Here is a 61,012-nt window from a genome sequence, read left to right on the forward strand (position 1 = left end):
GATGTGGAAACCAGTGAGGTTCTACCTTAGAGCCTTGATCTATGAGCCTTCTTCCTAACAGAGCACGTGGCCCGCCCTGAAGACAAAAATAAGAGAAAGGAACCTAATGTTTACTCCTGAGTTTGACTGCTGTGAGCGACAGAACCTAGTCCCGGCTTTCTTGTCATTTCAGAAAAGAACCCCAGCTCACCTCACCATGGAGCGCTCTCCATGGAATAAACAGAATGGCAAGGAGGGCCGGAAGGTGTCTCTGGGGGTCCCAGAGACTCTGGCGTGCCAGAGCAAGAGTGTGCCCCAACTTCCTTACTTGCATTGCTTTTCTGCTTGAATAGGTGAGAGAGGAGGCTCTGTGTTCTCACTCACATGTGCAGTCTCCATCTCTTGGGATTTCCTTGCCCCTGCTTCATCTTTCTAAGCAGATCCTAGTTTAAACTCACGTTGTTCCCCTTTCTGAGAAGGCCATCTGCTTCCTAACGAACAGGACCATAACTGACATACTGAGCTTTCTTTTTCTTCAGTTTTGCTCCCCTTTGAGCCTGGAATCAAGTCCACTCATGAAACAGACGTAGCCCCTGTGACGTGCCAGCTGCTCGGCTAAGCACAGCAGATGCAGACGTGAGAGGCGGAGGTCACAGTCCATCCATCCATCGGGTGCAAGGGCTGTGACAGAGGTGGATGCAAGGTTGGGGCACAGCCCGGGGAGGGAGTATTCAAGAGAGGCAGCAGAGAGGCAGCGGCAGCCAGGCAAAGGTTGGGGCGGGGTGGGGGCGGGTAGAATGTTCCAGGCAGAGAGGTGTGTGCAGAGATGAGAAGGAGCATAGGTGGCCCGGCATTGCTCCGACTGATGCAAGATCGGACCACAGAAGTACACACGAGTCAGCACAGCCCAGTGAGGGCAGCCCAGCGAGTGGCCAGAGTCCCACTGCAGAAAGTTTCTAGCGGAGATAGACAGTTGGAGGAGGCAAGTGTGGGAGCAGGAAGGCCGGTAGGGGTCAACCGCAGGAATTTAAGCAAGAGATAATGAAAGCTTGAACCAAAACAATATCGGGGTAGTGGAGTGTGAAAGAGAGACAAGGAAATGCTCAGGAAATAGAACTTGCCCGGCAGTGGGTGTGGCTGGGAGGGGGAGAAATGCCAGCGTGGCAGGACTCCCAGATGCCCGGCTGGAGCGTTTGGGTGGCCCACGGCTGATTCCCCGTGCTAAGGGAGGCACAGAGATCTGTGGGGCGGTATGTTCTGCTTGGCATCTGTTGAGTTTGAGGTAACCACAAGCTAGGTAACTAAAAATGCTTACGAGGAACCTGGGGACATGGGTCCGAAGTGCAGAATCATCTAGACTGAAGATATGCATTTAATAATCATTTTCAAGACATTGGAGGAGTGGCGTAAGCCCAGCATACAGAGAAACTTCTACGTCCATGCTCTTTGTTGAGAAGCAGGTCAGTGGACAGTGCTGATGAATGTTGCGCATTTCTCGGGCACTGACTGTGTGCCAGGCACTATAGCAGGCACCTGCTGGCGAATGCTTTGACCTCATTTATTACAATCCTCCCGGCACCCTATGAGGCCCTGTCCAGTGTTATCCCCATTTCACTAGAAAACTGACTCGCCCAAGGCCACACAGCTAGAAAATGTCACAACTGAGATGGTAAATTCACCACGTGGATTCAGTCCAGACACTCTGACTCCCGATTCTGGGCTTTCTTTTAATCATTTCACTGAATAAACATCTCAGTTACTCAGTCTATGCATGGGTTTTATATACTTTTTTATTCCTGTAATTTACCCCCAAGAACAGGCAGTCCTTAAAGATAAGACTGGAATTAACTGCACTTTTCTCACGGACTTCAGTCCGCCGGGTCTGTCTCTGTTGCTGAAAAAGGCCCCGGCTTCGCCCCCACCTCCCACCGAGGACGCCAACACAGACAAGGGGCCGCTTTGGCTAATGCCGAGCTAACTCCTAACTCCCCTGCAAGGGACCTGCATTTCTGGTCAAGCAAGCAGCTGTCCCAAAAATTCGGCCTGGGGTACGGCTTGCGCAGTGAGAGTGGCAAATGCAAACCCTGCTCCGTCACTCCTCGTTAAAGCTTTCCCTCCACGTCTCCTTCCCTACCCCTCTGGCATCCTCACTGGCTGTGCCCACTCCCCTACCCCAACACAGACAAGTCAGCTGTGCAGAACCGCGCACGGTCCTAAACGCACCACCGAGGGGCAGGCTGTGCCTTTTCACCCCAACATTTGAATATGAAAATTTTCAGACATAAAATTGACGAAAGTTTGCAGGGAATACTCATATCTCTGGGATCTACAATTAACATTTTGGGTGTTTATCACATATCTATCCATTTAGCCAGCACTTTGTCCATTTTTATGCATTTCAAAGTAAGTTGTAGACATCTGCACACTTAGACCACGATACTTATCATGGTATCGTGCATATCATTAACTTGAATCCCAGGTTTGTTCTCAGTGATTTTTTTTTTTTTTTGGCTTTGAGGTAAAACAATGAAATGCACAAATCTTAGGTGTAATATGTTAGTATTCTTGCTACCGTAACAAATTACCACACACTTAATGGCATGAAATGGCACAGATTTATTCTCTTCGAAGTCCACAATCAGTCTGCCTGGGCCAAAGCCAAGTTGTCAGCAGGGCACGTTCCTTTGGAGGGGACAGTCCATCTCCTTGCCTTTTTCATCTTCTGGAGCATTCCTTGGCTCATGACCTCTTCCGCACACCATGCCAACCTCTTGCGTCCATAGTTACATCTCCTACTTCTCACTCTCACCTCCCTCCGCCTTCTTCTAAGCTCTGTGATTCCACGAGGCCCTCCTGGGTAAGACCCGATAACTCTCCATCTCAAGATCCTCTCAGCTTAATCACATCTGCAGAAGAGTCCCCTTCCACCATGGGAAGGGACATATTCACAGGTTCCATGCGGCAGAGCCATTATTGGGAGCCATTCTTCAGCTTACCACGGGCACCATTTAATGACTCTGTACAAACGCATACACTTGCGCGGCTCCGACTCCCGTCGAGACAAAGAGCACTGCGGTCACCCCCAGATAGCTCCCTCATGCCCCTCCCCAGTCAGTCCCCACGCTCACCCCCACCCCCAGCGACAGCCACTGTTCAGAACTTCCTATAAATGGAGGAATGCAGGCCTTCGCTCTGGAATCTGGCTTCTCTGACTTGGCACAATGTCACGGAGAGTCGTCCTTGCTGCCTGTGTTGGTATCAGCGTGTTCCTTCTTTTTGCTTAGTAATATTCCTTCATATGAAAACACTGCAATCAGCTCTCCTGATGGTGGACTCCGGCCTTTGTGCTTTTGAACCTGCTGCTAACATCGCTCCTTCGGACTGAAATAACCTCCTCACCCCAAGCATCTGTTCCCCTCACAATCAGTTGCACTTGTCAGACTCACAAGACCCAGTACAAAGTCCGCCCCTCTGGGAAGGCTTTTGAAAACCACTGCCCCACCCTCCTTCATGGCTGGCCATGACCCTCGCTTGCGCGCAGATCTGGCTCTCCCCACTCCGGTCCACACCCCCAGGGCAAAGCTTTTCGTGCCTGCATCTCCACAGCGAGGGCGGGATGGGGGGTAGAGGGGCACAGCTTTGGAGCCAGTGCCGGGGGCGTTGAGACCCTGGTTCTGGCATCTTCATCTGTAATGTGATGACCCTCAGAGGACCGTTGTGAGGAGTGAATAAAATATGTGAATCACTTAGCACAGTGCCTGGCACAGAGTCAGCGTCTGATACTTACCCCTTAATACCTGATTGTGGAATAAAGGGATGAGGGAACTTATTAAATAATGATGCAGTTGGCCCTTGGCCAGCAAAACCTGGGTCTCTTTGCATTCCGAGTGGAGTGAGAAATCTGCTTTGTTCTGAAAACTGACCTGAGCACTGAGGGCAGACAAGTAGCGACTCTCTGCTGGCTGCTCCGTGAGAAGAGCTGTTGGCTTCTATTCATAACTAATTTTGGTTACTGTTAGAGGACGTGGAAGTCCACTTCTCCTTGGAGGAAGGGCAGAATTTAGTCCAGTGTCTAAGAAGCTTTAACAGGCTGCCAAGGAAGAGAATAATGAGCTGCTTGTTTCTCCGGGGTATAGGTACCGTGTTCCCCTCTCAGCACAAAGACTTTGCTGCGCTCTGGGCTTGGGGTCATGACTTTCACTGTCAAACTGGCTCCAAGGTAGGTCTTGAGGTTTCTAAATTTTCTCATCCTCAGCTAATCTAGAGCCTAAAGAGGTTAACAATCCAGCAACAACTATGAAGAACATCCTGATATAAGTTCTTCCTGTCTTTGCCATTTAATATTTATCTTTTTTCAGAGTCATCTATTGATCAAGAACTTGGGCTTCTTGATCACAGTGTTTTTGTTGTAGACTTTTTGTTGCTTTTTTTCTGATGATAAAAGTACATAATACATGCCCATTGTAGAAAGTTGGAAACTATGTAAAAGTATAATAAGACAAAAATTATCCATAACTTCACACCCCAGAGATAACCATTGTTAATATTTTTGTACGATTCCTTCTAGTAGTGACAGATAGACAGATACATAGACACATAAATGTGTTATGCACATTTTTCCCAGAAATGGAAAACCACCAATAATTTCTTGATCCGCTAACCAGACCCGGCCTAGTTTTCTAGAGGCTCGACATGTGATCAAGATGGACTAAGGAGGAAGACATATTGAAGAAAACTCCTGGACCTGCCAACTGAGCAGGTCCCAAGATTCCAGTCTGGGCAAGTCATGTTGACTCTTCTGTCAATCCCAACATCCCAGCTGGCTCATTCTTCACTGGCTCATCTTTGCCACATAAGTGTTTGTAAACTTAGCTCAGCCCTCAGAGGCAGTGAAGGCAGCAAACGTATGCCCCTAATTGCACAGATGGTGAATTGCAACCGGAAGCCCAGGCACTGGTCTGGCCAATGTGGTGGGGAGGGCAGAGGTTCGAGTGTCATCTACCTGCTCCCATTTCCCCTTCCTCCTGGCTTCTTGTCAGGTCCTTCCATCTGAGCCTTAATTCCATGTGACCGTGACAGCCGGCTGTTTGGTTGGTACCTGTACTAGTTTGCTAGGGTTGCCAGAACAAAGTATCACAGACTGGGAGGCCTAAACAGCAAACATTAATTTCTCGCAGTCCTGGAGGCTGGAAGCCTGAGATCAAGGCATCTGCAGGACTGGTTCCCCCTGAGGTCTCTCTCCTTGGCTTGCAGGTGGCCATCTTCTCCCTGTGTCCTCACGTGGTTGTCCCTCTCTGGGTGTCTGTGTCCTAATTGCCTCTTCTTGTAAGAACACCAGTCATACTGCGTCAGGGCCCACCTTAATGACCTCATTTTAAATTAGTTACCTCTTTAAAGACCCTCTCTCCAAATACATTCTTAGGTACTTGGAGCAGGACTTTGACATATGAATTGTGGGGGGCACAATTCAGCCAGTGACAATGCCTCACTGGGTACTCATCCTCGATTCTTACCAGGTTGCTCCATTGCCATAAGCTAACAAGTGAAAATTTCAGTTCCTTAGAATCAATTATTTTAAAGATTAGAAATTTGAACTTAATGAGAATCTGCTATTTAACTTAAAAAAGCAAAGCATAACAAAATACCAATGACATTCTTCACAGACATAGAAAAAATAATCCTAAAATTTGTATAGAACCATAAAAGACCCCAAATAGCTGAACCAATCTTCAGCAAAAGGAACAAGGCTAGAGGCATCAAACTATGTGACTTCAAAATATACTGAAAGGCCTAGGAACCAAAACAGCGTGATACTGGCATAAAAACAGACACATAGACCAATGGAACACAATAGAACGCCCAGAAATAAATCCACACATTTATAGCTAACTCATTTTCAACAAAGGTGGCAAGAACACACAAGGGAGAAAGGGCAATCTCTTCAATAAATGGTGGTGGGGAAACTGGATATCCACAGGCAGAAGAAATTAAACCCCTATATCTCACCACACACAAAAATCAACTCAAAACAGATTAAAGACTTCAATGTAAAATGCAAAACTATGAAACTGCTAGAAGAAAATATAGAGAAAAAACCTCCATGACATTAGTCTGGGTAAGAATTTTTTTAGATAAGACCTCAAAATGACAGGCAACAAAAGCAAAAGTAGACAAATGGGGATCACATCAAACTAAAAATCTTCTGCACAGCAAAGGAAAGGAGCAACAGAGCAAAAAGGCAACCTAAAAAATGAGAGAAAATATTTGCAAGCTATACATCTGACAAGGGGTTAACATCCAAAATATAAAGGAACTCAAACAACTTAATAGCAAAAAATAAAAATATAAAATAAAAAAAAACAAATAACCCAATCAAAAAATAAGCAAAAGATCTGAATATATATTTCTCAAAAGAGACATACAAATGGCCAACAGGTGTATGAAAAATTGTTCAACTTCGCTGAACACCAGGGAAATACAAATTGGAACCATATGGGATATCACCTCATTTCTATTAGAATGGCCATTATCAAAAAGACAAGATAACAAATGCTGACAAAAGTATGGAGAAAAGGGTACCCTTACACACTGTTGATGAGATGGTAAATTAGTGCATCCATTATGGAAAACAGTATGGCAGTGCCTCAAAAAATTAAAAGTAGAACTACCATTTGATCTAGTAATCCCCTTATTGGGTATATACCCAAGGGAAATGAAATCAGTATGTCAAATAAACACCTGCACTCCCATGTTCACTGTGGCACTATTCAGCTCATAATAGTCAAAATATAGAATCAACCCAAGTGTCCATGAATGGATGAATGGGTAAAGAAAATGTGGTATATATCACAATGAAATACCATTCATCCATTAAAAAAGAATGAAATCCTGTCATTTTTGACTACAAGATAAACCTGGAGGACGTTATCTTAAGTGTAATAAGCTAGGCACAGAAATACAAATGCCACATGATCTCACTCATATGGGAAGTATTTTTAAAAAGCTGACCTCATAGAGGTAGAGGGTAGAATGGTGGTCACCTGCGGCTGTGGTTGTAGGGGTGAGGGGGAATGGGAACATGTTGGCCAAAGGGTACATAATTACAGTTAGGAGGAAAAAAAACGTTAAGAGATCTATTATATAGTGAGGTGACTATGGTTAATGATGATGCATTTTATTCTTGAAAAGTGTAAAGAGAGTGGATGTTATCTTCTCTTACCATAAAAATGATAACTACGCCAGGCATGCATTTGTTAGTTAATTAGACTTAACCATTCCACAACGTATAGGTACTTCAAAACATCATGTTGTACTAATGAAAACATACAATATTATCTGTCAATTTAAAAAAGAAGAAAAAGGGGAAAAAAAAATCAAAGCAGATTTCTCCAAGTACAATCGGAGTGCCTGTGTGTGCGTTCTCTACTGTCGAAGGGACTGCTCCATGAGTGGCTCTCTCAGTCCTGGGTATACTTTGGAGTCACCTGGGGAGCTGTTAAAAACCCACAAGCCAAAGCCCCCCCACCAACTAAATCAGAATCCAGAGGTGGGAGCCCAGGGCGACAATAGTTAGGAGCACTGTGCGGGTGGTTCCAGCGTGCAGCCAGGGGAAGAACAGCCCACACTGGGTCTGGTCCAGGGTGCGGAGTTCTCGCGAGGATCTGCACAACTCTGTTCAGTCACTGTCTCCTAGGCAGTGACATCCAGAGAGGGACTTCCAGGCTGTGGCTGCCTCCCTGGGAAACCAAAGCCCTAGAGAACAGGGGTGCAAAGAAGGCCCTCAGGACAGCAAGCAATCGACAGCTTTGCATGAGACCTGGGAGCACCGGGAGCTCACACCTCTGGGACAGGAAGACACTCTGAGTGCCCCGCGCTTGTGTTGGGTACAGACGGGGAAAACCAGGAAGGGCAGGGTTGTGGCCCACTCCCTGAGCAACAGAAAAACCCAGTGACCAGCAAAACTCAGGGAGATATTGGAGGTGCAGGAACCTACGTGGGAATCGCCAACCTAGTAACCAAGTGGCCCAGCCTAGCCAAGACCTTGTGTCTTTGGAAAGCGTCAGAGCCCCACGGCAGAGAGGTCTCTTCTACCCTGAGTGCTCACACATCTCCAGGGCCGCGAGGGCCTGTGAAAAACACCGGCTCGTTTGTCATCTTCTATGATTCTAAAGGCAGCTCTAATCATGTGCAAAGCAAAGGCGGCCTGCGAGACACTTGCATGCCTGCGCTGGGCAGTAGCAGTTCTCGTGCACTGTGAAGCCAAGGTCATCCCTCAGGGTACCTGGAGAAAGTCCAGCAGACCAGCTTGAGTGGGGAACCTGCTGGGCATCCGACCCAGCCAGGCGTTCCTTCACGTGCACCATCCAACTCCGGAGGCGAGGGGCTCCCCTGCTGGAGCCGCGCATCCGGAAGGGGCTCCAGTGCAGCCCCGGCAGCTGCGCGACCCCACAGCCCTGCCCACGAGAGTAGAATCAAACAGCTGCCTTCTGGAGCCAGGCGGCAGGCCCGCCATCCTCAGATAGCTTGAGCCCTCCCTGGCCCGTATCCTCAGGGTGCTGGAAAACCACTCGGGAACCGGCGGAGCAAGGGCTTGGCCCAGACACCTGCGCTGACGGGTGTTAGAAAACGCGGTTCTCCTCCAGGGAGCCTGGGTGAGGCTGGCCCAGGACGTGGCCCTGTGCTGGGGTCTTGCACGCATGATTAGAGGTTTGAGGGACAGTTGCCTCATCTGGAAAATGCCTTTCTCAGAGGGCTGTTGGGAAGGCGACATGGGATAACATACCTGGAGCATGTGACACAGATCTGTAGCGTGATCGGTCAGTCCGTGTCAGACACGGCAGCCGGCCTCATGCCCCGTGTGAGCTCCACAGGTACGACCAGGACGTCGTCTCAGGTTTCCCTTCTCTGTGGCATTAGAGCCTGCTCCGGGCGGGCAGGCTGCCCCTTCACCGAGATAAACTTCTCCCAGGGCTTCAGGGCTCATCAAACCCACGGCCCACGGGTGCCTCGGGCAGGACGAGGGCCTGCCTGCCAGGCCCGCCTCCCTCCCACGGGGACACGGCACAACCCTCGCCTCGGCCCCCTTTACCGAGGCTCACACAGGCTGGAACTTGCGAAGCCACAGCTGGCCAGCTCCCAGTAGGCAAGATCAGCCCGAGAGCGAGGGCGCGGCCGAGGAGCACGCACCAGCTCGCCGCGGCATCTCAGCACGTGCTCCGAGGCCAGCCCCTCCGGCCCGAGACCCTGACTCTGGGGCTGGTTCTGCAGGGCAGCCGCTTGCCTGGGCCTCATGAGTCCCTCTTCTTGTGCGGGGAATGCATGACAATATGGTTTTTCTTTTTCTTGCTATTTATAAAATCCCACAGCTTTTAGCAAAAAATAAATGATAGATAAGTCCCTGAGCTAGAGAAAGAGCCCCTGGGGTACAGTCCCAGTGGCAGCAGCCCTCCAGGCTCTTCTGCATTTTCATGGCGCCCGAGGGCTGCCCGCCAGCCCAGCCTCTGGGAGCTGGAACAGGATGCAAATGTCAACCAGCCCTTCAGTCTTGTTCCTCTAGTCCTCAACCTCCCTCCAGACCCCGGTGCAGTGTCACCACAGAGCGGCATTTGCTTTTAGAGAAATTGCCCCTTGCTAGCACTCATTCCTGCGGCTGATGGGGGCTTGTGTGTGTAAGAGGAAGGGGGCTAAAGAGCACATGGCAAGGGGGAGGAATCGGAGCCCAGAGCCAGGCATCGGAGACTCTGGCCTGTTAACCGTCACCTCTTTGCTGCTGCCACCTCTGTGCCTGGGTTCTCTCTTCCTGACACCTGCCAATACCTGCCCTGGTCCCTCTGCAACTCAACCCCAGCCCCTCATCCTATCAACCCGATGAAGTGAACCTGCTCCCTGCAGGGGCTGGCCTCCCCGCCCTCCACCCTGTCCCCCTGCCTTCCCCGCCCTGTCCCCCTGTCCCCCTGCACCCCCCCTCCCTGGCCATCTCAACCCAAGCCGGGACCAGCTGCATCACCTGCCGAGCCTAGTACAAAACGAAAGTGCGGGTCTCTTGTTCGAAAGTTAAGAGCCTGCAGACAGCGACAGCAGAGCGTCACACACCAAGTGCAGGGCCCTTCTGAGTGCGGGGCCCTGGGATGCGCGCAGCCGCACGGCCAGGAGCCAGGGCGCACTCGAGCCACTCCCAGCCACCCTTGGCCTAAGAGCTTTAGGAAATGGCAGCGCAGAAGGGCGCGGGAAAGAGCAGGCTAGCTCTCCTTAATGGAACTTCTCGACAATTGCTCCTCTGTGAGCATGGCAGCGGCAGGGGAAGAAATATGTGAAGCCCTCTTCTGCTCCCGTCTCTCTGCCCACAACCCTCAGGGTTCCACAATCCAACCCTTCCGTGCTGCCACGGACAGGCCAAAGAATTCGGTGACCTGAGATCCACCGCTGACACAAAGCTACGCTGTGGTCACAACACAAGTGACGTCGACTTTCAAAGGCAAGAGACACGAAGGGAGTAAGAGACGTGGAGTTTGGTGAGGAGTGGTGAGGTGGCCACAAGGTGGCACAGGATGACAACCACAGGGGCTCCATTTCCACTGTATAAAGACTCTTCCCTCCAGTCCAGAGTTGATGGCATCCTTAGAGATCACCCCGAACCCGTCCTGTGGCTGTCTTAATGGTAACCTGGTTGAAACCGCACCACCCCGCATGTTTTTTCTTAAAATGCCACAGGAAAATGAAAAGAAAACTTTTCTGATGTGTGGGAACCTAACACCTCTTCCATCCTCCTCATCCACATCCTCTCTCCGAAAACAGAGAATGAGCACCCACCGTGCGCTTGCTGTGTTGGTCTCTGTGCATCTGCATAAATTAAGATAGAGCCCGCCCTCAAGCAAGCAGTGGAGGAGACAGGCTTGTGAACGGCGGTTACAAAGCCGCACGCACAAGTGCCCTGGAACTAGCGAGGCCGAGACAGCCCCATGGGGCATGTGGGGGGCTGAAGGAGCGGCCTTCAGTGCCCAGCCCTGACCACTGCGGTGCGGCGCCCACTGGCCACGACCCCTCGCCCACAGTGGCGCTCGCAGTCCGCGCGGTAGCGTGCGCTGCGCATTGGCGACGGGGCCGTCTTGCTCTTGTGTGACGAGGAAAGCTTGAAAGCACTGAAAGCTTGTTTTACTTTACAGGCAGCTTCACTCGTCATGTAAATCAGAATAGGTCACATGTACATATATGTTTTCATTATGTTATGTTTAAATGTTCACAGTTTTATTTCGATAAATGAAAAATTGGAAAAGTCAGATCACGGCTGTCGGCTAAGGTCTCTGTGTGCGTCCATCTGTGGCTGTCGGCTACAGTCGCCGCTGGTACTGAAGTGGTTAAAGGAAGAGCCCGTTCAGTGGACAGGGGCAGGCAAAGGCCAGGTGGCCCAGGCTCTGTCTCCCGTGGGGGTTGGGGTGTGGGGTGTACTGGGATGAAAGGAAGACTGGGGCTGGACTGCGGGAGCGTTCCGACGCCACGCCGAACAGTTTGTGTTTTGTCCAGCAGGCAACGCAAGCCCACCCGAGGGGGCAGGGGAGGGGGCAGACGTGTGTTCCAGCAAAGGCAGGGAGGGTGCATTGGAGGGGCTCAGGAGGACAGTCGGGGAGCCGGGAGTTTTGCAGTTTCCAGGTCGAATCGCGAGGGTCTCACGTAGACCGGAGGTTCCCGACGCCAGAGCAACGTGGCCGCCCAGGAAGCGTCTGGCGATGTCTGGAGACACGTTTGGTCGTCACAACGGGGCAGAGGCTTGAATGGGTCAAGGCTGGGGACGCTGCCAAATGTCCTACACCGCGCAGGGCAGCCCCGTAAAGAAGCATCATCGGGCTCAAAGTATCGATGGTGCTGAGGCTGAAAACGCTGACACAGGCAATGGCAATAAAGACCGAGCTGGGGAGACACCCAGAGCTATTTAGGAATTGGACGCCGCCGATCGATGCCGGCGAGAGGCTAGTCGCGGTGCCCTGAAGGACACTGCAGTCGTCGTCATTCTTCTGGGCTGGTCTCTCGCCAGCGGTGTCTGTGATGGAGGCTGGAGTGACGGGGGCAGGAGGCGTCACCCGGTGAGCGGGCAGGTGCGAGCCTGGGGCTGCTGCAACACCAGCTGGCTCTGGAAGCTTCCACTCCAGGAAGACCAACAACTCGCCCACAGGCGGCGGGGAAAGGCACACTGGGAAAGGAAAATCAGAGCTTTAAAAGGAGAGGGGGGAATGAGAAGCCTTTGCAGGAGCCCGTTGTGTCTTGGCTGTGGCTCAGACAGACGTGGACTAACTAGAAGGATCCACCACCTCCCAGAGCAGGGCAAGGAGAAAGGTCTGGGAGCTGGTACACGCTCGCCACATGGCAGGGCTCTCGGTGTCTGTCCTCCGTGTTTCCCGCCCTCACATCCGCCCTCCACCCCCGACTCCTAGCCGGAGTAGCTGCAGTCACCACCGTCACCACAGCTAACAGTCATTGAGTGGTTTCAGTGTGTCGAAAAAACTGGTTTGCTGCTTTATATACCTCTTATCTCATTCGATCTTCTCAACAATTTTATCTCACCCTTATCACCTCTTATCGTGCCCATTTTACAGGTGAGAAAACTGAGATTTTAAAAGCCCACTGCTTCGCCCACATCATACATCGAAAAGAGGCAGAAGGTCAAATCCAGACCTTCTGACTCTATACCCCAAGCCAGGAACCGCTCTGCTGTATTTCCTCCCCAAATCGTGTTCAGTGGAGCACACAGGCAGTTCCTGTCACGGGGCTTTATCAGATCCTACGTGCTGCCCACTGTGCACTTGGAATGTCACGGTCACCAAGATGGCATAACCCTGCACCCCGCAGGGCCGCACGCCTACCAACCCACGTTCTTTATGGCAAAGATTAGCAACAGATTTCAACTTTTGTTTCCTGATTTTCTGGTCTCTTGGTATTTTTTTTCTTTGTATTAACAACCCGTTGCACAGAGTATGAGGGAGCTACGACTAAGAGCTCCAGGGCAGGAGGAATTCCGCCCTCGTCCTTCTGTGCCTTGGGCTCCAGCATCAAAGACTGGAAGTGGGAACAGCCACGCCGGCCGTGCTCACACGCCGTGGCACCCTCACTCGGCGGCTGGCCGCCCTCTGTGCAAAGCTCTGCCGAAAAGCTCGCAGCCGCCTCAGCACCTCCCTGACGTCTCACCTCTCACGTGCCCTCGCTCAGCAAGTCCTCCCGGCTCCCTTCCAAGCGTACCCAGAATCTGGCCACTTCCCCCATTTCCGCCCCACGACCTGACGCTCTGCAGCCACTCGCCCACCTGGACTGTCACAGCACCTCTGGCTGGCTTCCGCTGTCTCGCCTTCACTCTGCCGCCCGCCGTCTGCAGCAGCCCGCCCCGGCGCCCCTGCCGAGGGTCAGGTCAGTGCCCGTCTCGGCACGAGCACGACAGAGGCTCAGGCACCCATCTGGCTCAGGGCAAAAGTCAGAGACCCCATGACATCCAGGTGACCTGGTTCCTGTCATTCTCTGAAACTATCTCCCTCCACCCGCCCCTGTTGACAGTGGTCTCACCCCACATCGGGGACTTGGCACACCCTGCTCCTTCTGCCTGAAATGCTCTCCCTGAGGTGTCCCCCATGGCTCACTCCTTCTCCCCCCTGGTCTTTACTCAAACAACGTCTTTTCCGTGAGGTCCCCACCACACTTCTAACGCCACCGCTTTCCCCTCCGGAGCACACTGTGTCAGGCGACTTGTGCTGCCACCACCTGCAGGACACCTTCATGAACACTTGGTGCCACATCACGGCACCTCTGCTGGGGGGTGCAAGACCACCCCCACATTAGGGGCTTCACTGGGACTCACTGGACCAACCGGACAGTCACAGCCGCAGTCAGGAGCCTGGGCAGTGCGTCTGCCGGGGAAGTAGGAAGTCGGAACCCGGGGTAGGTGGGGGCTGGTGGCACCTTCTACCCACCACAACTACCAAGCCCCTGGGCTCCTGAAAGAAAAGCAGGTGTTCATAACCACGCTGTTTGTACAAGCAGACATCGCAGGCTGGGCAGCGGGGACAATATCCCAAAAGTCTCTTGATGCCAGCCCAGGGCCAGCCCGGAGGCTGTCCGGGTGATAGGTCTGCTACAGTAACTCGCAGGTCTGCTTGTTTGCTACAGTTCCCTGCCTGTCTCTCCTCGACAAAATGCGAGCGCTACGGGTTGCTTTGTTTGTTTGCCGCTGTATCTAAGCCCCTGCAAGGCCTGGCGTGGAATGCGTGCTCTATAAATATTTGCTGAGTGAATTAATGTCAAGAATAAGCGCTCCAGCCCACGGTGGAAACAGGGCTGGCACTTGGAGACGTCCTCACACATCAGGGTGGGTCGCCCCAACCCACCTGGACCTTGCCGGGGCCCCTCCTGAGCAGTGGCCCTGCTTTTGGAAAATGGTAGAATTTTCTTTTTTGTGACCAAGTCTTCCCTAATCAGGGACAGGACCTATGATGTTGGCTTCATTGGTATAAAGGTCTGATCCAGTGACTTGCCTGGCCCACCTCCAGCAGGCCCTGTGCGGCGCCTTCTTCCTTGCGGTTTTGTGGAAATGACCCTGCTCTGTAGACTAACTCAGAGTATCCCTGTTGGGTTGTGACTTGCTGAAAACAAAACATCAGAATCTCTGGCCTCCCAGCCCTAAGACACTGAATCCCTCTTCACACATCAGCCGCCCCTCCCCGAGGCTTCCCGTCCTCTGCAGTCATCCACGGGGGCATCGTGTCTGTCCCTTTAAGGAATGCAGGTGGCCAGGAACCTCAAGGACTGGACCTTCACCCAAGTGTTATCTCTAACTGCCACCAAATCATTAACCCCAAGAAGGGAGGAGGACCGTGTCCAGAAATCAAGGTCACTTACGATAGGGAGCGGCAGTGCCAGACACGGAGCACCGTGAGCCGGGGAGGAGAGAGACAGCAAGGCAGCAGAGAGCATTCCGGAATCTGACATCTGAGTCTCCCCACCACGTGCACAAGCATGAGGCAAACACAGTGGACTTATCCCTTGTTCCGGCTTTTCTGCCCAAGGACTCCGCTCGGGACCCTCTTACAGGTGTCTCCGCCTGGTCTCCCCTGCGTTCCTGCAAGTCCCCTTCCACAGACGTGCCCGAGCCTCCCCACGCCAGCCCCCGCCTCCCAGGCGTCTCTGGGCTCCACGCCCTCAGCACAGGGACACAGACCCCACTGCCCAGGAGCCCCCGGAGCACCCGCCTCCCCTCAGCCCCTGCCAGGGACCCTCTTCCTCCCCGCCCTTCATGGGCCCCAGGACCCCATGCACTCCCAGAGCACAGGACCCGGAATTCTCGGGCGCAGGCCGGGCTCTCTGCAGCGAGGCGCGTGAGGAAGGCGTGCTGGGTTGTGCAGTGGCCCCCAAATTCATGTGCTCCTCAGAACCCCAGAATGCGGCCTTATTTGGATATGGTGTCACTGCAGATGAGTGAGGTCAGAGGAGGTCGCCGCCCGTGCGTGCTCGAGTAGGGTGGGCACACGAGGGGGGAGCTGGAGTGACGCATCCACAAGCCGGGAAACCAAGGCATGCCAAGGACTTTCAGCAACAGCAGAAGCTGCAGGAAGCAAGGAAGGCTCCTCCCCTCCAGGCTCCAGAGGGACTCGGCCCCGCCAACACCTTGATTTCGGACTCTGACTTGCAGAGCCGCGTGCCACACTGTCCATTCCCATTGCTTGGAGCCCCTGGTTCTCGGCAGGCTGTCGCAGCAGCCCGGGGAGGCTGTGCGGGGAAGGGGGGAGAGAGCCCCAGGACTGGGGGTGCAGTCCTGAGGGGAGTCTCCTTCCAGGGCCCTGCAGATCAGCTCCTCGGTGTCCCTCCTGCTGCACTCACTCTGCCCTGCGTGGTAGCAGTCACCTCTCTGTGCAGGTTTTATGTTCTCCTTCAAATAAAACCACGGATTCTCACCTGCTTGCTGCAGAGCTCCTCCCTGCACTCACCACCTCACCCCCCCAGGTGTGAGACCCGGTGGCTCCAGTCCCACAGCTGTGACTACCCCGGGGTGAGCACCTGCCGCCCCTCAGCCCGTGTCTCAGGCCTCCCTTCCGCTCACCTGTGGACGTCCGTGGCAGGTTTACCTCCGGGCACCCCTGCCGCCCAGGCCTCTCTCTTATCTTGTGCGTATGTCTGTGCGTTCCCACCCCCGTCCCCACCAGGTAGCCATCCTATTGTGTTCCATGCACATCCCTTTACGTGTGTCTGTTCTTGAAAACGTGCCGGGGCTTCGTGAGCACGTGTTTTCATTTGTGCAGCGACACGGCGCTCCAGCGCCCACACTGCTGCTTCCCGCCATCGTAAGGGCCACTGGCGGGAGTTGCCGTGTGGACGTCCATGCCTCTGCGCCTGTCCCGGCCCGCGGGACCTTCTGTTACTCGCGGGGGCGAGGGGGACCGTGCCTGAAAGAGATGGGCGAGAGAAAGAAACGAGACCAAGCAAATGGTTGTCAAGGTCTACTTTACTTGGATTTTTAGTAGGTTTTATATACAGAAAACAAGGAAGTAGAAACAGAAAAATAGAGTGGGGGGATGATGAGGCTTGGGTGTGGGCTAATCAGCCCCAGTCAGCATCTCAATGGCACCGAAAGTTGTTTGTGATGGATCACTCAACCCCAACCTGGCAGGGGGTCGGGAACAATTGCAGGTAGCATGTCCTGGAGCAAGCACGTCATGGAATGCATTCTTCTCGGAACTATAGCTGGGGGGCTGGGTGCTATTTTCATTTTAGGCTATTTTCCTTGCGTAGGACAAGTCAGGACAAGTCGTTGGAATGTGGAGGGTCTTAGTCTCCAACATGCGCCCACCTGCTGCACAGCACCCCACAGTGCGCGCTGGCCGCTTCCCTAGCGACAACGGCCTGGCGACCACCAGCTCCCATCTCCACGGCGACGCATGTCCGTGTCCGCCTCTGGGCCCACGGGAAGAAGCAGAATTGCTGAGTCTGTCGTCCCTAATATCTAGAATACCGTGTCACTGTTTTTCAAACGGCTTTATTGAGACATTACCCACACACCTCACGCTTCACCCATTTAAAGTGTGCAGTTCAGTGGACTTCAGTATATTCACGGATAGGTGCAACCATCACCAATTTGAGGGCGTTTTCATCACCTCAAAAAGAAACCCCGTGTCTGTCAGCTCTCACCCTCCCTCCATCCCACCCCAGCCCTGAGCAAGCACAACGCGCTTCTCATCTACGCTGTACATGTACCCATTCTGCACATTTCGTATAGATGAACCATATAAAATCTGATCCTTTGTGATTTGCTTCTTCCATTTAGCACAAGGGCTTTAAGGTTACACCCATGTTGTAGCATTTATTGGCACTTCATCCCTCTTTATGACTGAATAATATGGCATTGTATGGATAGACCACATTTTGTGTGTCTGTTTATGAGATGGTAGACATTGGAGTTGGTTCCACCTTTTGGCTGTTGTGAATAATGCTGCTATAAACATGGGTACACAAGTTCCTGTGTGAACATATGTTTTCGTTTCTCCTGGGTCTCTACCTGGGAGGGGAACAGCTGCGTTATATGGCAACTCTATGAGATGTCATTTGAGGATCTGCCAGTTTTTCAAAGCGGCCGCATCGTTTGACCGTGCGCTGTGAATGAGGGTTCCGATTTCTGCACATCCTGGCAACACTAGCTACTATCTCACTTTTGTATTCTAGCCATCCCAGCGGATGAGAAGTGATATCGCATTATGGTCTGATTTGCATTTCGCTGATGACTAATGGTGTTGGATACCTTTCTTGTGCTTATTGGCCGTTTGTATGTCTTCCAGGGAAGAATGTCTCTTCAGATTCTTTGCTCGTGTGTTAATCGGGTTGTCTTTTTATGTTTTTTGTTTGTTTGTTTTTGAGACAGAGTCTCACTCTGTTGCCCAGGCTAGAGTGCCGTGGCGTCAGCCTAGCTCACAGCAACCTCAAACTCCGGGGCTCAAGCAATCCTCCTGCCTCAGCCTCCCAAGTAGCTGGGACTACAGGCATGCACCACCATGCCTGGCTAATTTTTTCTATATATTTTTAGTTGGCCAATTAATTTATTTCTATATTTAGTCGAGACAGGATCTCGCTCTTCCTCAGGCTGGTTTCAAACTCCTGACCTTGAGCGATCCTCCCGCCTCACCCTCCCAGAGTGCTAGGATTACAGGCGTGAGGCGCCACACCCGGCCACTCGGGTTGTCATTCTATTATTGGGTTGTAAAAATTTTTACATACTCTAAATACAGTTTTCTTACCAGATATGTGATTTGCGAATATTTTTTTCCATTCTCTGGGCTGTCTTTTCACTTTCTTTTGGGTGTCCTTTGAAGCAAAGCCTTTTTTAATACTGATATCATCCAATTTATCTAATTTTTTTGTGGTTATTTGTGCTTTGGGGCCACATCTAATTGGCCTTTGCCTCTTGGTCCTTCCAAACTGCACTTTTCCTGACTCTGTTCTTTCCCCTCTAACCAGGAGCTCCTGCCCTTCCCAACTGAACTAAAGCCACTTCAGTCCTGTCCCTGCCTGCACAGGCAGCCCCGGCCCGGTTCCTTCCCCTTCTCCTCTCTGTGCGTGGCTCGGCCATCCTGACCGACTTGCTCCCCAGACAAGTCCTCCCTGACTTGCTCCCCAGACAAGTCCTCCCTCCTTTCTGAGCACCGTCAGGGTCCCAGAGATGGCTACGAAGACTTCTAGCCTCTCAGCTCTGTGGCTTCCTCTCCCGAACTGCTCTGCCTCCCGTGCCCTGTTGTGCACGGGGTTGAATTCTCTGTTCTGCGGCAGGTGTCAGTCTCTGCCAGCCCCTGCCTTTGTCCTGCATCGGCTCAGCTAAGACCACTGCCTAGGACCCCCCCCCCTCGTCCATACCTCCGGCCCCGGAAACGCACCACCTACAAAAACAGGTTATGGCATCGCACTGCGAGTAACAGAGAAAGGCAGTTCTCGTGGAAGGTGGCACGGTGACAGGGTGAATACTGGGGAGACAGACCTACGACCCATGTGCTACAGCCCCCAGCACACCATGGAATCTCCTGGGCCACAGGGCCCCACCTTGGTCAGCCCAAGCCACACCCTGTCGCTCCCTGCAGGGCGGGGTCTGATAGACTTCAAGGAGGAGTGGAGGATTCGCTCGGGGACAAAGGCTGGCAGCAGAGGGGACCACAGCAGAGCGCACAGGTGCGTCCTGACGGGGAGAGGAGACGGGCTGCATGGGCAGGGCGGGGAAGCCAGGGGAGAAGGGCATGGAGTGAGGGCAGGAGAAGCAGGACACAGGTTTTGGGGGAGCCAGGAAGCAGCGTGGGAGTCCAGAGTGGGTCACAGGAGGAGCCAGGGCGCTCTCGGTGGCAGGCGTCAGCTGGCCAAGGTCGAGAGAGGAAGGTGCAGGGAGCGGTGGGCGAGGGAGGAGAGGGCCTGGCCCTGTTCCCCGTGTGGAAGGCTCCCTCTTCATTAAGGCTTCATTGCCACCATCCACGCCCCCCGCTGCCACATGCACGTGGGAACAGGGGGTCATGCTGGGGAAAGCGAGTTTCTTTGCATTGCCCTCCGTCTTGGCAAAGCAGAAAGAAATCTGGGGATAAGAGGAGGCCCAGCCATGATAAGACATGGAAGCGCCCGAAATGGATACTGCCATGTGAGAGGAGGCAGTCTGAAAAGGCTGCGTATAAGATCACGACTGCAAGACATTCTGGAAAAGGCAAAACTGTGGAGGCAGTGAGTGGTCAGTGGCTGCCAGGGATTAGGGGCAGGAGGGATGAGAAGGTGGAGCTCAGAGGACGTCTAGGGCAGTGAAACTACTCTATGTGACAGTAAATGGTGCACACCTGCTGTCATACATTCGTCCAAACCATAGAATGGAGGACGCCAGGAGTGAACCCTAAGGAGAACTCTGGGCTTCAGGCCACAATGATGTGTGGATGAAGGTTCCTCAATTGCAGCAAATGTCCCACCCGGCATGGACGTGGATAGCTGGGGAGGCCGTGCGTGTGTGGGGCCAGAGGGTATGTGGGAACTCTCAGTACATTTTGCTAAAACTTCTCTTAAAAAATGAAGTTTATTTAAAAAGAAGCAACCCAGACAAGATTTAATAACAGAACCCAAGAGCTCATCCCCTCCTGCTGGCTGTGGGTGAACCCCGCAGCTGCTGTCACCTGCTCCCTTCAGGCTGGGCCCTGAGAGCCCCAGGTCACGTGGGTCCTGGGCCTTCCACCAGCACCAGGGGGACAAGACAAGGTGACCAGATGGAAGTCCCAGGATGGGCCATGAACACGGAGCAAAACCAGAGCAGCGGGAGGGGCCTGGGAGAGTGGAGAGGACTTCTCAGGCCAGCCTTGCCTGTGGCCTCAGCACTGGGAGAGCCAGCTATGGAGAAGTGCTAGCTAGGCCAGGGCAGTGGCTGACACCTGTAATCCCAGCACTTTAGGAGGCGGAAGCTGGAGGACCACAGGAGGCCAGGAGTTTAAGAGTAGCCTGGCCAATATAGTGAGACCCCTATCTCTACAAAAAAAATAAGAAATATTAGCCAGGCATGGTGGTACACATCTATAGTCCCTGCTACTCAGGAGGCTGAGGCAGGATGATCCCTTGAGCCCAGGAATGTGAGTTTGCAATGAGCTACAGTGATGCCACTGCACTCCGTTCCGGGTAACAGAGCAAGACCCTGTCTCAAAAGAAAGAAAGAAATGCTAACAAGCATACAAACTAAATACCAAAGTGCTAAGGGGACAGTGAGTGGAGAAGTGAACTAAGTTAGGGAGGGCCAAACGCAGAAAGCTCCTTGCAGAGCGGGGCTTCAGCCAGCTGTGGAAGGAGGTGAAGGACATGGGCTCAGCAGAGAAAGGCAGGTGAGAAAGGGACACCAAGAAGTTGAGCTTCTCCGAAGAGAAAAATCCACAAGGGGAATAGGACCTCTGGTTAACAAATGGGTTGTGTTCCCAACACTTATGAATCAGATACATGATGTGTAAATACGTTTTCCAAAAAACACAAGTGAAAGATGAAAAGCGTCCACATGGTCAGGTTCTCCTTCTAGCGGAGGAAAGCCTGTTGCTTCCATAATGCACCTGAAGTAGGAGCTCGTGTACTTCAGTTATACCTAACACCAAGTGTGCAACTGAGGTGCTAGGTGTCCCAGCAACCCCAGCCCCTTCCTGCAGGTAGAGTGGCCAGGTGCCCTGGGAGGAGGCTGGGCCAGGAAGACGCTAAGGGACAAGAATGGACTCACCCTCTCTGCCCCTGTCTGTCTGTGCAGGAGCAAGTGTTTTCTCCAGATTTACTCCCAGGGGTTCTGATGTAGGGAGCAAAAGGCATTTACCTGTGACAGCAAGGCTCTCTCTGAGTCCTTACCCCATTCCTGTGCCCGCCCTGGTGGCCTGTGCTCCAGGCAGCCTGTGGGAAGTGAGCAGCACAGTGAGAGACAGGAGGGGTCCTGAGTGGGACTCCCAGCTCAGCTGCAGCCTGTAGGAAGTGCGTGAATGGCAACAAGGGCAGTTCTTTTCCTGCAGAGAATTGACCCTGCAGGAAGACCGTAGTGAAGGTGGCCTTCCAGGCAGGGGCCCAGCAGCATCGAGGAGGACAGTTTAGGATCTGGAGAAACTAGGGCTGGGAGACAGCTATGACTAGTGGCTGCAGCAGCTGATACACTGTCCAAGAGCTGAGGTCTCCCAAAGACTCCGCACACAGCAGGGCCTGGTGGTGGCCCCAGCAGGTATAAGGGAGCAAAAAGTGGCAACCGCCAAGGTGTCCCAGCAGGAGACTCTCAGCTATGTGCACAGGATGGTATTTGCAGCTCAGGGGCTGGGGTTATGGGGTGAAGACTCTGACCATGCCCTCCTGCCAGAGGGGAAGAGATGCCCTTGCAGATGCCCTCCTAGTAGCCTTGGATAGTCAAGAGATCACAACTCGAGTGTCCCACTGGAGGGGCCAAAGAAGCCTGGGCAGGACTGGCCACCTTGTCCTCACCCTCAAAGCCACAGATCTACAGCCTAGTCACAGTTGAATCACTCCACACTGCTTAAAACTTTAAAGGTGCTGGTGTGGACAGACTGTATTTAATTTTGAAAGAAGAGTAACTAACGTTTTTTCTTTTTTTCAACATATTACTGGAGTTCAAATGTTTTGATTACATGTATCAATTTTGTTATGATTGAATCAGGGTTATAAGTGTTCCCATCACCCAGATAGTGTTCGCTGTACCCATTAGGCAGGTTTTCACCCATCTCCTCTACCCCCTGTTTGATTTCCACTGAGTTTTACTTCCCTCTGTGCACGTTTGCTCACTGGTTAGTTCCAGTTTAATAGCAAATACATGTGGTGTTTGTTTTTCCATTCCTTAGATACTTCACCTAGGATAATTGTCTCCAGTTCCATCCAAATTGTTGTAAAATGCCTTAATTCATCCTTCTTCGTGGCTGAGTAGTACTCCACAGTATATACATACCACATTTTGTTAATCCACTCATGAATTGATGGGCACGTGGGTTGATCGGGTTGATCCCACATCTTTGCAATTGTGAATTGTGCTGCAATCAACAGTCAAGTGCAGGTGACTTTTTGATAAAATGACTTCTTTTGCTTTAGGTGAATACCCAGTAGTGGGATTGCTGGATCAAATGGTAGGTCTACGTTTAGTTCTTTGAGGAATCTCCATGTTGTTTCCATAGAGGTTGTACTAGTTTTCAGTCCTACCAATAGTATGTAAGTGTTCCTTTCTCTCTGCATCCATGCCAACATTTATTGTGTTTGGACTTTTCAATAAAAGCCATTCTAACTGGAGTAAAGTGATATCTCATTATAGTTTTAATTTGCATTTCCTTGATAATTAATGATGCTGAACATTTTTTCATATGTTTATTGGCCATTTGTCTTCTTTTGAAAAGCTTCTGCTCCTGTCTTTTGCCCACATTTTAAGTGGGTTGTTTGTTTTTTCCTTGCTGATTTGCTTGAGTTCTTTATAGATTCTGGATAGTAGCCCTTTTTTGGATGTATAGCTTGTGAATAATCTCTCCCATTCTGTAGGTTGTCATTTTGTTCTGCTGATTATTTCCTTAACTGTGCAGAAACCTTTTAATTTAATCAAGTTCCATTTATTTTTCTTGTTGCTGTGATTGCCATTGGTGTCCTCTTCAAAATTCTTTGCTGGGTTGATATCTAGAAGAGTTTTCCCACCATTTTCTTCTAGAATTCTTATGGTTTCATGCCTTACATTTTATCAATCTTGAATTAATTTTTGTGAGTGGTGAGATATATGTATCCTGTTTAAAACTTCTGCATGTGGCAATCCAATATTCCCAGCACCATTTATCGAACAGGGCTTCTTTTCCACAGTGTATCTTGTTGTCTACTTTGTCAAAGATCACTTGGGTGTATGTGGATGGTTTTATATCTGGGTTCTCTGCTCTGTTCCATTGATCTATGTCTCTATTGTTGTGCTAATACCATGCTGTTTAGATTACTATAGCCTTGTAGTATAATTTGAAGTCTGGTAATGTGATGCTTCCTGATTTGTTCCTTTTGCTTAAGATTGCTTTGGTTATTCAGGCCCATTTCTGCTTCCAAACAAAGCATAGAATTATTTTTTCTAGATCTGTGAAATATAACATTGCTATTCTGACTGGGATTGCAGTCTGGAATCTGTAAATTGCTTTGGATAGTATGGACATTTTAACATTGTGGATTCTACCAATCAATGAGCATGGTAAGTTTTTCCATTTGTTTGTGTCTTCTGCAATTTCTCTCATCAGTGTTTTGTAGCTCTCTTTGTAGAGATGTTTCATTTCTTTGGTTAAGTATATTTCTAGGTATTTTATTTTCTTTGCAGCTATTTTGAGTGTTATCGAGTCTTTGATTTGACTCTCAGCTTGACTGTTAAAGGTGTATAGAAATGCTACTGATTTGTGTAGGTTAATTTTGTAACCTGAGACTTTGCTGAGTTTATTTATCAATTCTAAGAGTCTTTTGGTGGAGTCTTTGGGGTTTTCTAGATAAAAGATCATATCATCAGCAAAAAGTGATAGTTTGGTCTCCTCTTTCTTAATTTGGATACCCTTTATTTCTTTCTCTTGCCTGATTGCTCTGGCTAGGATTTCCATCACTATGTTGAATACAAGTGACGACAGTGGGCACTCTGGTCTTGTTCCGTTTTTTGGAGCATGGGGAATGCTTTCAACTCTTCCCCATTCAGTATGATGTTTGCTGTGAGTTTGTCATATATGGCTTTTATAATCTTGAGATATGTTCCTTCTATGCATGGTTCATTGAAGGTTTTTGTTAGAGGCAAGGACCCTCAAAGACCCTCAACTCCCCTATGACTCGTCCTACGCACGGGCTTCGCCCTGGAAAATTCCAGCTATAGCTCCGAGAAGAATGCATTCCATGACATGCTGACCACTGAATGCTCCAGGGAGTGCTGACTGCAATTGTTCCCGACCACCTGCCAGGTTGGGGTTGAGTAATCAGTCACAAACAGTTTCGATACTGATAAGACGCTGATTGGGGCTGATTAGCCCAAACCCAAGACTCATCAGTCACCCCACTCTATTTTTCTGTTTCTACTTCCTTGTTTCTGTATGCTTATAAAACCTACTAAGAATCCAAGTAAAGTAGACCTTGACAACCCTTTGCTTGGTCTCGTTCCTTTCTCTCGCCCATCTCTTTCAGGCACGGTCCCCCTTGACCCCCACGAGTAACAGAAGGTCCCGCGGGCCGGGACAGGTTTTGATCATGAAAGGTTGCTGAATTTTGTTGAATACTTTTTCTGCATTAGTTGAGGTGATCGTATGGTCTTTGCTTTTGCTTCTGTTTATGTGGTAAATCATATTTATTGATTTACATACATTGAAACATCCTTGCATCCTGGGATGAAGCCCTCTTGGTCATGGTGGCTTACTTTTTTTGGATGTGCTATTTACTTCAGTTTGCTAGTGTTTTATTGAGAATTTTTGCATCTATATTCATAAGGGATATTGGTCTGTAGTTTTCTTTTATTGTTGTGTCCTTTCCTGGCTTTGGCATGAAAGTGATACTGCTTCATATAATGAGTAGGGGAGGATTCTCTCCTTCTTGATGTTATGGAATAAATTCTGCAATATGGGTACCAGCTCTTATTTGTAGGTCTGGTAAAATTTGGCTGTGAATCCATCTGGTCTGGGGCCTTTGTGTGTGTGTGTGTGTGTGTGTGTGTGTGTGTGTGTTTTATTTACTTATTTTTCAATTTTCTATTACTGCTTCAATCTTGCTTCTCGTTATTGGTCTGATCAGGAGTTCTATTTCTTCCTAATTAAGTCTTGGAAGATTGTTTGTTTCCAGGAATTTGTCCATTTTGTCTACATTTTTGAGCTTATCTCCATAGAGATTTTCATAGTATTCACAGTTGATATTTTGTATTTCTGTGGTATCAGTTGTAATATCTGCTTTTTCATTTTTGATTGAGCTTTTGGGGTCCTTTCTCTTCCGGTCTGGTTAATCTAACAAGAGGTCTATCAATTTTGTTTATCTTTTCAAAGAACCAATTTTTTGTTTCACTGATCCTTTGTATTGTTTTTTTGTTTGTTTTGTTTAGTTCTGCTCTGACCTTATTTATTTCTTTTCTTCTGCTGGCTTTGGGTTTGGTTTGCTCTTCCTTTTCTGGTTCCTTGAGGTGTGTCATTAGATTGTTAATTTGTGATCTTTCTGTCTTTTTGATGTAGGCTTTTAAGGCTATGAATGTTCCCCTTACAACTGCTTTTGCTGAATCTCATAGATTTTGGTAGCTTGTGTCCCCTTTGTCATTCAGTTTGAGGAACCTTTTGATTTCCATCTTAATTTCATTATTGACCCAATAATTATTCAATAGCAAGTTGTTTAACCTTCATGACTTTGTGTAGAATTGAGTGTTTCTCTTGAAGTTGATTTTTATTAATAGTTTTATTCCACTGTGGTCTGAGAAGATACATGGTATGATTTCTTTTTCTTTTTAATTTCTTGAGACATGTTTTCTTAATCTTGGAGAATGTTTCCTGTACTAATGAGAAGAATGTATATTCAGTAGTTTGGGGGTAAAATGCCTTGTAAATGTCTGTTATGCTCATTTTGTCTAGAGTCCCATTTAAGTCCAGTGTTTCTTTATTTATTTTCTGCTTGGATGATCTGTCCAGTTCTGCCATTGGGGGGTTGAAGTTCCTGGCAATTATGATGCTGCTGTTTATCTCTTTGCTTAGATCTAGTAGGGTTTGCTTTATGAATCTGGGTGCTCCTGTGTTAGGTGCATAAATATTTAGAATTGTTATGTCTTGTTGAATTGCTCCCTGTACCATAATATAATGACCATCTTTGTCTTTCTTTACTGTTGTTGATTTAAGTTCAATTTTATCTGATATGAGAATGACTATACCTGCTTTCTTTTGGTTTCCATTTGCATGGAATATTTTTCTTCCATCCTTTCACCTTGAGTCTGTATGAGTACTTGTGGGTTAGATGTGTTTCCTGGAGACAGCAGATACTTTGGTTGTATTTTTTCATCCATCAGCCAGCCTGTGTCTCTTAAGATTGGCATTTAGACTATTCATGTTGATTGATAGAATTGATATGTGGGATGCTGTTCTGTTCACTATGTTGGGTACCACCTTATTGCTCTGTTGTACTTCTTGTGCTATTGTTTAATATGAGCTCTAACCATTAGCTTTGGGTGGTGGGTGGGTGTCTATTGTGCTGATCAATGCAGTTCTTAGTATTTCCTTAAGGGCAGGTCTGGTCTTGACAAGTTTCCTCAGTGTTTTCTTGCCTGGGAAAGTCTTTATTTGTCCTTCATATATGAAACTTGGCTTTTCAGGAAACAAAATTCTAGGCTGGCAGTTGTTCTGTTTAAGAATACTGAAGATGGAGCCCCAATCCCTTCTGGGTTGTAAGGTCTCAGTTGAGAAGTCTGTATTTAGGCTAATGGATTTTCCTTTGTAAGTTACTTGACATTTTCACCTCATAGCTCACAAGATTTCCTCCTTTGTGTTGACTTTGGCCAGTCTGGAGACTATATGTCTTGATGATTGCCTCTTTGTGATGAATCTCCCAGGTGCTCATTGAGCTTCTTGTACTTTGATGTCTACATCTCTAGCAAGACCAGGAAAGTTTTCCTAAATTATTCCCTCAAATAGGTTTTCTAGCCCTTGTGCATTTTCCTTCTTCACCTTCAGGTATGCCTATGATTCTTTTATTTGGCTGTTTTACATAACTCTATATTTCTTGTAGGCTTTGTTTATTCCTCTTAATTCTCTGTTCTTTATTTTCGACTGACTGAATTCAAAAAAGTTGTCTTCAAGCTCTGAGATTCTTTCTTCTACCTGGTCTAGTCTATTCTTAAAACTCTTTGATAAGGGAGAATGGAGGTCTTTGAGATTCTGTCTCTTTCCCCAGCCCTGTGGTCTTCCTAACAGTGTGAATTGTATTGGCATGGCCAGTTTAATCTCTGAGACAGTAGGTGTTGCTTGTGGGTAAGAATCAAGTCAGTGTATGATAGAGTCAGTGAATACTGTAAAAGGCTATGCAAATAGACCCTTAGCCTGATGATTTTCCTATAGGCTGAGCTTCCTTCCCTCACTCCACTCCAGCCAGAGGCAGCCCACAGGGGCAGCTGGTGACATGCACTGTCTGGGCCCGATTTTTATTCTGCTCTCACCTTGCTCCTCTGTAAACCTCTTAGGTTCCCATGGACTTTGTTACTCAGGTGAACTCCCTTGTTTTTGTGTGTTATCTCAGCCAAAGAGAACATTGGGCTCTTATCTCTCTGCCTTTAGATTACTCTGCCAGTGAGTCACAGCAGCCCCAGGCTGTGCCACTGTGTGTCCTGAGTGCTTGTTGTGTCCTAGAGAGGCAGACCACCTATGTTGAAAGCAAAACTACATTTCTGATACAATAAAATACCTTTTAAGGAGACAAATTTTAAACTTTAGTGTAGAAGTTCAAAAGGTAGGCACTTGAGTCAGGCTTCCTGCGTTCAAGTTCTAGTAAGTCATGCCACCAGGACTAGGTGTGTGGCCTTGGGCACATCACTCAAGTGGGTTGTCATCTTCTCAGCTGTGTCAACCCAAAGTCAGTGACTAAGGAAAAGATCTCAATCAATGGAGGTTTTTTTAAGACAACGTTGAGCACATGCCAGGGAAAAACACAAACCACAGACAAATCTGTGGATGTTTTTCCAAAGGGGAATTTGGAATTTTCAGTATTTAAGGGGAGTAGGGCGTATATAAAGGAAAAATAAAAGAGCAGGGGGCAGGGGGTAGTAAGACAAAATGGTTACATTCTTGTGAGACCCAGGAAATTCTACATTTTACATAAGATATGGCAAACAGAAACCCATTTCCTCCCACGAGACAACTAAGTTCATCTTTTCTGCTACACTCCAGAGCAATGGGGCAAGAGACACTGGCCCTCCTGGGGGCCGTGGCTGCTGTCCTGGTGCTGCAGGCAGCCGCAGTGGAGCAGCCCCCGTGGACCCTGCGTGGCAAGGCCAGCGTGTTCGCAGACCTGAGTGCTGAAGAGCTGAAGGCCGTGAAAAGCTTCCTTTGGTCCAGGAAAGACCTGAGGTTGGAGCCCTCCACGGCATCGACCATGGCCAAGAACACTGTGTTCCTCATTGAGATGCTATTGCCCAAGAAGCAGCATGTGCTGAGATTTCTGGATAAAGGTGAAAGGCATCCTGTTCGGGAAGCCCGTGTGGTCATCTTCTTTGGAGCCCAGGAGCATCCCAATGTCACTGAGTTTGCTGTGGGGCCCCTGCCGGAGCCCTACTACATTCGGGTGCGGTCCCCCAGGCATGGACACCAGCCCTCCTGGGCATCCAGGCCCATCTCCATGGCAGAGTATGGCCTCCTCTACCACACCCTGCGGGAAGCCACCAAGCCCCTACATCAATTTTTCCTTGATACCACGGGCTTCTCGTTCCAAGACTGCCACGACCGATGCCTCACCTTCACTGATGTGGCCCCCCGGGGCTTGGCTTCTGGCCAGCGCCGCAGTTGGTTCATCATACAGCGCTTTGTGGAAGGCTATTTCCTGCACCCCACGGGTCTGGAGCTCCTTGTGGATCATGAGAGCACGGATGCCCGGCACTGGGCCGTGGAGCAGGTGTGGTATAATGGGAAGTTCTATGGGAGCCCAGAAAAACTGGCTCAGAAGTATGCCAACGGAGAGGTGGACGTGGTGATCCTGGAGGACCCAGTGCCCAAGGGGAAGGGACAGGAGAGCACGGAGGAGCCGCCCCTCTTCTCCTCCCACAAGCCCCGTGGGGACTTCTCCAGCCCCGTCGGGGTGAGTGGCCCCCGCCTGGTCCAGCCCCATGGCCCTCGCTACAGGCTGGAGGGCAACGCTGTGCTCTACGGGGGCTGGAGCTTCGCCTTCCGGCTGCGCTCCTCCTCGGGGCTGCAGGTCCTGAACGTGCACTTCGGTGGAGAGCGCATCGCCTATGAGGTCAGCGTGCAGGAGGCCGTGGCGCTGTACGGGGGACACACGCCTGCGGGCATGCAGACCAAGTACATCGACGTGGGCTGGGGCCTGGGCAGTGTCACTCACGAGTTAGCCCCTGGCATCGACTGCCCAGAGACCGCCACCTTCGTGGATGCCCTCCACTACTATGACGCCGACGACCCTGTGCACTACCCCCGAGCCCTCTGCCTCTTTGAGATGCCCACGGGGGTGCCCCTCCGGCGGCACTTTAACTCCAACTTTAGCGGGGGCTTCAACTTCTACGCAGGACTGAAGGGCCAGGTGCTGGTGCTTCGGACGACTTCCACGGTCTACAATTACGACTACATTTGGGACTTCGTCTTCTACCCCAACGGGGTGATGGAGGCCAAGATGCACGCCACCGGCTATGTCCACGCCACCTTCTACACCCCCGAGGGCCTGCGCCACGGCACTCGCCTGCACACCCACCTGATCGGCAACATGCACACCCACTTGGTGCATTACCGCGTGGACCTGGACGTGGCAGGTAGGGCTCGAAACGACACCCTCCCCGTCAAACATCGGCAACGTAGACCCACGGGAGACAGCACTACAACTCCCCGGTGGTATAATGTGAGGAGTATTTGCCCAGTCTGCTTCCGTGAAACCTAAAGCTAGAACTTTGTGTGCTCATGCCAAATGGTGGAAGTGAGCAGGGCTGAGGGCTGCCCTGGACGCACGGCGTGGACCCCGTCCTGGCCCCTGTCCCAGCCCCGGGGCTAGGCTGACCCCAGGCGGTGGGTGGAGTAGAAAGGTGTGCTTGGGGTGGGGAAGGGACGACGTCCAGGAAGGTGAGAAATGTCCCTGCCTAGCACTTTGAGATGGAGTGTAGTGTCCTCTGGGAACACTCAGTGTCTCCTGGATGAGGTCACCATAAAAGAGTGGTGTGACGGTGACAAAAGGTTGGCCTGACACCAAATCATAGGACAGAACAAGGCCACCAGGGCCAAATAGGTGGCTCCCACCCCTCAGCCCGGTCGGCCCTGGATGCGGTCTCTCACGCCGGGAGACAGGTGAGCTGCCGCTTCTCTGGGATTGTAGCTTCTCTCTCTAGGATTGTAGCTTCTCTGGGATTGTAGCTTCTCTCTCTAGGATTGTAGCTTCTCTGGGATTGTAGCTTCTCTCTCTGGGATTGTAGCTTCTCTCTCTGGGATTGTAGCTTCTCTCTCTGGGATTGTAGCTTCTCTGGGATTGTAGCTTCTCTCTCTGGGATTGTAGCTTCTCTGGGATTGTAGCTGCAGCAAACGGGCAAGAGCCCGGCCTGGGAGAGAACTGCCCAGAGGGCAACACAATCACCCCAGCTGCTCTCAATGTGCCCCAACATCCCGTTCACCCCTGAAGGGCGGCTGTTGGCCTGGGATGGGGATCCCAGTGCAGAGGGAGGAGGTTTCGGCTCCGGCAGCGTGGTCTTCATTCCCCTTCTCCCTGCACACCTCCAGGCACCAAAAACAGCTTCCAGACCCTGCAGATGAAGCTGGAAAACATCACCAACCCCTGGAGCCCGAGACACCGCCTGGTCCAGCCAACCCTGCAACAGACGCGGTACCCCCGGGAACGCCAGGCGGCCTTCCGCTTCGGGCGGCCCCTGCCCAGGTACCTGCTCTTCAGCAGCCCCGAGCACAACCCCTGGGGCCACGAGCGCAGCTACCGCCTGCAGATCCACTCCATGGCTGACCAGGTGCTGCCCCTGGGCTGGCAGGAGGAGCAGGCTGTCACTTGGGCCAGGTGAGGGGACCTGGGGTGACTTGGGAGGGTCCGGGGCTCCCCTCAGTGTTTGTGTGTCTCCTTGCCTGTGTCTGTCTGTGTTCCCATCCATGAGATTGACTCTATGTCCACATGGCTGCGTATCCAGGTGTGTGCGTGTGTGAGTGTGTGTGTGAGTGTGCGTACAGTTGACCCTTGAACAACGTGGGCCTTAGAGGTGCCCACCCCACCCACAGCAGCTGAAAATTCACCTGTAACTTTTGACTCCCCAAAGCCTAACTCCTACTAGCCTACTGTTGATCGTGCACATATTTTGTATGTTCTATGCATTCTATACTATATCTCTACAATAAAGTAAGCTAGAGAAAAGAAAACGTTATTAAGAAAATCATAAGGAAGAGAATATATATTTACTCTTCATTCCGTGGAAGTGGATCATTACAAAGCTCTTCATCCTCATCACCTTCACGTTGAGCAGGCTGAGGAGGAGGAGGGGTCGGTCTTGCCATCTCAGGGCGGCAGAAGTGGGAGGAAATCTGAGTATGAGTGCACCTGCGCCGTCCAGACCCGTGTTGTTCAAGTCAACTGTTTTCCTGGGCATGTCTCTGTGCGTTTGGGGGAGGCGGTGAAGAACTTGCTCTGAGCACCTGCACCCCAGGTGACAGTGCTCAGTGTCGCTGACTTCCCGGAGACGATCTCCGATTTGGTGGAAGGCAGCGACTTCCCCCCATTATTAACCCCAAAGGGGTTCCCTGGCGGGGCTGGGAGGCCAGCACAGTGCCCATTGCCGCTGGGCTTCTCCTCTGCCCGCAGGTACCCGCTGGCCGTGACGAGGTACCGGGAGTCGGAGCTGTGCAGCAGCAGCATCTACAACCAGAATGACCCCTGGGCCCCACCTGTGGTCTTCGAGGAGTTTCTGCGCAACAATGAGAACATCGAAAACGAGGTGCTGCCCCGTCCCCAGCCCTGCCCAGCCCCGGCCCTGCCTCCTTCCAGCCCCAGCCCAGAGCAGCCCCGTCACCACCAGAGAGCCCTGACCCCTAAACACCCTCTGCCTGGGCCCGTCCGTCCCCAGAACCAGGAGCCGGGGCCTGCTGTGTGCGGGGCAAGTTCAGAGGTGGCGACAGAGCTGCCCGTCTCTTTTAAACGGGGCTGCAGAGGATTTCAGCAAGGTTCCGGGCACCTCTGAAAGTGCCCAAAGGCCAGGCGGCCTCCAGTGGCCAATACTCAGCACTTCCCTGCCCACTGAGCCCACGCCTCTCTCCCGCAGGACCTGGTGGCCTGGGTGACCGTGGGCTTCCTGCACATCCCCCACTCGGAGGACATTCCCAACACAGCCACCCCCGGAAACTCCGTCGGCTTCCTGCTCCGGCCCTACAACTTCTTCCCGGAGGACCCGTCCCTGGCGTCCAGAGACACTGTGATCGTGTGGCCTCGGGACAGTGGCGCCAACTATGTCCAGCGCTGGATCCCTGAGGACAGGGACTGCTCCGTGCCTCCCCCTTTTAGCTACAATGGGACCTACAGGCCCGTGTGAAGGGCCCTGTCCCCAACCCCCGCCTGGAAGCCCGAGAGCCTCGCAGGGACGGACAATAAACCCCTCAGAGCCCAGCCTGTGTGCTGCTTCTTGGGGGGCGCGCCGTGGGCAACGGCTCCGCCCAGGCACGTGCAGGACACACGCACATGGATGTGCAGCCTGTGGCGTGGGCTCCTCCGCCCTGGTCTTCCCGCCCCAGAACAGGCCTTCCTTGCTAACCAAAAGGGAGCCCACCGAAATACTAGATTTACCTAACAGATTGGTTTTTAAAAATCTCAGACTGACAACTCCCTCTTGAGGAGGCCGCAGGGGAATCCTCCCCTGTCGGTCATGGGGCATGCAACACGGTGCAACCATAGGAAGACGCTGCGGAAAAATCTAGCAAAATGACCAATGCCTTTACTCTCTGGCACAGCGATCCAACTTTTAGGGGTTTATCCTTAAGATCTACTTATGAACCCAAGAAAAATATATGTACAAAGAGACTCATTGCAGGGTTGTTTGTAACGGCGAGAGTCTGGAAACAACTGACTTCCCCTCTTTAGGAAAGACCCAGAATGCACTATGGCCCCACCACACAATGCTGTAGGTGACTGTAAAAGAGATATATGAACAAGGACAGTCTGCATCCTGATAGGGAAAAATCTTCAGGACATATTAAGGAAGAAAAGAAAACGGGTGTAGAAAAATCTATGTGGCGTGTTAACCTTTGTGTAAGAAAGGAGAGGAGGCTCCATCCATGTCATCTCCACGCAGATGACAGAAATGGGGTGGGAGCAGGAGTCCTCCATGTCAACCTTCTCATTTTGTCATTAGGGCTTTTGTTGTTGTTTTGTATGTTTCCTGTTTGTTCCTTGAGTGACAAGAGCCTGAGAGGACAGATGGGACAAAGGAGAGGGCCAGGCAGGTGGGGGTGGGGTCTCCCTCCTGCTGCTGAGCCGAGGGACCCCAAGCGTCCTGGCTCCTGCACGGGACCCCAGGAAGGAACTGACCTCAGGAACCCACATGCTGTTGCCTCTCACCCTGGTGCTGTTATTTTTATTTTTGGATCATGAGAATGTATTACCTACTCAAAAAATATTAAAATTTTGAAATTTAGGGAGGGAGGGGAAAAGGGAAGAAAGAAAAATGAAACCACTAATCAGTGGTACTATAGCAGCTGGCCAACATGGATGGGGCAGGTGAACGATGCCCCCCTAAAGGTGTCTAAGAAAACAGGGCTCCCTCTCCCTCCACCTCCTGGCCAAGAAACACGGTGGCTCCTTAGGAGGGGCAGGCCACCAGGATTCCTCAGTCTCCATTTCCCACAGGCTGAATTCCAGCTGAGCGCCACTGAGAGCATGGAGATTCAGTGCAATCCCTATCAAAATCTCAGGTGGAGTCTTTGCAGAAATTTACAAGCTGATCCTAAAATTCAGATGGAAATTCAAGGGGCCCAGCATGGCCAAAATGATCTTTACAAAGAAGAACAAAGCTAAAGAACTGGCACTTTCTGATTTCAAAACTTACTACAAAGACACTGTAATCAAGACAATGTGGTATTGGCATAAGGATGGACATATAAATCAATTAAATGGGCCGGGCGCGGTGGCTCACGCCTGTAATCCTAGCACTCTGGGAGGCCGAGGCGGGCAGATTGCTCAAGGTCAGGAGTTCAAAACCAGCCTGAGCGAGACCCCGTCTCTACCATAAAAATAGAAAGAAATTAATTGGCCAACTAATATATATAATATAAAAATCAGCCGGGCATGGTGGCTCGTGCCTGTAGTCCCAGCTACTCGGGAGGCTGAGGCAGGAGGATCGCTTGAGCCCAGGAGTTTGAGGTTGCTGTGAGCTAGGCTGACGCCACGGCACTCACTCTAGCCTGGGCAAGAAAGCGAGACTCTGTCTCAAAAAAAATTAATTAATTAATTAATTAAATGGAGCTGAGAAATAAACCCTCACATTTCTAGTCAATTGATTTTTCACAAAGGTGCCAAAACAATTCAATAAGGAAAAAATAGTCTTTTCAACGAATTGTTCTGGGGCAACTGAATATCCACATGCAAAATAATAAAATTGGACCCCTATCTCACACCATATACAAAATTTAACTCAAAATGAATCAAAGATCTACATATAAGATCTAAAACTATCAAATTCTTAGAAGAAAATATAGGTATAAGTATTTGTTACCTGGAATTAGGGCATGATTTCTTAGCAATGACGCCCAAAACACAAGCTACTAAAGAAAAAATAAGTAAATTTGACTTTATCCATATTAAAAACTCATGTGCTTCAAATGACATTATCAAGAAAGTGAATGGCAACCTACATAATGGCAGCAAATATTTATAAATCATACACCTGATAAGGTTCTAGTGTCCACTACACCCCCCCCACACACACACACTTAATAACAAAAAGACAAATAATCCAATTAAAATGGGCAAAGTCTTTGAATAGACATTTCTCCGAAGAAGATATGCAAATGGTCAACAAGCACGTGAAAAGATGCTCGACATCATCAGTCATTAGAGAAGGGTAAATCAAATCCACAAAGAGATACCAGTTCACATTCACTACAGTGGGTACAATCAAAGAGATAGAAGATAACAAGTGTTGGTGAGAAGGTGGAGAAACTAGAACCTTGATACGTTGCCGGTGGAAGTGTAAAATGATGCGGCCATTTTCCTACATTCTGTAGGTTAGGGACTGCCTAGGGCTTGGGAAAGTTGGGAGGGATTGGGAGTAACTGCTAATGGTACAGGGCTTCTTTTGGGAATGACAAGAGCATTCTAAAATTCAATGTGCTGATGGCTGCACAAATTTGTGAATACATTAAAAAAATTGACTTGTGTACTCTAAATGGATGAATTGTATGGCATGTGAATCTCAATAAAGCTGTTGTATTAAAAAAAGAAGATGAAGAAAAGGAGGGAGGGAGAGAGGGAAGGAGGAAGGAAGGGAGAGAGGGAAGGAGGGAGGGAGGAAGGAAAGAGGTTGGGAGTTCATCCGGGGGTGGGAAGCCCAGTAGGAGGTCCTGGACCAGCAGTTCCAGCCACTGCAGGAACAATTTAAGGCCAAGAAGTAATTGAACACATTTAGACTTGACCACAAGCCTGAGCAGATGCCCGAATTCTCACTATTAGGGCAGCTCATTAAAAAGAAGAATCAGAAAAAGGCAACAGATTATCGAATGGGATTTCTCAGTGTCTATGAGTTTTTTCTGAAGTCCAAAGCTGAACACCGAGGACATAGCGCCCCATGTATTGGAAGGCCTAAAATTTCATGTTCTGCCCTGACATCTTAGAGCATCACAGAGTCCCAAAGGCCTAGCTGTGAGTTCCCCTGCTGTCACCAAATGTGCTCCCCACCCCACAAGAGAGGGTCCCCACCCTCCTCCCCCTGTCAGTCCTACTAGCTGCACTCCACCTGGTCCTCAACCTAACAGGTTCTAGCTACCTGTCAGCCTGTGAAATTATTCAAACAAGCCAATCACACCCTCTTGTGGGAAGCAGGGGTCACCCCAACCCTTGTCGCTACACAGCCTGCCCCCCACAACCCTGAGCTCCACTGTGCTCCCAAGTGCACCCCCCATGTGGCCCTGTGGCGCCCCCCTCCCCTGGGGCTGTGAGCTCATGCGACTGACAAACTACTGGCAGTCTCATCGGGCCAGCACTGGGTGTCATGTGCTCAGCACCCCCGGGGCTGTGGGGCAGCCCCACAGCCCCGGGGGTGCTGTCCTGAGACCGCCACCCTCCTCCAATTTAAGGCCAAGGCTCCAGCCTATCTGAGCATGAACGGGGGTCACTGAGACAAGGGACGTGGTCAGCCAAGGAGGGTGCCGCGGCTCTTCCCCCACCACCTCGAGTCAAGTGAAGGACCTCCAGGGAACGACTGGGAGAGACACAGGTGCCCGCCTAGAGCAGGGGCAAGGAGGAGGATGCTGCCCACCCCCCCACCCCCGTGTTACCCACTGGTTGTGGAAACTCACAGGCCCTCCCCAGTGTCTGGAGCTTGCCATGGACACCAGGAGTTGGGCTCCTCCATGAACTTGGAGACCGATGTGTGCTTCTTTGCCAGAAGTTTGAAGGTGAGAGGTTGGCTGAGCAGCCCGGGGTGGGCAGGCAGCGGAACAGCCCGCACCTGCCTTTCACAGCGACAAGGATGACGGGGAACCCCAGAGGAAGCTGCCAGGCCAGGACCCCTTAATGATACAGACATACCTTATTTTATTGTGCTTTGCTCTGATGCGCTTTGCAGATACCCGCATTTTTAATAAACCGAAGGTGTGTGGCAACTCTGCGTGGAGCACGTTCTATTGATGCCGTTTTCCACCAGCATGTGCTCACCTTGTGTCTCTGTGTCACATACTGCTAATTCTTGCAGTATTTCAAACTTTTTGGTTGGTAGCATATCTGTTACAGTGATCAGTGGTCTTCCATGTCACTGTTGTCATTGTTTGGGGACACCCATATAACACAGTGAACTTAATCCATAAATGCCGTGTGTGTTTCGACTGCTCCACCAACCAGCCACGCCCCTGTCTCGCTCCCTGTCCTCGGGCCTCCCTATTCCCTGAGACACAACAATATGGAAACTAGGCTGGTTAGTAACCCTAAAACGGCCTCTAAATGTTCACGTTAAAGGAAAAGTCTCGCATCTATTCAATTCCATGAAGGCTGGGAGAGGCGAGGAACAAGAAAAGCTGGAAGCTGGCAAACGCTGGTTCATGAGGGTTAGGGAAAGAAGCCATTCCCATAATGTAAAACGGAGAAGCTGCAGCGAGTTATCCAGAAGATCTAGCTAAGAGAACCAATGAACATGGCTACGTTAAACAACAGATTTTCACTGTAGACAAAGCCTTCTGTTGGAAGACAATGCCATCTAGGACTTTCCTAGCTGGAGAGGAAAGGTCAGTGCCTGGTTCCAAAGCTGCAAAGGACGGTTGATTCTGTTGTTAGGGGCTAGTACAGCTGGCAATGTTAAGTTGAGCCGGTGCTCAGTCACTGTTCTGAAAATCCCAGGGACCTTAGAATTATGCTGAATCCTACCTGCCTGTGCTTTAGAATGGAACAGAAGCCTGGACGACAGCACATCTGCTTACAGCATGGTTACTGAATATTTTAAGGCCACTATTGAGACCTACTGCTCAGGGGGGAAAAAAGATTTCATTCAAAACATTACTGCTCATTGACAATGCACCTGGTCGCCCAAGAGCTCTGACGAAGGAGATTAATGTTGTTTTCATATCTACTAACACAACATCCATCCTGCAGCCCACGGATCAGGGAGTGATTTCGATGGTCAAGTCTTACCGTTTTTAGGAAATACATTTTTTAAGGCCATAGCTGCCATAGAACAGTGATTCCTCTGATGAATCTGGGCAATGTAAATTGAAAACTTTCTGGAAAGGATTCACCATTCTAGATGCCATTCAGCACATTCATGATTCACAGGAGGAGATCAAAATAGCAACATTAACAGGAGTTTGGAAGAAGTTGATTTCTACCCTCATGGATGACTTTGAGAGTTTCAAGACTTCAGTGAAGGAAAGAACTGCAGATGTGTTGGAAATAGCAAGAGAACTAGAATTAGAAGTGGAGCCTGAAGATGTCATTAAATTGCTGCTATCACATGATAAAACTTGAACAGATAAGGAGTTCTTACAGATGAACAAAGAAAGGGGTTTATTGAAATGGAATCTACTCCTGGGGAAGATGCTGTGAACATTGCTGAAATGACAGCAAAGGATTTAGGATATTACATAAACTTATGGGATTCAGCAGCAGCAGGGTTTGAAAGGACTGACACCAATTTTAAAAGAAGTTCTACTGTGGGTAAAATGCTATCAAACAGCATCGCATTGCTAAAGAGAAATCTTTCACAAAAGGAAGAGTCTATTGATGCAGCAAACTTCATTATTTCTTATTTTAAGAAATTGCCACAGCCACCCCGATCCGTCAGCAGCCATTGGGGTCAAGGCAAGATCCTCCACCAGCAAAAAGATTATAACCTGATGGAGGCTCAGACGACTGTTAGCATTTTTTAGCAATAAAGTATTTTTAATTAAAACATGTACATTGCTTTTTTAGATGCAATGCTATTACGCACTTAATAGACCACAATATAGTGTAAACATAACTTTTATATGCAATGGGAAATAATTTGTGCGACTCACTTTGTTGTAACATTTGCTTTATTGCAGTGGCCTGGAACTGAACCCTCCAGAGGTTGGATTGTGTCCCCCAAAAGGACATATTGAAATCTTAACCCCTTGGTACCTGCGATTGTGACCTTATTTGGAAACAGGGTCTTTGCAGATGTGATCGAGTTAAGTCGAGGACTTCCTAGAGCAGGGTGGGCCCTAATGCAATGGCTGGTGTCCTTATAAGAAGAGAAGAGGACACAGATACACAGGCACATGAAGAGGAAGGCCACGTGAAGATGGAGGTGGAGGTTGGAGCGATGCTACCACAGCCATGAACACCTGGGGCAGCCGGATGGGGGAGGCAAGGAAGGATCCTCCTCTAGAGCTTCAGGGGAGCACAGTTCTACCAGCACCTTGGTTTGGGCCTTCTGGTCTCCAGAACTATGAAAGAATAAATTAAAGGCCCGCAGCGTGTGCCTCTTGTGATGGTGGCCGCAGGAATCTGACACATACCCCCTTCTAAGAGGGCAGCCTGGCAGGCAAGGAGAGCTGTGCAGTTAGAGGTGGGGTGGATGGCAGGCGACAGGTGTTGAGGTCATCAATGGTGCAGGTCCAGGTCCCATGATGCTTTGGAAGAACGCACACCTGTGCCCAGAAGAACCGGTGTTTGCATATCTGCCATGGGGTGCCCAAGCACCCAGTGTGAGCAACAGCGGACACACCAGCAGGGCCAGGTTTCCTCCAAGCCCCCTCCCACCCCTGCCTGACCCCAGGGAGCACCGGCAGGCTCAGGACAGAAGGGAGAGAGGACAGCGACCTGCCCCTCCCCAGGGCAGGACCCTCGCACCTGCCTGATCTGGGAGGAGAGGAAAAACTGAACTGGATGTTGGAGGAGACCTTAAAATGAACTCGGCAGGACTGTTTCACACAAGGGCATAATCAAAAAACGCCAGATCTGCTCCCAGTGTTACTAAGGACAGGAAGACCCAGGAATCAGTGACTGCTGGGGGACCTAGCACAGAGACGTCAGGGGACTGATGGCTCAGAGGACAGAGGAGCTAAGAGACAAACAGGGGCTTGACAGTCCAGAGAGGGCAAAGACCAAGACACTTCCAGCCCAGGGAAAGGGGCAGAGGGCGGGTGAGGTGATCCCAGACCCAGGGACCCCTGTGGGCCTGTCTTTGAAGCTTCACCCCCACCTCCTCTGTCTACCGCCAGGGCCTCCCGGGGCTGCGTCCTGGGGGTGCGGGAGACAGCCTGCAGGGCTTTGCCCCTGCAAGACACAGCAGAGGAGGGAAGGGGCACAGAGGCAGTGAAAGGAAGGGGAAGAGCTCCACTTCGCTCCGTGCCCACGTAGCCCCGGCTGTCAGCAAACCTGGTTACAGCCACACAGCCTCCGGCCACAGGACCAACGGTGCTTGGACAAGAATGCCCTATGAGGCCAGGCGCGGTGGCTCACACCTATAATCCTAGCACTCTGGGAGGCCTAGGCAGGAGGATCACTCAAGGTCAGGAGTTGGCGACCAGCCTGAGCAAGAGCAAGTTCCCATCTCTACTATAAATAGAAAGAAATTAATTGGCCAATTAAAAATATATAGAAAAAATAAGCCGGGCATGGTGGCGCATGCCTGTAGTCCCAGCTACTCAGGAGGCTGAGGCAGACGGATTGTTTGAGCCCAGGAGTTTGAGGTTGCTGTGAGCTAGGCTGACGCCACGGCTCTCTAGCCTAGGCAACAGAGTAAGACACTGTCTCAAAAAAAAAAAGTGACCTGTGGGTCCTGACCCAAAGTCACATCTGCAGGGTTCACCTCTAGGAGGAGGACTCCTGGCCACACACTTGGAGATGGGCTGACCCCTTGGGCCTGGCTCACGGTCATTTGCTGCCATGTGGCCAGACTGGCCCTCGGTCTTCCGGCAGCTCACAGACCCCAGAAGACTCAGCGCTGCCTGGGGCATCCCTGTGTGTTTTGTCGGGACAGGAGCACGTACCCAGGAGGGAGGGGCTTGTCAAACACATGGCCGCCTGCCCCTCGCCAGAGACAGGGACGCTGGTGCTGGGAGCGGGTCCTGAGCCCTTCCCCAGGACACAGCGCTGGCTGGCGGGCACAGCCTTTCCCACGCCAGCAGAGAAGCGGGGGCTGGCTCTGAGAGGGACAGAAGCCCTCAACCACAAACCTCCCTTGCAGAGGAGCACAAAGCCCCCACCAAGCGGAGTGAGAAAGAAGAAAAGGGTTTCGGCCCTCTGCCCGCCTCTCCCTTCCTCCCCACGGAAAGCAGGTGCTATTTTGTTTGTGGCACTTCGGCTCCCAGGTGGGCATGCAAACGGGGCCCGCTGCAGAGAACTCGGCTGTTTTACGTAAGGAAAAGGGAGACAGAAAATGCAGGGACACAAGAGACTTTTGTGGCCTTTTAGAGAGGCCTTTCAGGGAGGGGTGGCAAATCGCCTCAGGCTCTGCGAGCGAGTTTGGGAAGACAGGGAGGAGGATGGTACTGCAGCCACTGCGGGGTCCCCTTGTCCTGGACAGCACATGTAGACCCGGCCCCAAACCCAGGAGTGTTGCAGCCACCACGTGCAGCGGAGCCCAGGGAAGGAAGCCGGGCAGGCCGGTGTGGACCCGTGTGGCCCAGGCCAGGAGACTGAGCTAACCAGCAATTTCTAGGACTTGAAGACTCATTTTTGCAACTTGGAGTCTACTTTCTACATTATTAGCGGATCCAGTTTGTACCCGCGGTCAGCAGAAGGAAGTATTAATAAGCTCACCCACATAAACCCACTTTGCCATGGCTCAAGCCACCGCAAATCAATTTTTCTCCAGGCTGCTGCCAGGTTAGGCTCCCTTGGTGTTAATTTCCTGCTCAGCACAGCAGTGAGTCATCTGCCTCCCTCCCCTCCAGCTTCCACTATTGCTCTGAGACCGGAGTCTGCAGAAGCGAGGTCACATGGAATCCTTTATTTAGTACAGAAGTTCTCAAGCGGGGCCGGGAGGGGGAGGGGCCGCCAGCCGGGCTCGTTAGAAACGGCCCCCGGTTGACCCGAGGGCACCTGCGCGCAGAGGCTCCGCACAGCCTGGAATTCCTGGGGTTCTTGTCAGAGTCCACGGACACTCTGGACTCCGGGGCACTTGGTGAAGTGGGGTTGACGCACAGGCGGCCGCGACCGGGCAGTGCACGGGGCATCGCCAGACTTGCGCGGCTCGCGGCGCCCCGCGGGGAAGGGGGCTGTGCTCCGGGCGGCCACCAGGTGGCGCACGACGCCGGCCGCCGCGCGACCACCCACCCCACCCCCACCCCGCCGCCTCCCTGCCAACGCCGCGGGGGTGACGCGCGGACCCCGGAAATGCCACGGCCGGGCTGTGGGCTCTAGCTTGACCAGACACCGCAGAATCATAATGGCTCCATCCGGACTAAGTTCAGCTAAAAGTAACAGCAACGTGTGTTAGCAGTGGCTTCGAAGAGAGAGTTTTGTTTCCGTGCAGAATGCAGTCCAGGCAGGTGTGGGGGCTCCGCGCAGGCCCAGGGAACACGTAGGCCTGGGGGGCTCCGTGCAGCCTCCTCCCTGTCCTGGCCTCCACCTAGGACGTGGCCTTCGGCCTCCGCGTCCTTGGTAACTGCTAGAGCTCCAGCCACGTGGAGTACAGGCAGGAGGGTTGGGGAGGGGACTGAAGGGCTCGCCCTCGGGCTCCAAGGAGCTGTGCCAGAATTCAAGGACATCACTTCTGCTTACAACCCATTGGCCGCACTTTAGCCGTACTGGGAGGCTGGGGACTGGCATCTTTTACTGAGCCTCACGACCCCCAGGTAATTTCGGGGTTCGTTTTGGAAGAAGAATGTGAGGACGGATATCTGAAAGCAACCAGGAACGTCAGCACCTGCTAGTTTATGCCACTGAAAATTCTCATGTGCCCACACAGCCTATTTTCCACCCCCTGGAAACCTGGGTGACTGAGGCCCCTTCCTGCCTGCCCTTTAGTTGATTTGACTCCCAAATCATGTCCCCGTCCAGATTCTTCTCCTAAACTCCAAGGTCTGCATCCCCACCTGGGGATGCAGGGACAAGAATCCCATACAAGAATCCCATATCCAACCTGTGTAAGCTCATCACCTCCCCGCCCCCACCGCCACCCCCAGGCCAGTCTTTCTGCTGTGTTCCCAAGGTCCAGGGCTCCATCACTGTGTCCCCGTCACCCAAGCCAACAGCAGAGAAGCCATCCTGGCACCTCCTTCCCCCACACAACCACTCTGTCTCCTCACCCCATGGACGCTGCCTTCTTAATGTGTCTTGACATGGCTCCATCTTCCCTCCCCCGGGTGACGTCCTGCCCACCATCTCCGGCCTCACGTGTGCCCTCAGCCTCACCCCACCAGACCAACCTCAGCTTGGCTTCCGGAGGGATCGCTCCAACCAAACCATGTCACCCTTCTGATTAAAGCCTCAAAGGCTCCCCGCTGTCCTCAGGAAGAAATCCAAATGTTTTAACATGATTTATCAAGACCTTCAGGATATGACCCATCCTGGCATCCTCCTAATAGCGGCTGGCGTTGAAGGAGCATGCACTGTCATGTGCCCATACCAGGCAGCGACTCCTTTAATCCTCACAGCTGCTCCCTGAGGTGGTTGGGAGATAGCTTGGGTTACTGTCAGCAAATATTCACACTCCCCCTGCAGACACTTCCCCGCTCCATTGACGTTGGACTTGACTGTGGGACATGTTTTGGGCACAGAAATGCCAGAGGGCAGAACACATGCAGCATTCAATGCACTTGCTCGCTTGGCTCCTTGCTTGCCTTCCAGAAGTCCTCCCACCTGTGCCCCAAACAAGCACAGGTGGAACACAGCCGAACTCCATTCGCACCCAGCTACCCACAGCCTAGAGCAGAGCCGTCCAGCCACCCTGCATCAGCCGAACTGCAGTCGCCTGGGACCTGTGCGCATGGGACTGCTTCCTGGTTCTGTTGAAAAGCACTGGGTTTGAGGGCTGTTTGTTAGGCAGCACTGATGTGACAAGAGCTGACTCATGCAGACAGGTATTATGCCCGATTTCCAGCCACACCAAAACTGGTTTTCACCGCAGGGCCTTTGCGTCTCCTGATGCTCCTGAGTCTGGCCCGCCTGGCCTTTGGCATAGCCGGTGCTGCCCCAGCCATGCAAGTGTCACTTCCTGAAGAGGCCTTCTCTACGGCGGCCAGCTCCGTTCACTTCCCACATCCTCACCGTCTGGAATTATCTTACGTTATTTTCAGTCTAGTCAGAATCTAGGCTCTGTGACAAGGAGCGTCTTCTGGACACTCGTGACCATCTTTTGCACCCCGTAGCAGCCTGTGCTTGCCCGGCTGATCCCACCGCTGGCCACGCTGAGTCCTCACTGCCTGCCCACCTGCCTGGCTGGGTCGGAAGCCCCGGCTTATGGGTGCAGCCCCAGGGCCTGCAGCTCTGGACCTGGAACAGCAGGTGCTCCATAAATGCTGGACCTCTGGTCCACTTGGGCGTGTCCGGCTCACTGATGGAAAGGCGCCGTCTTCCTGGATGGAAGGGACCCTGACCTGCCCCTATGCCCACAGGTGAGACGGAGGAGTCTCCAGGTTTAGAGACGCCCCTCTGAAGTCCAGATGGCCCTTACTCTGTACGATGATGTCCCTGCCCCCAGCTCCAGAGCAGGAGGGACAGCACCCCACTGATGTCCGGGTGGGCCAGGCAGGGTGGGATTCTGACAGAGGCTGGCAGCTTGGCCAAAGGCACAGAGGTGAACAACATCATGGAGTGGTGCTGGTCTGCAGCGCTCAGGGCGCCTGGAGCAGCAGTGGCAGGCAGGGAGCCTTCTGGCTGAGGCTGGGGAGGGCCCAGGCGTCGCCCCTGGGGTTTACTCCAGCGCTGGTGGGGCCCCTGCCAGGGCTGTCCGCAGGGCTGCAGCACGATGGCATCGGTGAGTGTCCCAGCTCACCACAGTGGCAGCGGGAGGGAGGACTCGGGGAGAGCAAGAACACTGGAGGCAGAGACCATCTAGAAGGCTGGAAATATTCCTGCAAGAGATGATAACAGACTAATCAAGGCCAGGGCGGGAGGGTGAGAAAGCAGCAGCACATCCAAGAATGAGCTGGGAGGTGAAAGCCCAGGGCTCAGAGAATCCAGGACGTAGAGAAAGAAGAAGGGGGCTTTGAGCTTGGGCACAGATTCCCTGCCACCACCCAAACAGGGACCCAGGCAGGCAGCAGGACTGGGGGGCAGGAAGGAGTGGGGCTCAGAGTCAAGGGCACATGGAGGGCTGGTCCCCTGCAGGAAGCGGGGAAGGGGCGTGGGCAGAAGCAGGGCTGGGGAAGAGGAGCTGGTGTCTGATAGTGAGGCTGAAAAATGCGGGGAGTGGGAGAGAGACACAGGGCGAGAGAGGGACAGAAAGAAAGAAAGACACACAGACAGAACGCAAGAGACAGACAGCGAGACAGAGAGCCGTGCGCCTGGCACCGGCGCGGTGCTGCACCGAGGGGCCCGTCTTTACAGTGCCCCCTGGCGCCCCTTCTCCTGGAGCCTCTCGCGCCAGCCTCTTTGCCACTGAAGTCTGCCGCTCGTGTTACTTAGCACCTTGTGGGTTGCAAGTGATAAAACCCAACCTGAACAAATTAAGGACAAAGAGACGAGCTTTGACAGGACCCTTGGGAAGTCCAGAGACGGGAAGTGAAACAGCCAGACCCTGGACAGGGGCACGGACTCCGCGGGACTGGGGAGGAGCTGGAGGTCACGCCTGAGCTGGTTGCTTCATTCTCATCTGGGTGGGGAGCTGCCGCCGCTGCGGGGCCTTGGCCTCTGCCGGCACTGCGGGTCCCCGCCTGAGAGCGAGTCTCTGTTCCCGGGCCACTTTGCAAACTCCCCGGAAGGACACCTCTGGGCCCAGGATCCTGGCCCATGGGTATTCCTTTCTCTCCCTCCCTTCTCTCTCTCTTTCTCTCTCTCCCCTCCCCCACTCCCCCCTCTCTGTCTTTGTCTCCCCCCCTCTCTCCCCCCACCCCTCACCCCTACTGGGCTCCGGGCTCCCCTGCCCCTCCAAATTCCATGTCACCCCCTCCCTGCTTTATCAGCCCTGTTTTCCTCCAGATTTTGTGGCCTTCGCACCCTCGCCACATTTTTGTTCTCGGTGGCACTTAGGGTCCCCATGGTTACCTACACCCAGAGCTAAACAAAGCGCTAATCTAGAGGTGTCTGGCCAGTGCCAAACACAGCAGGGCCGTTGCCTCCCGTTGCAGGCGCTGGCTTGCTTGGCGCTGCCTGCTCTCTTGGCAGCCTCGTCACTGCTGAGTCACCCTGAGCTTTCTGTTTCCATAAAACATATTTCAAAGATTTATTAAAGTAATCATGTGCTCATTGCAGAAAAATTCAAACACATAGAAAAATATAAAGGAGATGATTAAAAATCACCTGTAATCCCCCATTTCCATATATTTTATTTCTCTTTAGTCTTTTGCTTTTGCAAAATGTTGAAACATTTCAAAACAAACATTGACTTTGTCTGTATAGAGCTCTCCCTTCTTATCAAGAGCATTTACTCTACTTTTAATGCGTTAATGATATCCTTTTTATGGGTTACTAATACAACAGCTGGCAGTTACTACTCTGCCAAATGCTTTCCCCCCCTTTGGCTTATTTTACTTAACAACCTACCATGTGGCTTCCCCAGGAACTGGTCGAGTCCCCATTTTACAGGTGAGGGAATTGAGGTGTAGAGAGGTTAAGTAACTAATCACACAGCTATTAAGCAGCAGGTCCCAGTTTGAGCCCAGCTCCCCCTGATGCATAGGCAGTGCCATTTCTCTCCACGCCATCCTCCCGTCTGTACGTCACACGGCCCAGGGGTGCCACCTCCCCAGTAGGAAGGTGGCGTCACTCTCCTCCACCGGGCCTAAGGCCTGCCCCTCCAGGACAGAGACGGAGGACACTTCCCATGAGCAGTGACATCCTCTTTGTAAAACACCAGCCTCTAAGTCACGGGGCTGCAGCGCGGCAGCAATGGCCGGGTGCGCTGTGCTCTGCGGGTGGGGCTGGGGGATGGGCAGCCCTCCATGACACAGACGCCCACTGAGTAATTCAGGAAACCCGAATTTGAATGAAACTGCCTGAGCTTTCATAGACTGTATATCAAAAACCCCAGCAAACCTCATGCCTAAGGGAGAAACTCTGGAAACATTCCCATTAAGTTTGGCAACAAGGTAAGCACGCTTGTTAGCAATACTGCTATGTGACAAAGAACCAGAGGTCACGGCCAATATTACAAAACAAGAAAAAGAAATGAGAGGTGTAGGAATTGGAAGGAAAAACATTAAAATGTTGTTATCTGTGAACAATCCAATGATCTGTTAATACATAGAACTTTGAGCCAATTATTAGAACTAATAAGCGAGCTGCTGGCTGGACGTCAGATCAACTTACACAAATTAATAGCACTTTCTCTGCACCTCAGTAGGGACCTATAATAGAAAAGAGAAAATAGGTTATCAATCATCATAGCAACAAAACTATAAAATACTTGAAAAAATAACAAAACAGGCCAGGCATGGTGGCTCACACCTGTAATTCTAGCTCTCTGGGAGGCTGAGGCGGGAGGATTGCTCAAGGTCAGGAGTTCAAAACCAGTCTGAGCAAGAGCGAGACCCCGTCTCTACTATAAATAGAAAGAAATTAGCTGGACGACTAAAAATATATAGAAAAAACTAGCTGGGCATGGTGGTGCATGCCTGTAGTTCCAGCTACTCGGAAGGCTGAGGCAGGAGGATCGCTTAGCCTGGGAGTTTGAGGTTGCTGTGAGCTAGGCTGACGCCACGGCACTCTAGCCCGGGGAACAGAGTGAGACTCTGTCTCAACAAAATAAAAAAATAAAATAACAAAACATACATTAGTCCTCTATGGAGGAAATTTTTACTCTCCAGTAAAGGAGAAAAGAAGATCTAAATAAATGGAACATTCCATGTTATTGGATGAGACACTTTACTAAGTATTACCGCAATCACTATCTTAATCAAATTCCATGTTGATTTTTAAGGAACTCAATAAATTTATTCTAAAATTTATAAAAAAGAATAAAAGTTTCCAAATGAAGGTAATTTTTAAAAACAGCAAAGAAAGATTTATCTTACCAGAATGAAGACATACTCCAAAGCCATAGTAATAAAAGGTAAAGGGCTGGCACCATAAAACAAATTAGAGAACTCACATATAGACCCATGTAGAGACAAGAACTCACAGGCCAGGCACGGTGGCTCATGCCTGTAATCCTAGCACTTTGGGAGGCTAAGGTGGAAGGATCCCTTGAGACTAGGAGTTCAAGACCAGCCTGAGCAGTAGTGAGAACCCCTCTCTACAAAAAAGTTAAAAAGTTAGCCAAGCTTGGTGGCACCTGCCTGTAGTCCCAGCTGCCTGGGAGGCTGAGGCAGGAGGATTGCCTGAGCCCAGGAGTTGGAGGTTGTAGTGAGCTATGATGACGCCACTGCACTCCAGTCTGGGTGACAGAGCAAGACCCATCTCAAAAAAAAAAAAAAGAACTATCACTACTAGGTATATACACAAAGAAAATAAAATCATCGTCTTATAAAGTTATCTGCATGCCCACGTTCATTGCAGCTACTCACAGTAGACAAGACACAGAAACAACTCAGTTGCTGTTAGTGGACAAACGGATAAAGCAACTGTGGTACATATACACAACGGAATACTATTTAGCCGTTAAAAAGGAGACAATCTGGCCATTTGCCACAACATGGATGAACCGGAGGACCTTATGCTAAGTGAAGTAAGACAGACACAGAAAGAAAAGTATTGTGTGATCTCACTTATATGTGGAATCTTTAAAAAAAAAAAAAAAAAAAGGTCAAATATACAAAATAGAGAATAAACAGTGGTATGGGGGAGAAAATGGGGAGATGTAGATCAAAGGACACAAAGTAGGATGAGCAAGTCTGGAGATCTAACTTACAGCGTGAGAGCTACAGTAAATACCACTGTATCGTATAGGGGAATTTTTGCCAAATGAGTAGATTGTAGCTGCTCTTGCCACAAAAAACAATGGGTAACCTTCTGAGATGATGGATGTGTTAATTTGCTTTACTATAGCAACTATTTTATTATCATATGTATCTCATGACATCATGTTGTATATCTTCAATAGACACAATAAATTTTATTTTTAAAAACCCAATGGATATGACTCAGTACTCCTGAGAACCTATTCTAAGTAAAAATAATAATAATAATAAAAATAACTTATTATGACCATTAGGGGAAAATAAAGGATTTCTATTCAAAGGATACCATGGACCAAACTAACATAGCAATGCTTGATTGGCAAAAATCATTTGCAACCTCTAAAACTGACCAGGCATGAACAGAGCATGCAAGAATGGAAAGCGAAGGACAAGCAGGCAAAGGAGATGAAGAGGCAAGTCTCAGAAGCCGCACAAATGGCCACACAAGCAGCCGAGGAGCTTCTCATGGATGCTTATTGTGAGAGAAATTAAAATGACAGTGACACACCGTTTAGTACCATCAGAGCAGAAAGCCTAGGAGAGTGTTTGTAATGGGCATCTGTCATTCATGGCTCCTCAAAATCCTTTGAACACTTCTTCACGGTGCAAACACTGCCTTCCTAGCGGGAAGGGAGGTTGGAACCTGCGTGTTGGGGCCTCGCTTGTCGTTAGGGATCAGACGCGGGATTTAGTTTCTACTAACCACCCTCAGAGGGTGCAAGAGGGAAAGCGCGGCGCTTCTGTTCTTGGGAGCTCCTTCTTGAGTCTGTCTCTTCCAAGCTCTATCTAACACGCTCAATAAATCCCTTTCTCCTCAAAATGGGTAGAGGGGATTCTGCAACTAATATCCGTTATCAACCGAGTTGCTCCAACCAAGTGCTCATGAGAATTCACTTATTCAACAAACACTACTGCATGCCCATCAGGGAGACACAGTCCCTGTCCACCTGGAGCTTCTATCTTAGTCTGTGGAGTTAGGCACTAAAGAAATAAACATATTGTTTATATATATTTATGCATATATAAACATTTGTGCATATATTTGTATATATACATACATTTACCTATACATATATACATACATGTATAAATATATATATAAACTTAGACTTTTTAGATTTCACATATAAGTAACATCATACCATATTTGTGTTTCTTTCTTTATATATACAAATATGTATTTTATGTATACAAAGATATATTTCATGTATACAAATATATATTTATATATATGTTTGTGTGAGAGAGAGAGGTCAAGTGGTGGGACGGGCTGTGGAGAAACATTTAAAAGGCAGGAAGACAGGGCTGCTGCTTTACATAGCTGGATCAGAAAGCCTTTGACGAGGTGCCCTTTGGGCAGAGACCAGAAGAGAAGAGGGAGGGAATCACGTGGCCATCTGGAGGAAGAGTGCTCCAGCAGTGCAAAGGTCCTGTGGTAAGCGAGTGCTTGGCTTGTTTTTGGAAGAGCAAGGAGGCCAGTGTAGCTGGAACAGAAAGAGCAAGAGCCAAATGGCTCCCATGCAGAGAATCCAACACACACACACACACACACGCACACGCTCACGGGTTTGGAACACTCCACATAGATGCCTTAATAAGTTATGCATGTATGCATGTGTCTGCTCAGTGTTAAAAAAATAAAATAAAATAAAATAAGTTATGCAAGTGGCTGAAATCTTCACGTGAGATTTAGACAGCGAGGAGCTCAAGACACAGATTAAAGCTCGGGGGAATATCAACGCTCTACGGGAGGAGACATCTAGAAAGCGCGGTCAGTGCAGAGAGGAGAAGGAACAGAAGTCACGAGAGCGGGCACTGACCACACACGCGGAGCTGGGCCAAGGCAGCGGGAAAAGTCAAACAAGCACAAATGAAAAAGGCGTTAAACTGACAGATTCTGGGTCAACAAAGGCTGTAAAGCGTCCTTCAGGCGAGCGCAGGGGCTACGCCAGAGAGCAGACGAGAGCGCAGGTGTAAGAAGGGGAGAGTGCTGTGTACGGATTCGGATTCGTTGCTGGGGAATCCAGTGACAGCCGGGAGGGGAGGCCAGGGCAGGCTTCCCCCCCCACCCCTCCACCCCCCGGTCAGGGCGACACTCGTGGAGGGAGCTCCTTCATTACTCAGAGAGACGCAGTAATTAATATTTCCACAAGGACAAAGTGTCACGTTCCCGAGGACGCGGGAAGATTTAGAATCCGCTCCCCCTGCCCTCTTATCCAAGAGCAGAGGAAGAAAGGCTCGCTGTGCCAGGGACATTTGGACCATCCTGCGGAAGTGGCAGGCCGGGGGATGGCCCTTGGCCATTTGCTAATTACAGTGCCTCCTCCACCTACGAATTTATGGGTTTTGAAAACCATCACTGAGAGATTGGTACCCCAAGGCCTAGGATGTCCTGGTCCCTCAGGATACTTAATGTAATTTATAACAAGTGGCTAGAACAGGGCACACAATGTTCTTCAGTGTTACGTCTTACATTGTTTCATTAGGAAACTGTGCACGCCAGCTACTTTGCAATATCTCTGATAGAGAACAGGGGAAGCCAGCTTTGCAATTCCCTGATGAGGACAGGGACATCCACACCCATGCTCATCTCTGTCAATCAACTTGGGCAGAAAGGAGGGTGCGGCTCACCTGCGTAGAGAGAGGCAGTCACTGGCTTCATCCAGAGCCCCCTTTGACGAACCTCTTTTTGTCTGCCTCCCCTAGGGTGAGGAGGAGGCCGGGGTGTTCTGGATCAGGAACGGGACGAGTTAGCGGCACAAGGAGAGAGCGCTCGTCCACAGAGCGGCCGAGCGCGCCGAGGGCGATGTCTGAGTGCCGCCCAGTGTACTTTCTGCTGGAAAATAGAAGCCTTTTGTTAAGAAAGCCCATTCTGACTACTGTTTCCCTTAGAAAGCTGACCCTTTTGCAGACTGCCTTATAGACAGAGCCCAAAATGGAGCCCAAATGGTCCATAAGGAAGGAAACCTCCCCAAGAGCGGCTCCACACGGGTGGGGTTGGAAGTGGGATGGGAACTAGAACAGCTGCGGCGGCACGTGCTGGTGACCCAGCGGCCGCGCGCCGTGCCACTGGAGACTAGACGGCTTAGACGTGTGGAAGGACAAGGCAGCAGAGCCAGGGCTGTCTCCAGAAAGGCCCCACCGTGTGAGGAGGCAGGGACCACACCGTGGGAAGCAGGGCAGCCTGGGGGCGTGAGGGAGACCGATGCTCGCATCCCCCCCAAGCCAGCAAGGCCACTTCCAGGGACTGCCCTCTAGGAGATCGTCAGAAAGTTCCCAGAGCCCTTCTCCCAAGACCTGCACAGCATCCCTGCACATCACATCAGGGTCAGACACCAACCCAGGAGTGGTTAACTAAATTATAGTGTAACAGATTAAGTAATAGTGTTTAAATGATAAAATACTAAAATTAATTACGTAGATATATGTTAAATCAGACAATAGTCAGAATGGATTTTCTTGACAAAAACATCCCTGGAAAGAGGCTCACAACAAATTGTCAGGTGAATTAGCCGGGCATGATGGCACCTGCCTGTAGTCCCAGCTACTCGGGAGGCTGAGGCAGGAGGATCGCTCGAAGTTTGAGTTCGAGGTTGCAGTGAGCTTTGATGACGTCACCGCACTCTAGCTCGGGTGACAGAGCAAGAACCCCTCTTAAAAAAAAAAATTGTCTGGCCAGGCGCGGTGGCTCACGCCTGTAATCCTAGCTCTTGGGAGGCCGAGGCGGGCGGATTGCTCAAGGTCAGGAGTTCAAAACCAGCCTGAGCAAGAGCGAGACCCCGTCTCTACTATAAATAGAAAGAAATTAATTGGCCAACTGATATGTATATAAAAAAATTAGCCGGGCATGGTGGCGCATGCCTGTAGTCCCAGCTACTCGGGAGGCTGAGGCAGAAGGATCGCTCGAGCCCAGGAGTTTGAGGTTGCTGTGAGCGAGGCTGACGCCACGGCACTCACTCTAGCCTGGACAACAAAGCGAGACTCTGTCTCAAAAAAAAAAAAAAAAAAAAAAAAAATTGTCAGGCCAGGCGCTGTGGCTCACGCCTGTAATCCTAGCTCTTGGGAGGCCGAGGCGGGCGGATTGCTCAAGGTCAGGAGTTCAAAACCAGCCTGAGCAAGAGCGAGACCCCGTCTCTACTATAAATAGAATGAAATTAATTGGCCAACTGATATATATATAAAAAATTAGCCGGGCATGGTGGCGCATGCCTGTAGTCCCAGCTACCCGGGAGGCTGAGGCAGAAGGATTGCTCGAGCCCAGGAGTTTGAGGTTGCTGTGAGCTAGGATGCCACGGCACTCACTCTAGCCTGGACAACAAAGCGAGACTCTGTCTCAAAAAAAAAAAAAAAATTGTCAAATGAATAGCAAGTTTCAAAATGCAATCCCATTTATGTAAAAAAAAAAAAGTATTATGCATAGAATCTCTGAGGACTTTCCCTACTGTATAAACAATGGTTATCTCTGGGCAGTGGGCTTAAGGGTGATATTTTTTCTTTATTCTTTAAACTGTACTGTTTCATCCGGATTGTCACAAAGTATGTGACTTATATTTATGATCGGAAAAGCTCTGAGAGGTATCCCCAGGGAATGACCACCAAAGAGCCTCATAGATGCCTTACCTTGCGGATTAACCACATTCCAGGGTCCTGTTCTCAGCTTTGCTGGCTCGGAAACTTCACTTAGCACCCACATCAATGAAGAAGACCTTCTGCTGCAAGTACCTGAAGGCACTACCAACTCTGGCTTAAACAGATGGCGGCTTGTTTTCTACACTGCCCAGAGGAAGGCAGTTCAGGGCACGGGGCAGGTGCTCATGGATGCCATCGAGGAGCCAGACCCCCTCTCTCTTCTTGCTCTGACATCCTTGGGCATGACTTCTGTCCTCATTGTCACAGAATGGCTGCTGCACTTCAAGGCCTCACACCCACGTTCTAGGTAGAAAGAAGAGGGAGGGCAAAAACACTCTCTCTAGCAAGGATTTACCTTGTTATCCTGAAAAAGGACACACTCCCCATGGGTTTCCACCCCCGCTGCATTGGCCAGAACTGTGGCACGTGGGCTCCTGTTAATCGGAAGGAATGGAAAACAGATGGGGTGGCGATGGCCGGTAGTGCGCAGCCCCCATGGGCGATTATTCTAGCAGCAAATGGTTGACTTGTCCCTACTTACAACAGCCTGCTGTATGGAGCAAAGCCCAACGTCGTATCCAACTCCCTTCCAGCCACTGGAATTAAGTTTCCCACCAGTATCAGGGAACCGGGAAGTAAAATCATTAAACTGAGCACTGCTGGGTGAGCACGGAATCGGATCCAGGGGAAGGTTTCTCCGACAACACTGAGAGGCGCTTCCCCCACGCCAGGTAGGACCTGCTGACTCTCCTGCCCGAGAGACCCGAGCTCCGGTGGCCTGGCTGCTCACGTCACTCAGACTCAACGTCCCCCGGACTGCAGTGGACAGACCTGTCGGCTTCCATCTCTCAGACCCCCGTGTCGTGGTGTCGCCACCCCAAAATCCCTTTCCTCTCGTCACGTCTTCGCTTTCGCTCTGTCCACGTGCTCTCTGTGGTTTGTGCTGGGCCACAGGCGCCCTGTCTCCTGCCATTTGTGTTGACTCCAGTGACCAAGCTTTCCTGAGGGGCCCCCATTTCCTCCCCACAGGGGTGACCAAGGGTTAAGCTCTGCAGACTAACGAGGCCAGCAATGTCAGCCCACTGGCGAGGGCTGTCATGCTGTCTCTTGTCAGCATCTCGAAATTACATGCCTCAAGGAGCAGTTGGAGTAACAAGGGCCGCTTTGCCTGCAGAGGAAGCTGAGAGGGACAGAGTATCTGCCCAACACATCCGAGTCTCTAGAAGAATTAGGAGACCAGATACTCTCCAAACGGAGGGAAGACTGAGCACGAGGAATGGAGAGGAGAGGACCTCGGGCTGGCGGGCTCAGAAGGAGGAGGGCGCGGCCTAAGTGCAAACCTGGAACCCCTCCTTTGCGACAACCTGGGAAACGGACCACCCAGCCTGCAGGGCCAGCTTGCCTAGATGGGGTCTGACTCCAGGAACCAGTGGTGGGATAAAGGGGCCGACACACAGACAAGCTGTCCTCGCAGGAAGCAGTCTGTGCCGGGGTGGGGCATGTGAAGATGCACCGCCAACCCCCCTTGCAGGCAGGACCTGTCCCCGGCTCCGTGGGCCCCCCCCCCGCCCTCTGCGTGCAGCCCGCATCCAACAACGGTGGAAGTGAGGGTACAGAAAGAAGCCCATCATTTCAGCCCAACCAGGACAACTCTTCTGTCCCCTTCAGCCCTGCACCTCCCATGGGTAAGCCAGGCTGTCCAGCTACGTCCCAGCTCAACTCTCCCTCTGCCCAATGCTGTCCTCCCTCTCTCTCGCACAGACATCGCCCCCGGGACACCTGGAACCGGCACCTGTGCTGACCCGTCTCTGAGCCGGACCCCCGTGGTAGGCAGAGTGACACTCCCCACAAGGTGGCCTCATCCTAAGCCGCAGAACCTGTGAGTATGCTGCCTTACATGGCAAAAGAGACTTTGCAGTTGTGATTAAATTGCGGGTCTTGAGGTGCTGATATTATTCCAATTTTCCAGGTGGGTCCTCAGGAGAGGCAGGGACGGCAGCGAGAGAGGCGGAAGGTGCTGCGTCTCTGGCTCTGAAGGTAGAAGGGGCCTCGAGCTAAGGAATGCGGGCAGCCTCAAGAAGCCAGAAAAGACAAGGAAATGGATTCTCGAGCCACCAGCTGGAACGCAGCCCTCAAACACCTTGATTTTGCCCCGGTAGGACCCGTTTCAGACCTCTGGAACTGAAAAATAATAAATTTGTGTTATTTAAAGCCAAATATGTATTGTTTTAAGTTTTCAGTATTTGTTACTGCAGATACCGTGTTTCGCCGAAAATAAGACCTACCCATAAAATAAGCCCTAGCGGGATTTCTAAGCATTTGGGCAAGATAAGCCCTACCCCGAAAATAAGACCTAGTGACGGGCGTGGCTACGCAGCGCATCTGCACAACCCGTGCATTTCGTGGCGGAGTGGTAAAGAAGACGAGCAGCCCTTCTCATCTGCCCCATTGTGACAGCTACTGTCCCAGAGGTGACCAGAAAGGTGCGGGCAGCCCCACCAATGAGGTCAGCTCCCCCATCAGGTCCCAGCCATCCTGTGCGTGCTGCAAGCTGAGGCTTTGAGGGGAAAACAACACGTGCCCTGAAAATAAGCCCTAGGGTGTCTTCTTGAGGAAAAATAAATATAAGACCCCATGTTATTTTCGGGGAAACAAGGTACTAAAGCAATACGCACTCCATGGCCACAGACGAAGAAAGACTTTGCACTATGAACAGCTCTGCACCTTCCTACCTCCCCGGAGTGGGGGAAGTTAAACAAATTTGGTGTTTTTTTAATGGCTCATAATAAGGTCAATTTTTGCTAGCCTGGAATGGCCCTGTCAACCTAAAAGGAAGAGGCTGAGGCACAAACTATAATTTAAGAGTCTACTTGAGTGAAAGTGAGGACAGCTACCTAGAAGTTTCAGAGCCAGGAACCTTGCATATGAGCTCTTCGGCTATTCAGCCATTGTTACAAGCAGGTTTTTAAAGGCAAAAAGTGGGGACAGGTGGGCTGATACAAAGTTGTTTGTCAGGAATTCTTATTGGTTTACAGACACAACACTGGTTAGTGATTGTCTACACATTGCCAAGCTATAGGGTGTGGGTTACGGTGTCTGGTTTGGCATTATTAGGTTAAATTATAGCTACCTGTGGCAACAGCAAGCAGTTTCCAGAAAGGAATACATAGCTCAAAGGTGGGAGTAGGATGTGATTGCTGCCTCATTTGAATGTCTCTCTGGGCCTGATCATTTGTAAAGACTCACATTCCTCAAATAAAAGTTCTTTTCTTTTCTCAGTCCTGGTCCCTAACTCTCATGAGCCTCCTGCAAATATCTGATCCAAGAAAAACTTGCCTGCTCCAAAGAAGGATGATATTCGGATCTATACAAAATCTACACAAAAGCATTATGTTATAGCATAAAAAAGAGAAAAAGTGACAGATGAAAAACACTTGTCAAAAATGTGTTGCAATGAACAGATGAAAATTATATCCAAATATTTTGCCATGAATTTTTTAAACTTAATGAAGCAACAGCTCAAGAAAGAGATGGTGCAAAAACAGAAGGATATGAAAAGCAAGCTGGCAAAATCCAGGAAAAAGTAGAATAAAAAATCATTGCAGCAAGGAAGACAAAACTGAAAGCAGCACAAGGGAACATTACAGAACACAGAAAGGGACATAAATTAGAAAGGCAAGCAAAATAAAAGGGAAATAAATACAGGGAGAAAATAGTGGACACAAAGAAGGTAAAAGATCTCCAATTGACACATAGAGGAGGAGGAAGAGGAGAAGGAGAAGAAGAAGAAACATGTTTTTAAAATACTTCATTTGCATTTCCCTAATGAGACAAAGTACATTTTCACGTTTCTTGGCCATTGGGCTTTCCTCTTTTGTAATGTGCTTATTCTGCTTTTTTACCCATTTTTCTATTGGTTTGTCTGCTTTTTCTTATTGATTAGTAAGGATTCTTTGTATACTCTGAATATGAATCTTTTGCAGGTTGTAAGCATTGCAAGTACCTTCTTCCATTCTATGACTCGTCTTTGTACTTACTTAAAGATGTATTTTTAAATTTCTATTTTGGAAAAATTTCATATTTACAGAAAAGTTGCAAAGAGAGTGCAGTGAGTTCCACGTGCCCTTCACCCAGCTTGCTCTAATGGTTAACATCTTAAATTACCATGGTATGTTTGTCGAAATTAAGAAATCATATTGGTGCAATACTATTAAACTATAGACTATTCAGATTTCACCAGTTTTTCCACTAAATTTTTTTTCTGTTTCAGAATCCAATCCAGGACACCACATCTTAGACAGAGAGAGAGAGAGAGAGATTGCCTAAGAATGGAGCCAACAAGATGAAGCGGAGCCCACATTGGAGAGAGAGGGAGCCTTGTGGGCATTCGATGAGCACCTAAATCCAGCCAAATCTAAAACCAGTAAGGCCCTGGACTTTTCTGCCATAGCAGCCCGTAGATACCATTTTTGCACAAGCTAGTTTGAGTTGGGTTTCTGCAACTTGCAACACAGAGTGTCTTGACTCACAGTAATGTGTTCAGGAGACAGAGAACAAGGCTCCAGTTGGCGTGCGGAGAGAGGGTGAGGGGAAGAAAGGAGTTCACCTTGAAGTTTGCCCCCAGTGGGACAAGGTTCATAGGACAGCTGGAAAGAGAAGAATATAGGGGGGTGGGAAGAGAAGGGGGATAGGATGGAAGGAGCAGAAGTGGGGTGAGAAAGAGGGGAAGAGGGGAGCGGAGCAGAGCCCGAGTGTCCCCCAGCCCCTGCAGGGCGATGACAATTCGAAGACAATGGAATCTTGTGACTGTCAGTCCAGTGTCCCACTTTTTTGATGTAAAACCACTTCCTCAGCTAGAAGCAATCTGGGACATGATACTGTGGCGGTGAAGAAGACATTTGTTAAAAAGTCCATGCTCAGAACAAGAGGCCACGCCAGGAAGAACAAGCCACCGGTCTCAGCCGTTGGGCTAGCAGGATGCAGGTGAGGCTTCGTGAGGACAGATTCCTGTTGCTGAGCTCACGTGTGGCCTGTCTCCTGCTGCCACAGGCGTTTGGTTCGTGGGCCCACCGAGAAATCGCTGGGGCGGCTGGGGGAAGCGGGGGGCGGCTGACCAGAGCCCACAGAAGGCTCGTGCTGTCCACCTGGTCACCGAGAGCCTCTTCTGAAGTGACCACTCGCGTGGGACGCAAACACCCTCACATGCTCAGGGTCCACCCTCACCCCGTTTCTTCAGGTGGCTCCACCGCCACCCATCCAACCGCGTCCCGTCCAAGTCTGAGTCTCTGGCCGGATATTTCCCACTGCTCCCCACTCCAGGCCACCCCTTCTTCCATGGAAAGCGCACTCCCGTAGACTCCATTTCAAAGCTGAGCCAAGTAGGAAGAGAGGCGGAATCACGAGGGGCATCCATCCTCCACCGAGGATGGCGGGGGCAACTGCTTCAGCCCCAGATTGTAACGAAGGGCCAGTGTTTGGGGAGAAACAGGCACAGTGACGCTCCCTGACCCTGGACTGCAGCTCAAGTGGGTGATCCTGGCGTCAGCTTCCCGGCTGTGGAGACGTAGCCGTTCCCCCTGTCGGGCCAGCTCTTTGGGGGTGTTCTGCGAGAGTTGGGCCTGGAAAATGATCTTCCAATCTTGGCAACAATTTTACAGGCATCTAATTCTCTGTATCGAATCCCTTCCTGATCTAAATAGCTAGAGTTGCTTCTATTGTCTGCAAGTCAGCCCAGCCTGAAGCCCTTCTTAGAGAAAGAGAGAGAGAGGGAAAGTGGAGTAGATGGATCTGGTCACCAGAGGAAGAGGACAAATCAAAGAGCAGACCAGTATGATGGAAGCGGAGAGGAGAGAAGGACAGATGAAAAGATACGCAGAAATAGAAAGATGCATGCAATGACAGGTGCAAACGCCCAAATGATCCAAAAGCACAGTTCGTTGGAGTCCCAAGAAGATGCCCCATGTAAGAGTAAAAGGAAGCCAAAAGGGACGTGGCCACGGATGGCTGGGACCATGGCCCGAGGTGGAAGGGTGACTGGTTGAGAATGTGGAATCGAGAGCATGGCTGGTGAGGTGGGCGGGGAGTCGGCATGACGTCAGTGGAGAGTGACTAGAAGACGGCTGAGAACGGTGGGGGACAGCGTGGAGTAGACTGGGTACGTGTGATGCTTGGCGAATAAGCAGCTAACTCCATCCTACCGGGCTACCCCGGGTCTCAAACATCAGAACTTCAACACGGGATTTCCAGTAGAATTGAAGTTCCAGAAAGAACTTCTCGAATCCTCCAAAAATGACACATAAAGGCGTGTTAATCATGCACAAGAACATGCCAGTAGCTAAGAGACTTCTGCTGTAATCCCTGTGAAGCAGCTGCATGTGTTCTGAAGACATACTAACACGACACGCTCCAGAAAGGGTAGATGGGGGCGGGGCTGCGGTTACTGTTAAAATACACTGATGAGAGCTAGGCTTGGTGCTAAAGCAAGGACGATCTGTATGATTATAACAACTCTATAAGTCAAAAAAGTTCCTTGGGATATTTCTAGACTATGGAGAATTTGGCAAACCCCACCCCCACCCCGTGCAAGAGCTAGGACCCTGAACTAGGTACGTCCAACTAATTAAATAACCAGGGCCTCCACCTGCACTGGTGAGTGTGACTGATTGTCGCGGAGCTGCCAAGTGCATGCCTGTAGGCAACGGGATAATAGCCCCGGACAGACAGAAAATTTATAGCTCTTGGCAACTATTCTGACTCGTTCCCTTCTCAGCCTACATGAGGGTTTCAGGCTTTTAAAAAGAAACTCAGCTACAGGGTTCAGAGGTCAGAACGGGGGGTACAGAATAGCCCTTCTTTCCCTGCCCACAGCCCGGATCCTCGGGGGCATCCCTCGGACACAGCCCTTCAGGTGTGTGGGCCTCCCGGGGCGGGGTAGGGAACTAGGCTCTCTCTGCACTCAGCTTAGCCCCGGCCTGTGCAAAGCCCTGGCACCGTGTGGAATAGTGGTCCCCGAAATCTGTGTCCACCCTGTACCTGTGAATGTGACTGTATTTAGAAACAGGGTCTTTGCAGGTGTGATTAAGTTAAGCTGCCAAAGACTGCTGGCAACCTCCAGAAACCGGGAGAAGCAAGAGGGATTCTTCCCCGGAACCTTCAGAGGGAATGTGGCCCGCCAACGCCTCCGCCTTCTGGCCTCCAGAACTGCGAGAGAGTGTGTGGTGCTTTGTCACCGCAGCCCTAGGAAACTTAATGCAACCCCGACCCTCTATTATGTTGGCTCGCTCTGTGTCCTTTGGGCACACTGCCATGGCTAGGACATGTCTGACACACGGGCTACCGCGGGTAACCAGCACCTCGTGACCACCGCCACGCACATGCCTGCGCTTAAAATTTCTTCATAATTTCAGTTAATAAACAGGACAGGATATGGACGTGAATGGCCCACAGTTGTTTGTTTGTTTGCCATCACTGAACCTCCACCTAAACAGAGAACAGAGCTACAATGCCTTGTAGTTCTGCAGAACTGCAAAACCAAACCCCGTGGATAACATGGTCGA

General features: G+C 50.7%; 1 protein-coding gene across 1 annotated transcript; it reads left to right on the forward strand.

The window, feature by feature from the left end:
• Positions 1-19,116: 19,116 nt before the first annotated feature.
• AOC1 (amine oxidase copper containing 1) lies at positions 19,117-33,260 on the forward strand. Its single transcript, XM_012786162.2, has 5 exons — positions 19,117-19,158; positions 28,353-29,938; positions 30,891-31,176; positions 31,969-32,101; positions 32,426-33,260. Exons 2-5 carry the CDS (start codon positions 28,357-28,359, stop codon positions 32,690-32,692), a joined length of 2,268 nt encoding a protein of 755 aa, XP_012641616.2. The 5' UTR covers positions 19,117-19,158; positions 28,353-28,356; the 3' UTR covers positions 32,693-33,260.
• The last annotated feature ends 27,752 nt before the right edge of the window (positions 33,261-61,012 follow it).

Source organism: Microcebus murinus, chromosome 9 (assembly GCF_040939455.1).
Source record: "Microcebus murinus isolate Inina chromosome 9, M.murinus_Inina_mat1.0, whole genome shotgun sequence".
In the NCBI taxonomy this organism is placed as follows: domain Eukaryota; kingdom Metazoa; phylum Chordata; class Mammalia; order Primates; family Cheirogaleidae; genus Microcebus; species Microcebus murinus.

Excerpts from the sequence above, each read along its gene's own strand:
- AOC1 (XM_012786162.2), top strand. The coding sequence starts at position 28,357 with ATGGGGCAAGAGACACTGGCCCTCCTGGGGGCCGTGGCTGCTGTCCTG. Across the intron at positions 29,939-30,890 it reads CGTGGACCTGGACGTGGCAG|GCACCAAAAACAGCTTCCAG; the intron begins GTAGGGCTCGAA and ends GCACACCTCCAG. Across the intron at positions 31,177-31,968 it reads CAGGCTGTCACTTGGGCCAG|GTACCCGCTGGCCGTGACGA; the intron begins GTGAGGGGACCT and ends CTCTGCCCGCAG.